The sequence below is a fragment of the Tiliqua scincoides genome, chromosome 4 (genome assembly GCF_035046505.1).
Source record: "Tiliqua scincoides isolate rTilSci1 chromosome 4, rTilSci1.hap2, whole genome shotgun sequence".
NCBI lineage: Eukaryota > Metazoa > Chordata > Lepidosauria > Squamata > Scincidae > Tiliqua > Tiliqua scincoides.
The window spans coordinates 177,462,748-177,534,836 of record NC_089824.1 but is presented as its reverse complement, the minus strand read 5'-3'; the positions used below and the strand labels follow the sequence as shown (position 1 = coordinate 177,534,836).

Genomic DNA, 72,089 nt, shown 5'->3' with positions numbered 1-72,089 from the left:
TGGTTTAAGCATTATCTTCAAGGGCAAGGAGCCCTGTATGCCTTGCTGTCAGACATTTTGGGTTCATAGATGGTATATAGTGAGAACGTAAGGTTCTGTCGCAATATAAGTAATCTAGCTGATTGTTGCCTACCCTGTTAGGTTGAAGATCTTTCTGAGTCCTTCTACCCAGGAACCTTCACCAGAGATGTCAGAAGTTGAACTGGAGACCTTGTGCATGTAAAGCACCTGTGATGTCACTAGGCATGAATCAATATTCAACTGAGGAATTAAGATGGATGTGCAATCCACCGCCACCCCTTGGATATTGAGCACTTTGCAGGGAGGAGTGAGATTGTACCTACTGTCCCCGAACCCCTCCACAGTACCACATATTCAATACTTGTGTATAAACCCCCCCTTACAACTCCTCCATGCAATTCATAGCCCTAGTACAGGGGTGTCCAAATTTTTTGGCAAGAGGGCCACATCATCTCTCTGATACTGTGTCAGGGGCGAGGGGGGGGGAGAATTAATTTACATTTCAAATTTGAATAAATTTACGTAAATGAATATATTAAAGATGAACTTATATATATGAATGAATGAAGGTCTTGCTATAGCTCAAGGCCTATAAAAGGCCTTGCACAAAGCAAGGCCATCCTTTCCTTTGCTGCTGCTGCTGCATCACAGACGTGAAACATCAAGCAGTGGAGGGAGCTCTTGTCCCACAGTTCATGTAAGAGGTCAGACAGTATGAGAGCAGTTGTGTCAGGCCAGTGTGGGCTCCAGCAAGTCTCCGGAGGGCCAGAGGCTCATTGGAGACTGTGGGCTCCCTGTGGGAGACCTCGAGGGTCGCAAGTACCTAGTAGATCGGAGTTTCTAATAGTGTGGAGGAATTATATATATGGCCTCTTACACTTGCATGCCAAATACATGGTTTCCAGGAGGTGTGGGGCCAGGAGGCACCATCCCACTTCACCTGCCGCTGTGTTTGTTTTTACTTGCATGCCCTATAGTAACTTGCTTGCAAGCCTTTGGGAATATAGTAGTATCTGGGCTATTGGTGGCTTCCAAGTACATGCTTGCTTTTAGTTTTTTGCCTATGTTGTAGCTATGTAATCAATTGACGCATCATAGTTTTACCACTACTCTGTAGCTGGGACATAAACGTATGTGACCCAAGTAACAGAGATGGGTGGAGAGTAAAGTACATAGGTGCATTTCCCTTTTTTCCCCTTCTACAACTTGACCTTTGCTCTTCTATGCAGCTGTCCTGTTAGGGAAGACTGCAGAACACCAATTGTGTCCTGCACATGGTGCGATGAACTCCAGTTGGAGCTGGAGGAGGAGATGATTTGCATTGTTTGCTGTGGTGCATATCCTAACAAAATAGAAATAAAACTCGGTGTAGACATCTGAATTCCTTGTGAGCCCCATCTCAGCACTGTGCCTGTTTCCTTAACAGTGCCGATCTGTCAAAACACTCCAAATGGGCATTCTGCTGATGTCATAAATCCTCCTGGTGCATGTTGGTGTAATTTTGGATGACTAGTTCATTTGGCAAGATTGCGTTAAAAGTGGATGAAGTGGCGGACTCCACCTTTTTGAAAAAGAAAAGTACATACCTTCAGGCACCACTTAAATAGAAATGCTGAACCCTGTTTAAATTGTCTTGCTAATCTGTGTAGAGCCAGCTATAACCCAGCATCTTCTGAGTAGGCTGCCTGCTGTCTCTTTATACTGGGTTCATTCTTGATGCTTGCAAACGTGGAGTTTTTTTTAAAAAGCTATCAAAGCCTTTTATTACTCAAAACATGAATTTGCAATTTTTCTTTTCCTCCTTTAGAATTGGTGGTATGTATGCCTTTACAGATAGTTTTGCCAGAGGGCCACATGGACACTGGTAGGCTGAGGTTATTGTCCCTCAAAGCTGCCTTCTGACAAAGGGCAGTCTCTCCTGTCATTGCATCCTTCCTTCACCCCTGGGTTCGTAACAAGGATGTCTGAGAGAGTGGCAGGCAGCGCTCACTAAAGAACAGGATTTGTTAGAAGGTATGCTGGTGACTGACCCCTACTATAGAAGGTACCACACATGTGTAGTAAGAGGTGAATATTCTCTCTGTGAAGGATGTTCTTATTTTGTTATGCTGCCCTCTGACTGGTTAACTGTTGTGTGTCAATCAGTTGTCAGACATCAGAGGAAAAAGGTACAAAAATAGAACTTATGCCATGTCTACTCTGAAGCCTATGTGTCTGACTACTTTTGAACAAGGAAAATGAATATAGATGTTCATGTTATTTTAGATATGATTTAATATAAAACATGAGGACCTTACAATTCAAAACAATAATACTAGTATTTATATACTGCCTTTCTTGTCATTAGAGTTCTCCTCTGACTTTAATCCAAGGCGGTTTACGTAGGCAGGCTTTCTAAATACCCATGCAGGGATTTTTACAATTACGAGTTATAATCCCTCATAGAATGCCTTCATTCCAGTGGAATCCTTCACAGCTTGGTATCTTTCTGGCTGCATTCACCCCCCACACTTTATCTGATGGTTCTCCTTCACTTTCACCAAAGGCTGGAGTCATCCTCAGCTCCTCTCACCAGGTGGGATGATTCATAGCAGCAGCAGCAGCAGCAGCAGAGCTTGGATGTTTTCAGTAGTCTTCTCAGATGTTCTTTGGGTATCATAGGCAGCAGTTCTACCACTAAGCCAGATATCCTGCCCTAAACAAGGAGAACTTGGAGGACTAGAGAGTATCTGTATGGCCAGGCTACTGCTTTTCGCCCTTTACATTTTTTAAGGTATATACTTAAGATGGTTTGAATGGCCACCTAAAAATGTAACTTGTGAATATGATCAATATTTGTTTGCCACACATGTTGTCTAAAAGCCGGAATTGGCCATGGATCCTTTCCAGTGTACTCCTGGTTGCAAACCTGAGTTTGCTGCTGCCACCTGGTATGTGAGTTGATCCTCAGTCTGGACTCCTATTCTCTAATCCAGCACAACCAGTTTGTAATTCATGCTGTATTTACCATTGATAGTTCATCTCTGAATGAAATCTGAAGGGTAGCCTTTGATAGGGAAACTTTTTTTTGGGACCAGAGGTAACATAATGTCCTTTTCTCTCAAGAGAAGAATTGTAATTTTGGCAGTGTTAACAGTAGCTTTGTTTTTGTGAATGTTATTTTTGTAATGGAGGGGGAAGAGTCTTATTTGGTGACTGCTGTGGCACGATTTCTATCGGGCAAGTCAAAAGCGGATCAACGCGGGGGCTTTTTGCAGATAAATTTAATGAGTCAATGTGGCTCTTGCCAACTGACCTGATTTAGCTAAATGAGACTAAATATAGTGCATGCGAAAAAGCAGAGAGTGGAGAACATGTGGGCTTCTAAGCTTTTGTTAGTTTCTACCTTGTTCTTTCTACCATCTTTCCTGGCAGAGGTGACCCTCCTAAACACCCTGTTGCTGCTGCCCATCTCTAACCAGTGGAGATGTGCACCCCACCTGTGGTGTTCCTGGCTTCTGTAATGGTCTTCTCTCTTTCCTTCTGAATTTCAGCTCACTGCTATGGACAGTGCCATCACCCTGTGGCAGTTCCTTTTGCAACTCCTCCAAGAGCCTCGAAACAAGGACATCATCAGTTGGACCTCCAATGACGGAGAGTTCAAGCTTCTGCAGGCGGAAGAGGTGGCCCGCCTCTGGGGGATCCGTAAGAACAAACCCAGTATGAACTACGACAAACTCAGTCGTGCACTCAGATATTATTACGTGAAGGTAACACTCATTTTGATTTGTTTGAGACCTGTAGCCCTTATGCGTGAATGCTTCTTTCTGTTGAGCTTGCTGCACAAGGATGTGATCACCCTGCCTTGATGGCTCAATTTGCTGAATGGTGGGACACTAAACAATTGTTTCCTGTATGCCACCTTAGTTACGGGTTTTTTGAGTGAGTACAATTGTCTCATAACTCGACAATGGGGGCTTTCAAACTGTTAGGTGCCACCTGTCCAGCCCCTTGTGCTTGTTTTATAAGTAAATGTGGATACCCAAAACCTTTATTTCTCTGACCTTGGTTTAGACTTGTAGGTCCTCAGGCTGTTTTTAAGACTGTGCTTGATTTAATAAAGTATAGAAAATGTCTGTATCATACTTGGAGGATTTCAGGTCTCTGGAAATGAGTGTGAATTCTCAGAAGTTGAAGCCCCAGCAATTCGAAATAATTAAAAGTATAGAAGATAGGAAACTACCTAATACTGAATACAAGCAGTGGTCCATCTAGGTCAGCATTGCTGACACAAATTGGCAGTGGCTTGTGAGCGCTTCAAACAGAATTTTTTTCTCTATGCTACCTGGAGATGGTACCAAACATGGTACCTTCTGTATGCAAAGTGTACCCTCCACTGCCAAGCCATGGCCCTTCTCTGTCATGGGATGACAGTGAATTAAATTTTGTATTTGGCACTCACTCAAAACATTCTGCTGAAGTTGGAAATTGAGTAGCTTGCTACCGTTTCTCTCCCCTTTTTGTCAGGCTGAGTAGTGGTGTAGCAGCATGGCAAAGTGCCCAAACTGCAAATCAGAACTTCCCTGGTTTGAATATTTCTTCTGCCATGAGTTCACTGCTACTCTTGAGCAAGCCACTCCATTGCAGTTCCCAAGCTGCAATGTGGGAATTCTAGCATTTTTATACCTTACAAGGTTGTTGTAAGGACTATATCAAGATAAAATATGTGGTGTGCTTTGCACACCTGAGAAATACTATATTTAACAAGTGTTAAATATATTCACATTGTTCTAGAACAGGAGTGTCCAAACATTTTGGCACGAGGGCCACATCATCTCTCTGACACTGTGTCGGGTGCCGGGGGGGGGAAGAATTAATTTACATTTAAAATTTGAATAAATTTACATAAATGAACTTATTAGAGATGGAACTTACATGAATGAATGAAGGTCTTGCAGTAGCTCAAGGCCTATAAAAGGAATTGCACAAAGCAAGGCCAGCCTTTCCTTCACTGCCACAGCTGCATCACAGACATTAAATAGCAAGTAGTGGAGGGAGCCCTCATCCCACAGCTCAGATGAGAGGTCGAACAGTCATCCTCAAGCTGAGAGAAGTTGCGTTGGGCCAGTACGGGCTCCAGCAAGCCTCCAGAGAGCCAGAGGCTCACTGGAGACTGGGGGCTCCCCGAGGGCCTGATTGGGAGCTCCCAAGGGCTGCAAGTGGCCCCCGGGCCGAGGTTTAGGCACCCCTGTTCTAGAATCATGAGAGGCCCAGAGGGGAGAGCTGCTTTTCTTGTACTTTTAAAGGCACTATTCCCCCACCCATTTTTATTTTCTAAACTGGAAGCACACCAGAAACAACTTGTTCAGTCCTGTTCAAGAACAAGAGATAGTGACAAAAATAGGGATAATTTATGACTGTCTGATATGACTTCTTTTACAATTGTCCTTGTGAGTGTATAAGAAAATGTTTTGTAGGTAATGTAGTCTGCTCCAAAAGCCATGCTGATCAAACATTATAATGGGATAACACTTAATCAGACCTGGGCAATAAGCATTTGTATTATGCAACTTTGCAATATACATGTTTTAGACTAAACTATTCAATACTTCAGGAAGAACAGAAGGAAAATGTGGCTTAGAGGCATTAAAACAGCTGCAGTTCATGCTGGCTGAATATTTCAGCTGCTTATTTTCCTTCAACGACATGAAAATGTTGCATAAATGCTTTCTCAGTGCCACAGTTGCAAGAACGCTCTGTGGATATGGACCTGATTGGCATAAACATGCCAATCTAAATTGGAGGACTCCCTTTCCCCTCCAATTTCATATAAGACAGTCTGAGTTTCCCAACTGAAGAAATGGGGTGCATGTATTAAACATATAGACCGGTCACCCTCATAAAACGTAAGATTATCTTATTGAAGTGAGGCCCAAGGTTGACTTTTTGAAGCACATTTTGTGGCAAGAAAGAAAACGGCAGAAGTGCCAGATGACTTTTAAAAAAACATTTTTGGTGTTTCCACAGAACATCATCAGAAAAGTGAATGGTCAGAAGTTTGTTTACAAGTTTGTTTCTTATCCGGAGATTTTGAATATGGATCCGTTAGCAGTTGGCAGGATTGAGGGGGATGCTGAATTGCAGGCTGGCTTTGTAGATACTACCAGCGCATCAAAAGATGTGGAGAACGGTGGGAAGGAGAAGCCTCAGTCCTGTGCAAAGTCCTCCAGCCGCAACGATTATATCCACTCAGGCCTATATTCTTCATTTACTTTGAACTCTCTGAATTCCTCCTCTTGTGTAAAACTCTTTAAACCAATCAAGATGGAAAACCCATCTGAGAAACTGGCAGAAAAGAAAACCCCTCAGGATCCAACACCTTCGGTCATAAAATTTGTGACCATGTCCTCCAAAAAACCTTTAGTAACTCCCCTGTCGTATTCTGCGCAACTGGCCACTACTCTGCCAAGCACCTCTACCCTTCCTTCTGGTTCAGATGAAACTGTCCAAGCCTTGGAGTCTCTAGTGACACCAAAAGTGTCTCCCACTGAAACTTCAGCACCCTTGCCAAGCCTGGCCACCAACTGCACTACTACACCACCTGCTACCTCCATTTCTCCTACTCTTCAGATTCCTGCCAGCTCTCCTTTATCTCCTAATCCTGACCTGGTTATAGAAACAGACACCGAGTTGGTGGCTTGCCAGCAGCTGGAGCAGTTTCAGAATCAAGCCCAGGAGTTTAAAGAGCAGGGTTCATCTGTGCTAGAGAAGGAGCTTCGTCATAACCGAACTAGAAAACCCAAAGGACTGGAGATAGCTCCCACTCTGGTCATTACTGGCAGTGACCCGAGTCCACTGGGAATACTAAGCCCTTCTCTCCCTACTGCTTCTCTTACACCAGCACTTTTTTCACAGGTAATCTGGTCTTCTATAGCACTCAACCAATGTCCTGAACAGGAAGCTTGTTTTTGCACACATGCAAAGATAAAAGCTCATTATGGCCTCTTGAAAAGAGGTGTATTAACCCTTGGAAGGCTAGATGCAAAAAGAGGCAAGAGGCTGGATGTCAACATAGTGAGTTGCATATAGTTGGGTACATTACTAGCAATACTAAAGTATATTCTGTACATTTTATTAATCTGTAGTGGATGCAAGCAAAAGATTGAGTTGGAATACCTGGAGTTGTTGGTTCATTTTGGAGAGGAAGCATTGAAATGCTCTGAACTGCTAAACTTTCTAGTCAAATTTTTCTTGACCTTAAATCAAGGATTATGTTTGTTCCCATGTAGGGCCAGTGCAGATGTAATGGTCCTCCTTAATGCTTAATCATGGTTAAGTCATTGGGAGTTAGAACATATTCACTTTCCCTTCTAGAGTCTTTATTCTCCATGCCTAGCCATGGTTAGCTGTTCTGTCTTCAGCAGTTTTGACTATAGTTGAAATTAACCAGAATCCCTACTTAACTCAGGGTCTGTAACTTCAGTTTAAACTTGTTTTCAAATCCTAGAACCTAGATTAAATGGGAACTCTACCTTTCTACCTGTGATTAACAGCTGCAGGTGTACTAGTTTACTATTGTTGACCTGGGAGCAGAGGGGGAGATCTGACACTGAAATTAAAGGTACAGTTTCTCCTTTGGAAAATGTAGATAATTATCAGAAGTCTGTTGTTAGTTTTTGTCCTGTACTGGAGATTAGTATTGTGTAGAGCAAAAGTGCCTGGCACATCTTGGTTAATTATCTTTCTGTGTGGGCTACAGCTAGGCTAGGAAGTTACTGTTACTTGTGTGGGGTGCAAACATCAAGAATAGGTTCAGACTACCATCCCCTTTGGATTCATCTGTAGCTACAGTTTCCTTGTAGCTACAGATTGTATCTACTAACCAAAACCTATATAATCCTAAGTGATGACCTTCCAAACTTAAGGACTTGCAGTTTTGAGTGTCTAATCCCATCTGTAGATGCTGAAGCAAGTGCCTTGACTCTGATGTTCTGAATGCTTGCAAATTATATTGAAGTTAATGGCTGCTTCAGGTATTAAACACTTTCAAAGCAGGTTTTGTGACATTTTTCTATGTGTCTTACAGACACCTATTTTGCTGACCCCAAGTCCCTTGCTCTCCAGTATTCACTTCTGGAGCACACTCAGCCCAGTTGCTCCCCTGAGTCCAGCAAGATTGCAAGGTGCTAACACCCTTTTCCAGGTAAGTTTCAGAAAAGGAAAGCAGAAAACTCCTGAAGTTCTTCTTGAACAGGATTTTGTGAAAATAGAAATGCCTTCCGAAAGTGGGCCACTGAGTCATTTAGCAATAAGGGTATAAATAGCTAGTGCCAGGAGGGCTGTCTGTGTGGCATCCTGTCTTTGCTGGCATGTTCAGTTTCTTCTCCTGAAACTCTTCCCACCCCCTCACATACCTTCTTTCAGAAATTGCTTAATTGAGAAGTGCCAGGGCTCTAATATAGGGAAATTAAGTAACTTGCCTCCAGTGAATAAGTGAATCTTGGAAGAAAGACAAAGGTGGGCAGGTCCCATGTGCACAGGTGGGAGGAGAAGAAGCCAGCTTTTTGTGTTCTTCAGCAATTCAGATGCTAGTCATCAAAAAAGTTTTAGGTTCCAGTGGCAATTGGGCACTTGGATTTTTTTTATCCTTATGGATAGCAAGTGACTCTTTTAACTAAGATTCTTTTTTGCCAATCGGATAAATACTTGAGTTTAAGGAAAAGTGTAAAGTTTCCTTAATACTATTAGAATATTCCTCAGGTGAAAGTTTTACTTTTGCTTGTAAAGAACCATAAACGAGACACTTTATGAAGATCTTCAGTAATTCAGAAGCTCTCTCCACCCTACTACAATTTTGGGAAACAAATTTTATATACTTTTGACGATCCTGGTTCAAAACATAGTGACTCATTCTGTCAAATGCAATACCTTTAAGGAGTGTTGTGAGATTAGATTCCGATGCTTTGTATAGCTCTTCGGAGCAGTGTAATTTTCTTCCCTGAGAACAGAGATGAGTAAGGAAAGTTAATTTTTTTGTATATAATGTAGATGAAAATGTCAGCTATTTCCTGTGTGTACCAACCGAAGTTCTTTTGTGAATTTCCTTTCGGACAGTTCCCTGTGCTGAAATATCCAAAGTAGCACCAAAATTCCAACTTTTTAAAAGCTTGCATATTTAGAAAGCAGATCCTTTTGGTGGGGCAGTGGGAAGCGCTCAGACATAATGGCTGGATTGTACATGTGTGTGTCTGCATGGTCAGCCATAATTTCTGAGACTGTCCTGATGTAAATTGGAATAATCCATCGCAATGCTTATGTGATGCATAATAGTTCTTCGGAGTGGCGGAGGTTAAGCACATATTTATAAACAAGATATGTTAGATTCCCCAGTTCATTTGCAGAACTCTGGAGGCTTTACACTTCAGGCATAATGAACTGGAATAAATAATAAATCGTCTTTTAATGGGAATTCCTTAATGATATACAAAAACTAGTAGAGTGGATCTGTAGAGTGGGATAGCAAGCGCAATAGTTTTGCCATTGGGATAGGCCAAACCATTGTGTCCAGTAAGTTGAGCAGTTATTCACTCTGACTTAATGATGTTGCACACCCCTTGCAGATGAAGGATATAGCTGGTTACTGAAGATGTTATCAGAATTCACTCTCTTCCCCAAGAAGTTCCAAGTCAATAAAAGTGTGCAAAATCAATCATTTTACTAAGTGAAGAGGCATTATCCAGAGATGCTTTGACTGATGCCCAAGCATTTCAGATAAATGAAGTGACATTGTGTATCTTTAATGTGTGTGTTTATGGAATAAGCAGTGAAAGACCTAAGTTTATGGCATGTGGTTTGTTTGCTTTTAGGGGTGGGATGAGAATATAGTACTGAGTTATAAATTGGATACTGACAGCCTGGTCTACAGAAAACCTTGAAGCATTGGCATTTGTCTTTTATTTTGATAAAAGGTCTCTGTTGTCAGAAATGAGTGACTACTTTCCAAACGTCCTTTCTCCTTTGGGTTGGGGGAAAGATATTTTTCAGTTGAGTTTTTGATGAATTAGAACAAATTCCACATTAACATTTTTGGGGTGGAAGAACTTGAATCTGATTGGCCTTTCTCATGTAGTTAAAAATGGCTCTGTGAAGATGTGCTAAGATTTTAAGTTACCATGTTAGAAAAACCTGAGCATTTCTCATGACATGGTCACTGGTAGTTTTGTGGTCACTGACCACTTTTGCAGGTTCGTTAAGTGACATGAATGCAGAGTTGAAAGGCAACTTCCTATCTCTTCCTTCACAAAAAAGGTTGTGTGAAGTTGATCTTCTGCCTGCAAGAATAATATAATATCAGTATTTATATACTGCTTTTTATGTCATTGAATTTCTCCTCCGACTTTATTCAAGGTGGTTTACTTAGGCAGGCTTACTTATTACTGCTTAATCCCATAGGGATTTTTACAACAACAGGTTCTATCTTTCAAGAACGCCTTCATTCCAGATGGTTTCCTTCACGGCTTGGTCTCCTTCTGACTGCATTCAAATGAGCCTCAACTGAAAACCCCAAAGATTTTGGAAAAGTTTTCAGTTCCTCCTGTGGATCTGAAGGCTTCGGTCATCAGCTATAGATAAAATCTGTTGCAAATGTAGCCTTTTACATAACTCAGACCCTAACATCTGTTTCTATCTTGTAGTTTCCATCGGTGCTGAATACTCATGGACCGTTTACTATGTCAGGAATGGATTGGCCCTCCACTCCTGGGCCATTCTCCCCGGACTTACAGAAGACATAGTGTATGCCACATTGTATGGCCTTCTGAGAAGAGGACAGCTTAGAAAACAAAAGGAAGAGATTTCATCAGAATGATGTGATCAAGTGTTAAGAAGTGGTTTGTAATTCCTCAGAGATGATGAGTTGACAATTTTTTGCCATTCCCAGTTCAAATGCCTTTGCAAAAATTCTCTTTGAGACATAAGGGAATTTGTATGGAAACGCCTTAATTGGAGAGTCTGCTGCATCAACTTTCTCTGTTCTGGTTCTTTTGGTTTAAGAAGGCTTCTGTTTTACCAAATGGTTCTTGCCCTCATGGAATCTGCAACAACTGAGATTGAAGACAAATCAAGGTAACCTTCCTTATCCCAGCCTCCGTATTTTTCATATGAAAATATTAATCATCATTGGAATCTGACATTCCAAGAAATACTTGGAGAAGTTTAAGGGAAAAACTATTGTTTCTGTACTTGTGATACAGGAATGCAGTTGGGAAATCTTTTTGTAAGGAGAAAATTTACAGGAATATTTTATGGTGATATAAAAGACTCGGGCAGGGTGGTGCCTTTTAAGGGTTAGGGCCTATAGATCTAGCTCTGTATACTATAGCAAAAGTTCTGTTTGCCTCCCATGTATTCTGTGTGATTCTTTAAGTTGGAACAGTATGGAGATCCATAGGTTGTGCAATGAATTGCTTTGGTCTGCTAGAAATATTGAAATGCTTTTAAGTCAGATATGAGTTGGTAGGTTAAAACTCCCCTGATACCTAATAGAGAAGAATGTACATTTGAAGATCCTTGCAGTGGATGTTTTGTGGCACTGAAGGTTGACTCTGTCTTTGATGTGCTGTGTTGTCTTGCTGCTTGATAAAGTCATGTGTGGGCTTTACATTTGGAAAATGGATGTTTTATATTTTCCCCCAACAACTGAGGTACTCAGAGAGGCAGCTTCTTTTCTTCTGACACCTTTTGGTAAGCCATTCTTCTTTTAAATTGGAGTAAGATGTGTTTTGGTAATGAATATGCTTCTAAAACAAATATGCAGTTGGTAGAGACTTTTTCTGCTGGTGAGGAGAGTATGGTTGGAAAAGGGTTGATGGGCTTTAGCTGATTATGGTCTGAAAGCTTCTTTCAGAATGCACTTAATTTGTAACAGGGCAGTGCTTAAACAGAAGTATACTGATGTCAGTATAATGGTGGTTCAAAATCTCTCCAAACTGTTATTAATATTATACAGGCCACATAATGTAGAAGTTTTGCTCAGGAAGAAATGGGAAGTTTGATGGTAACTTGAGCAGATATAATCTAGTTGTACTCTCATAGTAGGGATGTGCTAAGAGCCACAGTAATTCTGTATGAATGTTGCATTTGTATCCTAAATTGGCAGCTGCCAGGGCCAAGAGTCCAATGGAATTCCTGTAAGCACTTTAAGACTAGCAGCCTCAAGTAGCTATTTGTTGGAGAGCTGAAATAAATATAAAGGAGGGGTCTGATCATTTTGCTTTTGACTGGTGGGTAGATTTCTGTTTTGCATTTGGAGTGCTAACCACCTGTCCAGAAAGAACTGATTTTGGATTTCTCTTATCACCAACTATAACGTTCACTTTAGTGGAGATTTTAGCAGAGAAGCTGAAGAGTGACCATCTGTTCAAGTTGACATGTCCAGAACAAGAGTAAAACTAATGGATTGGAAAAGCTTGAAATGCTGGGCTCAGTGTCCATCACGTTTTTAAGATAAATGGGTGCCATGTTTGCTGTTATTCAGGCACTTCTATAAGATCTCTGCATTTCCTGTGTATGTGTGTGTCCCTAAGACTGACTGTAAGGAGAGAAAAGGTATTGGCTGACATTTCTGCGCTGAAATATGTGAACCACATTTTTGGTAGCATTGTGATGTGTGTCTCTTGAGATCAGTGCAAAGTTTCAGTAATTGGACTGTCTTTCCAAAAGCATTCCTGTTGAAAAGTCTTGTTGAAGAAAAATAATGTATGTTGATGAGAACAAGACATTGATGAGAATCCAAAGAGGCAGCAGACACAATGTGCTCAGTCAGTTGCCTGAAGGCCATGGCGGGCTCCTTTTCTAGACAGGATCAAGTGGTTGTTTGAAAAGTTTGTGCCTGTTGTGCCTAAATTGAATGTGCAATATTTCATAGATTTTCATTAATATAGATATTTAGAAAAATAACTGCAAGTAGTAAATGATAGTAGACAACCTGCATTCTTGTGTTTGTAGAATGGCTTCAGTGCTGTCTTCAGGGCAAAAGTAATAGTGCTTTTTAATGGCATTCATTCTAGGTTGACTGTATGTGTTGGGTAGGCGAGACTGCAAAAGGAGAATTTTGCTTTCAATTCCTCATTAAGCACTTAAAAGAAGGGCAGTTTAAATTGTTCTGTCTGCTTTCACCAATGGAAGAAAGGCAGGTTATCTCTGCTCAGGTAATGTACGTCTCATGCACCTGCACATATATTTTTAGATACACAAGAGAATCAAAACTTGTGTCAAACTTTTTTTGTCTACTCTAGTTTCATGGTCTCGTACCTTCAGTCTCAAACAATGCACTTCTGTCAGCTTGCTGGCCTTCGTAGACTTTGGCATCAGCATCACCCTTCTGTATCTGCTGATTTGACAGAGCTCTGTAGCTTCACTTGATGGAGGCTTTGCATTTTGTATGGTCTTGGTTCCTTCACTCCTTGGCCCTTGACCTGTAGGCTGTTGAAAACTGCTGTCTACCGACTCTCTGGATGTTTTTGACTTAGGGCTGAGAGATGCCAGGAAGCACATTTGGCACTGAGTATTGTGGTCTGTATTATTGCATACTCAAATTTCATTGCCTCTGCAATGAAAATGGATAAAAGTTATCTTAAAAATAACCTCATTAGAGGCACAAGCTTTTACATAATTTATCTGGATAGAAGGCTTCTACCAGCCACCTTCCTAGGTGTTGTCCTTTCCTTTATGCTTTAGAAACTATTTTTTTTTTAAATTTGTGCTCCTGTACCCCATTCAGCTAGGTCTCTCCCCTATGTTTGCAGCTTGTGACCCACTTTAGCCAAATGCTTTTTGTCATACCACCAGGAAGGAGTCAATGCAAGAGTACTAGTGAATTTTGGATTCAAATGCTGCAGGATTTCTCTTGCTATATTAGCTAATTTTTGTGTTTCATACTAGATTTCAGTGTGGACAGACCTTTCACTTCCTTTTTGCAACACCTGAACTGAACTGTTATAAGCATCTACTGTTATGTAACATGAAAAATATTCAGCTACTTGTACAAGCTAAGTTAGATTTTGTACCTGTTCTCTGCAGGTAGCATAATTAGTTGCATTATTGAGTTGCTTAAGGCAGTTTACTATTTTTCATAACTATTTCCAACATCAGATTTGATAATAGAATGAGAATATTGGTGTCTAATGGTTTATTTAACTTTGACAATCTATTGGATATCCTGCATCACTAATATATCTCGAGTTACATTATTCTCTTGTTTATTAAATAAGTAATTGCATTTTACTATTCATCTGTCCACACAAAACACCTTCATGTTGTATACAAAGATCACCTTGGCTAGAGGGTTAAGGGACATTCAGCAAACTAAATCTTATTTTTCTGTTCATATGAAAGGAAATCTAGCCATGAGACAGGCTAGAAAGGTTAGGCCAGAACTAAAACCATAAGAAAGGTTTTAGTTCTGGTCAAATTCAGTCTTGTAATCCCCCCTTCCATGTCCAACAGCAGCACATACCAAAGGCTTTTTAAGAAATAGCTCTCAGTATTGTCTCTTGCTGAAGTTGGGGGAGTGGGTAATTGTCTGTGAAGTTGGCTGTGCTTGAAAAGCGAGCAACTTGTTTTCATATTCTCTACCAGGAATATGCTGCAGTGTAAATGAAGTGGCTCATCTACAGCAGTGATTCCTTAGCTCAGTGGATTGCTCAATATGTCCCTGTACCGCTTTTGCCAGACTGTAAAAATCATTATCGTCATCAGTCCTATTAGTTGTCAGTAGCTTGGCTTTACTTTACATATGGATAGCTAGGAACATCATACCCCACCAGCATTTGGTTTCCATACCCCTAAGAGGTATACCTAAGAGGGGTATGGATACACCTGATTAAGAATCCCTGATCTAGAGTGTAGCTAGGCAGTTGAAGGATCATGTCTCTACCTGCATTGTCTGAGAAGTATTACTTTAAAGGTTTTCCCAATCAAAATAACCAATTTCTTATGCTTTTCTTTCTCCAGAGGGTCTGAGTTGATCCGGCTAAAGTGAAATGGGCCTATCTTCCATAAAATTGTGTAGGTGTAATTGACTGGATTCAAAGAACTATGAAAGCTCATACAAGGGACTTGCATTAGTCCAGTGGAAATCTTGACTTTGAGTAGTTACCACTACCTAGTTACAAACTAGTTTTGAAATTTCCCTCACTTCTCAATGACAGCTTGTCATGCTAGCTTCTGAGTGGGCTGCTGTTTGAGAACAACGCATCAAAAGTGCTCTTTGGATCATGAAACTAGTTTCATGTTCTTTGGCTCCTGGTCACTGTCTCCTAGCGTGTGTGTATGCTTTCTCTCCTTTCCAGTACTATAGAATACAGGTTGAGTCTCTTTGTTCGTGAGGGTTCTGTTCCCAGAACTCGGGTAGATGGCAAAAATCACATTAAAGAAAATCCGTTTAACAATCAATGTCCCTTTGCTCAGTGATTTAAAAACAGTCTTGCTGACCTTTGTGACATAAGACAGAGTCATTAGGTAGACAATCCATCAGTCTGTCTGACTCCAGGCACTTAGAAAGGCTTCACTCGGAGGCATTGACCTTCCCTTCTCCCAGAGCACAGTGCTGGGAAAGAATGGAAAGTGATTACCTTTCTTTCACCTGCTCAGGGGGAAGGGAGGGGTTGCTTGCCTTGGAGTGAAGCTGCTCTAAGTGCCTGGAGAGATAATGGATTGTCAGCCAGCTGCCCTCTCTTGCATTAATGAGGCTATTGTTAAATGTTTTTTTCCCTTTAAAGGGCCCTTCTCATCATGTTGAGATGAAACTGTGGGTGAAAAAAAATCCATGGATAATTAGGTTATACCTGTGTATCGAATCTAGTTTTTTTTGTTTTGCAAAATTGGCACAAGACAGTATTCTGTAGGCCAGCAGTTTTCAAACTCTCAAACTGAGTTTGAACCGCAATAAGTCTTGGGGGAGGCAGCGGTGCAATCCCCAGGATCATGTTGCTAACGGAGTTGCAGGGACTGGGATGCACTCACCAGACCCTGCAGCAGCTGTCCTGGGATGCGGGGAGCCCTGCGCAAGAGTCTGCAGGGCTCCTCAGGCCATCAAAAGTGAAAGTAGAGCGATCGTGCTGCACTTCTGCAAAACCGGAAGTAGAGCGCAATCGCGCCACTTTCACTTTCACCTCCCCTACTGCCTGGGTGTTTTGTTTTTTTTTAAATTAAAGGCCCCTTTAACGGGAAGGCCCTCAGAAACTGGTATGCAGAGGTTCCTTTCAGCTATCATGGCTGTTAGACAAATCCATGGAGGATGTCTTAAGACTTCTCAAAATCATCTCAGCCAGTGGCCATCAGCATGACTTATGCCAGAAACCTCTGTAGTAGAAGGAGCACTATATTAATAACTGGAAACATTGACCTTTGGACTGTCTTCCCATGTGGGAGACTTCAGAAAGTCTGTCTCCGGTCTGATTTGTGTAATGGGGCAAGGGGTGGTGAGGTCAATATGCAGGTCTGCTAGTTGGATCTTGAGCTGTAAGATGTTTGTTTTTGGCTATCGTGACTTCAGCTGTTCTGTAGAGTTGTTGGCTTTCAGTCTTGTTCAGACTTTTAAATATGACATAACAGAAGATTTTTTTAACTTCATAAGCCTTGTATGGCTTTAGTCTTGTTCTAAAGGACTTTTAAAATATCCTTTGTATTTTTTACTGCAGTGTTACCAGATGGCCTTATGTACATCACAGTGCTTGTGATAGGTAAAGCATCCTTAATGCTTTAATTCTCTGTATTTGTATTCATAGTTAGTAAGTTTGTGTATCTTTAAGAATACACAAAAGAAAATGGTCAGAATTAAGTATAGTTAAGGAGCAGGCAACTTCACTGAAGTTCTGTTGCTCCAGGATACTCTAAGTTCTGCCTGAAGACTGACCAGCTCCTTGGATAGTGTGTGTATTGGCACAATTTGTTAATTCCCTCCTGGGGAACAGAGGGGAGGGGATGTGGCAGCTCCAGGTGCATCACAAATGGGCTGGTGTTGCATGCTGTGCTGACCGCCTAGGGTGATATTAATACTTACGTACCGTACTGTTCACGAAATGGTAATACTTCTGCAAAGTGTTTCTGCTCTGAGTTAATGCTGCTTTTGGATTGGTGTAACAGAATAGTTCATGACTTTTCAATTGCCATTTTGTTTTTTGTGAATAGACACACAGTGTCTTCTTCTTTCTGCTTTGAGACAGTCAGAGTTCCTAGAAAAGTCTTTTGCTTTTACCTAGTATAACGGTAGCAAAAAAAAAGCAAACTTTGATTCTTCACTGTCTAGCTGGAACCGGTGTAATCCTCGAGGCTGTCTAGTGTCAGGAAGAATATCCACAGGAACTGGTGATTCCATGTCTACTACAAAGAGCATCTCAACAAGGTTGCAGAGGGAAAAGAAAAGGAGTACTTGTTAGTCCCTCCGCCCTCTTCCCAAGCAGTTGTAGTTTGTTGGATAGGAAATAAGGGCAGGTCTAGCTTCTCTTAACCCATCCCCTGTATCTGGATCAGTGCTTCTGCTACTGCATAGGTAGGACCTTGGGTCTATTTGGTATCATCTGTGCAGCTTTGGTATCTGTGGGAAGTATGTTGTTGCATCAAGGACATAAGAAAAACCCTGCTGGATCAGGCCAAAGGCCCATCTAGTCGAGCATTCTGTGTCTCACTATAGCCCACCAGCTGCCTCTGGGAAGTCCACAAGCAGTAGTGAAAGGCCTACTTCTCTCCCAAGGGAGGATGCATGCAGTTCATGTGCCTCCATATATATATATACACACACACTCAATTGTGCTCCATTTGAGAGTTTGGCTGTCTAATCAGGATTTTTTTGTTTGGCAAATATTTAGCGTATTGCTACAATAGTCATGTGAAGTTAGCTGGGGAAAAGGAACTTCCTGGGAGTTTCATTTCCCCCCTTTTTAATCTAATATCTGTACCATTTTATATCCAGTACGTTAATGTCATTGTCTAAAAAATGCTGGTATGTAATGCAATTGCATCAATAGCCAAAGTTCTAAGTAACTTTTCAGTGTTATTAAATCTGACTGTAAGCACCTCTGAGTAAGATATTAGAGAGACCTTCATAATGTTAAGATGCTGGATAGAAAGAAGGGGATGGAGTGGAAACCTGTTTTTTTTTAACCATTTAATTTTATTTGGAAATATATTTCAGATTTGACCAAGAACTGGACAAAGTTAGTCTTAAATTCTAAGGGGATCTACAGCTACACAGTAATGACACTTTATGTTGCAGTTTGCTTCTAAAGTATTTTGGCTGTTTGCACATCTGAACATAATGAAGGTCTTTCCTGAAAAATCAGGTGAGTTTTTCTATTGCTTTAGGTATTTGTGCAAAAGAAAAAACAAATTAGGGCACTCTTTTTAACAAAAAAAAAATGCTTTGGGGAGTGTTAAATATTTTCTTTAAGAACTGACAGAGGGATTTGCTTTGTATAGTAATGCAAGTTGGCTTTAAACATTGTAGCAAATCATGTTAATAAGCAGGTGCAAAACTTGCAAAACTGTATTTTTTAAAATAAATATTTTTTAACAAAATGTTGGCTTGAATGCTTTTCCTTTGCTTGAATGCTTGCCTCCTTTTTTCTTTAGCATTTGTCCCATGTGATAGCAGGATCTGCTGTGAGAGACATTTCCATTGCAATACAGTTTGTCCTTCTATTGTGACTTCATGAAATTGGGGCAACAGTGTTATCACCAAATATATAGTGTTATCAAACCGTCTGTCTCCTTTATGTATTAATGCAAATTTGTCTCTTGCTTACCTTCTGTGATTGGTGCCATTCTTGAGGATTTGAATGTATCAAAACGTACATTTGCCAAGGGCTGTGGTGGGTGTCTCAAAGCGGCATCCGACAGCTGTAGCCTCATTTTAAAATTTAAGTTTAAAATGTTGGAGTAGTGGGATACAGTTTCAGAGCCTTGCTTTGGAAGGAACTGGCAAAGGAACGTGAAACTATTTATTGAAGCCTTTTTGCCTTAGTGTCCAGAGTATCAACAGCTGTTGTATGGAATGGGAGAACATGAACTAGCGACAGAAGCTAGCTAGAGAAATGAATGTGAAAGAACAACTGATTTCCAGGGATGCAGAAGTAGATGGGGAGCTGCATGTCCAAAAGGATGCCTTGCAAGCCTATCCAGTCATTTGATCCCCTATGTCTAGCACCCAGGGCTATGCTACTGGATTGGGAACTGTGTGCATCGTGCTGAACAGAGAGCCATGCCTATCAGTTATTAGCTGTGCTGAATGTAATATATCTGTGGGGGCTGAATTCAAATCTTTCCTACCTGCAGCTATAAAATGGCAATATTAACGATGTAAAGGGGATACAGGCAATGTATGCAGTTCTTTTGACAAAACCCGCTACTATCAGTCTGCCTTTTGGAGCCAAAGACTCATAATGTTTAGATAGCAGCAGATGCTGCTGTTTTCTTACTACGCTTGTAATGGTGATTTTCCCAGAGTACCCTCAAAGGTGAAAAATGCCAACCTTGGTAGCAAGCATCATTTTCTATATTGAGATGTCTTCTCTGCAAACTGTCAAATGCAACAGTTTGCTACTTTGTCCTGTCAAGGTAACTTCATTTATGCCTAATCTAAACACCCTCACCTGTGCTATGGGTATGGATAAAGTGGGCAAAAGGACAATCTTGGTTTTTTTTTAAAGACAGGCACACTTGCGCATCCTTCACATCTTTCAGACAAAGCCTTTTATAAATGAGATATATAGAATCTGTGTACCTGACAGCTGCTATTTACCATGGGTTTTGCAGATTGTCTAAAAATACCAGCAGCAAGGTGTACCAACTTAATGTTTAAATAGACTAATCCTATTCAACTTTCCAGCACTGATGCAGCAATGGCAATAGGGCATGTGCTGTATCCTGTGGCTTGGGGGCAATCATGGAAGCCTCCTCAATGTAACATTTGTTCCCTTACCTTGGGGCTACATTGGCACTGGAAATTTGGATTGAGCCCCTAGGCTGCAATCCTATACACAGTTTCCTAGGGGTAAGCCCCACTGAATGAAATGGGACTTACTAAATGAGTAGATATGCCTAGGATTGCACCATTCTAAAGAAGTACTCTTTTTTGGAATTTATTTAAATCAGGATTTCATTATTTTAGGCAAGCTTGCATACAAATTGCTATATCATCTTAAATGAATTTTGTTTGCAGTTGGAACTGTTAGTGTAGCAGGACCAAAACACTTGGTCCATATGCCTTCTGTCATACAGAATCTAAAGCTATATAGTGAAGCAATTATAAAGTTAAAGAATCTATATGCCCATGTAATACTAAATGTCTCTTTCCAGAAAAGCTAGGGCTGCTAGTTACTGTACAGAGCAGTATTTTTCCCATGTTATGGAAAGTTTGGTTAGTAAAGGCATATAGGTGGGTCCCATATCTGTAATTTCACTTATCAGCAGTTCTCAAACCACCACCACCACCCTGCTCATGCTTCACCTCTCTTCATTTGCAAATGACAGCTTTTTCTTTCACTTTGAAAAAGGAAGCAAACAGTGAGAACCTAAACTCATAGTTTCTAGAGCAGGGCTACCTGAACTCTGGCCCAGGGGTCCAGATCCAGGGTTTGGATGAACCCGTCTGCCCAGTGAGTGGACCTTATGGTTCTACCTGGGTGCCATGTATAATCCTCATTGGGGGACAGGGATGCTCTGGGCAGTTGTGTCTGCTTTCATGTCCTGTCATGTGGCCTTCTGGGACAGCAGGCAGCAGATGCAACTGCCCAGAGCAGTGATTTTCAATCTTTTTCATCTCATGGCACACTGCCAAGGCACTAAAATGGTCAAGGCAAACCACCAGGTTTTTGATAATTGCCAAGGCACACCATGCTGTCAACGGGGGCTCACATCTCCCATTGGCCCTATTAAAAAATGACCTTCCCCCAAATTCCTGTGGCACACCTGTGGACCAATCACAGCACACCAGGGCACAGTGGTTGAAAATGGCTGGCCCAGAGCATCCCTGTCCCCTGATTAAGGACGACTACATGTGGCAAGTTGGGGCCTGAATGGTGACTGCATTTCTGTTGCACAGCAATGGTGAGTTGGGCCACCCCTGTTCTAGAGGAGGTGACAGTGAGAACACCAACAGAAAGTAGAGTCATGCATTCTTGTTGTCTGTCTGCTTCCTATTATTTTTGAGGTTAAAGTGTCTGTCTATACAGCAAGGAAAGCTGATATATTTCTTGCCACACAGGCCTCTGTTCCTAAATAAAAGATGGTTTTGTAAGCAGCTCCTAGAGTTCAGGATGGATAGGAGGAAGACTTTTTTTCTACCTTTTGTTCATTCTGGCAGTGAGTTCTGAAGTGCCTTATTGTAGTAGCTGCTCATGGTATAAACCTGATCCTTGTGATACTGTATTCTCCCCCCAAATGTATTCTGGTAGTCTGAAGGTGACACAATGTATTTAGTTTAAGAACACACAAGCTCTGTACATAAGGAGGGTATATTTTAAGGTTTGGGCAACATGGAAATGAGGTGTATACCCATGCAATACAGCAGTCTGTCAAGTCAAATGGCAACAGAAAAGTTCAGTATAAATGTACATCTTGGAACTGAGTAGTGTAACAAAACTCTGGTAGGGGAGGAAGAAAATATCTATTGCAGTGACATTGCTGGGTCCCATCCTAGTCACTCCACAAGTTCATGCAACAAGAGCAATCACATTAACATTCCATTATATACATATGTATATCCATGGGCAGCCTTTGTAACACAACCAGCTCCAGTTGTCTTCCAGACTATCCCATTACCTTTTCCTTATAGCAGTCATAAAAATGGCTGCTACTTCCTGGACATTCAGTACCTCTTGCTTTCTGCTGCTAGAAGGCACCTCTTGTTATATTGCACAAATGGAAGGGACTTGATGTTTGGCTTAACATACTTCCCAATAGCAGTTCCCTCAAGCAAGGTAGCTCACAGCTCTCTCATTCCTTCTATTGTGCTAATTTTGAGAGGGCAGCATCTTTTGGCTCAGGGGAGCATAACCCATCATTAGTAGTGCTATACTACCTTTGGCTTTACCACTACTGGAACAGGGTGAAGTCTCATTGGGGAAGCATGAGACTTCAGTCCTACAACTTGGATGAATGGTTCTGGACCCCTGAAGTAGGGCAGAGCTCCTTTACTGCCCAGCAGCGTACCAAATTAGAAGGGATGTCCACCACTGGAGCCGGGTGCCCCCTGGTTAAAGTGGCTACAGAACAGCAGAAGACCACACTGCACATGAAGTTAACAGCAACACACTTTTTCCATCACCTGTCCTCCTGAATGGATATGGAAGTTTGCCAGAGGAATGAAACCTTCATATAGCAAAATTTCAGCCGTTCTAGGATTCTGCAGTGTGTCTCTTTCTGCAGTGAGCCTTCTCTGGTAGAGATGGATGACAGGAACAAGTTGTTGTAACCAACAAGTCTGATTGTAGAAAATTCAGGTAAATCAAATCTTTCAATTATAGTGACTGTGTGCTTAATTCCAAAAACAAATGCTCAGCTTCCTTTAGCCCTGATAAAGTCCAGGTTCTCCTAGGGGTGGCGGCGGCGGCTTGTCAGGTGTCAAATCTATATCTGCAAGACAAGACTTATTTCAGCTGCTTGTAACTATGTATTAACACATCCATTGTCAGTGCAGTAAAAGGGATTTGCCAGTCCAACAACTCCTCAGTGACACCACCATTTGATCATATGCACAATACTAGTACTGCCAACTATGCTACAAGGCACCACAGCCAATTACATTCCCCACTGTGCATGTCCCTACCTATTTCTAGATGTGCACTGATTAGGTACATTTCCACTACTAATATTTCCATGTACTTCAGAATGGTTCCAAGTTCTGCTTGCATTGACTTGGCACAGAGGCCCTCTGCCAAGCACCAAAAACCAATGCAACAAGGAACCCAGAGACCAGCCTCATGATAAATTCTAGGCAAAGACCCCAAAGCAAGGCTGCAGCAGGGTTCATTATATTTTTATCCCACCCTCCCATCATGGAGCCCAAAATGGGGTCATGCCCATTCCCCCCCCTCCCCACAGTTATGAGAAGGATTGGTTCAGAGTCACCAAGTTACCTCTGTGGGCAAGTGGAGAGTGGAAATAGTCCAGCGTGCTGTCCCCTATGCTACATTTAACTCTCACTTCATTTGTCTGAAGAGAATGAACCTAACACCTCCTTCAGAAGATACTGTGATGGCTACAGTTTACAATGCTGGGTTGCCTCTTTGCAGAAGAGGACATTGAAGTGAAAGAAGCTGGAAGCCAACAGCCTCTCACTTAGGCCCTAGGAGTCCCAAATCTTTTCTCAGTGTAGCAGGCAAAACCAACTAATGTTTGTTGCTTTTTAGGTTTCAAAACACATTTTAGAGGAGAGAAGTGGACGTGGGGGGAAAAGTATTTCACTTTCCCTGGCACCTCCTGCATGGCTGTTGGAGCATTGTGTGGACCAGTCCAAGCAGGAAAAACGGACAGGAAGCAGCTGGAAAACAAACACTTCCTTGCATTTTTCCTCTGAGTGCTGCTTGCTTGCTCTGCACTAACAGCCACACACCCCTCTTCCTCTCTTTTTAAAAGCACAGGGGTAACGGGTTGGCCCGTCTTACCTGACTGGGGCTGAGGGTGCATCCTGTGGAAAAATAGAAGGAAGACGTAAAAAGTAAAGGCCAAGGCTCCAAAGATGGTCCCACAGACCAGGAAACTGTAACTGCCCTGATCGTGGATGATCTGTCACAAAGAAAAACACCAAGTGTAAGGCCAGTTGCTTCAATGCATTCCCAGTTGCACCCTAAACTAATGAGCACAACTCATTGTCTTGGAAGGCCTGGAAGCCAGAAGAACAAAAACTGCAGACTGCCCCAACAATGGCCATTGCAGTTATGTAGAATTCACTTCCCCTTGCTGACCTCTTTAAACCAAGTTGTCTGAGCTTCAGGGAAAGCAGCAAATGCCATCTGTTTCCCTGGCGCTTCTACCTGCTGTTTCATGAGTTCAATAAATGTACTGCCAAGTGTGTCTAAGCTTTCTTTCTCTCTTTCTTTCTTTCAAATAAACCTATGTGTTTCAACCAGGATTTTCCTCTTTCAAAATGAGTACTGAAGAAGGCTCAAGAAAGTCATATCGGCTGCAATGTTAAAAAGAAAGTAAGAGAGAAACTGGACAGCAGCATTCTCCAAAGCAAAAATGCACTTAAACTGCTTCCAACTGTGCTGCAGGATGGAGGACTACAGAATATCTGCAGGCTCCATAGTTCCGCCACCTGAAGTTCATGACATCTTTTACACCAACACTTGACCACACCTCTGGGCTACCATTAACACAGCATCTACCCCCTGGTGTGTTCAGGAGAACTGGCTATCAGCATCGACAAGGTCACTGGATAGTTCAAGAATGTTTATACCACTACCTTCTTCCTTTGGTGTATCTTGCACACTTACCGACCCCACTAGTAACTGCAGGACCATCTCTCCAACTCCAGCTCCTGTCACCAATACGGTGGTAGCACAGCCTGGAATGAAAATGGCCCAAATGGTTGCTTTAAACAAGCAGAGAATGTGGAGGGTGAAGAAATACAGCAGGATGCATATGTGCTTGCTTTTCCAAGTGGCACAAATTCAGTGGCACAAGTGGCACAAATTCAGTGCATTCAGTGGCACAAATGCTATATTGAAGGAGAGGACTTAAGTTTCCCACATAAATCAGGTAAGATGAACAAATGTTCTTTATTAACAGCCAGGGTCTGTAGTTCATCTTTGGCAGTGTAAAGTGAGATAACCTGTGTGGGCCACCCAGAGCAACTTGAAGAGTTGCAGCAACCTAAAGCTAAGCAGGTCTGGTCAGTGCCTGAACAGGACACCATTTTCATCAGACTGAAGACTATAAAGGTAGACTATAAATGTAACAACCACCAAAGAGCCCTGTGGCACCTTAAAGACTAGCACATTTATTGTGGCATAAGCTTTCATGGACTATAGCCTTCGTTGCATGCAGTATTGCATTCTGATCTGGAAAACCCCAAATCAAATTTCAGCACTGATGCAACAGCCTCCCTATATGGCTTCCGGCAAGTTATTTGTTAGAGCTATTTCACACTTTATCTGGTGGACAACCAAAGTGCTTATTGCATTCATATCCTACGTTTTAGGTGTGCATGCCTGCCATCTTATGGGTACACTGACAGTGAATCGCAAATGAAGCTGTCCTCAGGTTCTTATCTGTAAAATGAAAGTAACCACCTCCCAAAGCTAGCAATGAGAAAGAACAGAGAAGGAAATGGTCTACCTGCCCATAGCCCTAGGGCAGGTTACATAGTCTCAATGTGGGCTTTCAAACAGACAGGACATGAACTCATCTTGGAAGAGTACAGAAGACCCCGCTCAAAAGCTCTTCTCCGTGCCTACTGAAGCTATTCAAGGTGTGATGAGAAGTTTGAATTCACCTTTGTACTGAAGAATGTCTTCAGTGTAGGCCAGTACACTGGGGAATGTGCTGCTGAGGAACAGACCCAGGGATGCTGTTCCCACAAACAGAAAGACAACACTGTATGAAAAGATCAGGAGCAGGAAGAAGGTTATAACCACGCCAATCTGCAATGACAGATGGAGGAGGGAAGACAAAAACAAAACGTAGTCAAGAAAAGCCATGAACAGTAATTAGAAAGCAGACTGAGAAAATAGCCATTTGGTCCTCTGGCTCAGTGGTTCTCACACATTTAGCACCAGAACCCACTTATTAGAATGAGAATCTGTCAGGACCCACAGGAAGTGATGTCATGACTGCAAGTGACATCAAGCAGGAAAATTTTTAATGATCCTAGACTGCAATCCTATCCACACTTACCCAGGAATAAGTCCCATGTACTAACATAGTTAAAAGAATATGCGTAGTAGCTTGTTAAAAAGTACAGGTCTGTAATATTTCCCTAAATGCGGTCACATACCATGGTAGCATCAAGTCTAATATAGGAAAAATAAAATATTGAAATGAATGGGAACCCACTTGAAATTGGCTCATGACCCACCTAGTGGGTCCTGACCCACAGTTTGAGAAACACCACTCAGAGAACAGTGTACTGAAGTCTGGTCTCTGAATGCAGTGAAATGTGGAATCAACATGAGATGGTAGAGTGGAATGTACCACTTCCAGTTGCCAGTGAGGCAACTTTGAGGAAGGCCTTTTTGAAACACTACCCCATATAAAAGAAACCCCTGTAAGTTAAAAACACATCAAGTTATAGCTTGTCCCAATCCCTATTGGACTTGTTGTCTACTTACAGAGAGTTCTTCACATAGGGAAATATTCCAAAACTGAAGTACCCACCAGCAGTTTGAAGTGATACAGTCCATTCTACCATCTCAGATCTGTCTTCTCATTTTGCTTCATGTATACACTGCCAGGGCAGCCATCTAGCCACCTGGTGCAGATTGCAAGGAATCTGAGGGGGCAGTGGACTTGGGGTGCCTTTCATGGGTGCATCCATCCAACCAGTCACCAGTGCAAGCTGCTATGAACTCCTTCCTGCTTGCTTTTTTGAGAAGCAGATCATTCCCCTCTTTGACTGTGCATTCACACTGTCCCTGGAAATGAAACAAGAAGTCTCATACTTCCAGTTTCCATGGCAGTGCATGAGGAGTATGGTAAGGGTTTGGTTTTCATTCTGCAGTGAGGAGATGGCAGATTTGAGCTGGCATCAGGTTGCACCACTCTGCATATATAGGCCACAGACTGATTCACACATGCTTAAGCATCACCCAGTATCCCAACACCTGACATTTTGCAGCTGAACATGTGAAATGCCTGAGTACAACATTGTGTTGATTTGATAACACAGTTCTCTCTGGGGTTGCTGAGCCAAGATAACCATTTCACACCCAAAATTCATCACTTGGTGCTGCAGTTACCAAATGTAGCATGTGTGAATTCACCTTGATACACAGACATGCCCTTTCAGTCTGGTGGACAATACTACATTTTCTGGCATGCATCTCAGCTGGAATAAAAAGTTGACATTTCACTCTCAACAGTTTCCCTGCAGTCTACCACATCATATTTTTAACAAACAGAAAATAGCTTCTTACTGGAAGACCATTTCTGCCTGGGGATATTTTGATATTTTGCACTGTTGGCTTCAAGCGCCAATAGCAACAGCATGCTCTTACAACAAAGCAGGGTAAACATTTTAAAGACAGGGAACCAGGACACAGAATGAGTCTAATGTTTACCTTTGTGCAAAGGGTAGGTACCGTGTTTTTAAATGCTCTGGGTTGAACACTTATGTAAGAATTCCAAGAAGCATGCACTTAGCACTTTTGTCTTTTTTTTTCTTTTCTTTTTGCAAGCACAAATAGCAGCTACTGTTGGAGAGGTTTGATCTGGATCTGAACTATGTTATGTCCAGATCCCCACACAATCAGAGAGGTGATCCAGTGCCAACACATGCCCCACCCACTGCACAAAAGGCTGCAAGCCTGCCCCATACTCCTTACCTTTTTCCTCCATGTCCCCTTTAAATAAAACAGAAAGTGTGTGGTGTGCTGGGCGCTCCCAATGCACCCAGCACCTCTTGTTTTGTTTAAAGGGACTGTGAAGGAGAAAAGTAAAGGGGTAGGAGGCAGGCTTGCTGCACTTGGATTTGCTTCCCACTCATCAGCTGCATGATAGCAGAGCTGGGGTGAAAAGTGCCCAGAGTTTTTCTGCTCCCTGCATCTCATAAGAACATAAGAACAGCCCCACTGGATCAGGCCATAGGCCCATCTAGTCCAGCTTCCTGTATTTCACAGCAGCCCACCAAATGCCCCAGGGAGCACACCAGATAACAGGAGACCTCATCCTGGTGCATCTGGCATTCTGACATAGCCCATTTATAAAATCAGGAGGTTGCACATACACATCATGGCTTGTAACCCATAATGGATTTTTCCTCCAGAAACTTGTCCAATCCCCTTTTACAAGCATCCAGGCCAGGTGCCATCACCACATCCTGTGGCAAGGAGTTCCACAGACCAACCACACACCGAGTAAAGAAATATTTTCTTTTGTCTGTCCTAACTCTCCCAACACTCAATTTTAGTGGATGTCCCCTGGTTCTGGTGTTATGTGAGAGTGTAAAGAGCATCTCTCTGTCCACTTTATCCTTCCCATGTGTAATTTTGTATGTCTCAATCATGTCCCCCCTCAGGCACCTCTTTTCTAGGCTTAAGAGGCCCAAATGCCGTAGCCTTTCCTCATAAGGAAGGTGCCCCAGCCCAGTAATCATCTTAGTTGCCCTCCTTTGCACCTTTTCCATTTCCACTATATCCTTTTTGAGATGCGGCGACCAGAACTGGACACAATACTCCAGGTGTGGCCTTACCATAGATTTGTACAACGGCATTATAATATTAGCTGTTTTGTTCTCAATACCTTTTCTAATTATCCCAAGCAAGGAATTGGCCTTCTTTACTGCCGCCGCACATTACGTAGACACTTTCATCAACTTGTCCACCACCACCCCAAGATCTCTCTCCTGACCCAGTCAATATGAGGATAATTGAAGTCCCCCATGATGACCACCCTGTCCCTCCTTGTCACCTCCCTGATCTGTTTCCTCATTTCAAGGTCCCCTTCTGGTTTCTGGTCTGGAGGAGGATAGTACGCCCCCAGTATTACATCACTCCTCAGGCCTGGTAATTTAACCCATAGAGATTCTATGGAGTCGGACCCACTTTCAATTTCTACTTCGCTGAATTCTATCCCTTCCTTAACATAAACAGCCACCCCACCTTCAACCCGCCCCTCCCTGTCCCTCCTGTAGAGTTTATAGCCCAGGATTGCGGTATCCCACTGATTCTCCGCATTCCACCAGGTTTCCGTTATGCCCACTATGTCAATATCTTCCCCAGTCACCAGACATTCCAGTTCTCCCATCTTTGCTCGGAGACTTCGGGTATTTGCATAAAAGCATTTGTACATGGAATGCCCCAGGATGGGCTGCTTATTAGCTCCTTTATCCCCGAATCCTCTCATTGTGCCAAACCGTCTATCACATCCCATCATGCTACCATTCTCAATTTCTTCTCCTACTCTGCCTTTACCTTGTTGTTCTCTAACCTCCCCACCGGATGCCCCTTGGCTCCTGTCGGCCTTCCCTCAGGGCTCAGTTTAAAAGCTGCTCTGCCACCTTTTTAATGTTATGCGCCAGCAGTCTGGTTCCATTCTGGTTCAAGTGGAGCCCGTCCCTCTTGTACAGGCCCCGCTTGTCCCAAAATGTTCCCCAGTGCCTAACGAATCTAAACCCCTCCTCCCTACACCACTGTCTCATCCACACATAGAGACCCCTGATCTCTGCCTGCCTAGCTGGCTCACGTGTGGAACAGGTAGCACTTCAGAGAACACTACCTTTGAGGTCCTGGCTTTCAGCTTCCTACCTAATAGCCTAAATTTGGCCTTCAGAACCTCCTGGCTACACTAGCCCACGTCGTTGGTACCGATATGCACCACAACCGCTACCTCCTTCCCAGCACTGTCTACCAGCCTGTCTAGACGAATAGTGATGTCCGCAACCTTTGCACCAGGCAGGCAAGTCGCCATGCGGTCCTCACATCCGTTGCAAACCCCCCTCTCTATGTTTCTAATAATCGAATCCCCCACTACAAGAAGCTCCCGACCCCCCTCCCGCCAAGGAGTATCCTGAGTGCATTCGGATACGGGTCCGTCGCCTGGAGAAGGGGTCCCCCAAGGGGATTGTTTCCCTCTTCTCCAGGATGATGTCCTCCAGCCCCGAGACTTCCCACCCGGGCAGCTGAGGAGCTGCATGCCTGAGGTTGGGACGAAGCCTGATCGTCCCCGGAAGTCTCCCCACGGTCCTTCTCTGCCTGCCTCTGCTTCTCCAGGAGCTTCAAGGGAGCAGACGCGTTCCCTGAGTCCCTGGAGCTCCTTGCACCGAGGACACACCCATGACATGCCCCAGAGGCATATAGTCATACATGTGGCACTTGATGCAAAACACTGGATAGCCCCCACCCTGCTGCTGGCTGTCTGACTGCATAGCTTTTTTAAATTTTGTTTTTGTTTAGGGGTACTTAAAAACCCTATACTGGTTAGCAGCCCTCTTCTCAAGGGAAGAGAAAGGGCGGTATTTGGGGCCCTGGCTTCCTTGCCCTGCTGCTGAACTCACGCAGATGCTAAACTCGCGGTGCCTTACCTGGCACTTTGTTCCCGAGGCACTGGGTGTTCCAGAGGCCTCACGCCCACGCGCGCTTCTGCAGAGCCCAAACTTCCGCTTGCTGTGAGCTCAAACAGTTGTCTCACTCTTGAGCCAACCCTGCTTCTGCACACTGCAGTTCCCCCATAGCTGCCATTTACAGATTTTTTTTTAACAGCCTGGAAGGGCTAAGCGGGTGCTTCTTGTAACCCTTGCAGTTCAAATGCAGTTCAAACCCTAGAAACCAGAAAAGCAAACCCATCTCCAAGACACAGTCGATCTGTGATCCCCTGTCACAGAGTGATGCCTGTCATCACTAGCATATGCTGACAACAGGGGACGACTGCTACAGGAACTTGCTCTCCCAAATGCATGTCTTAATCTGCACTTGATTTTATGTACAAGTGGACCCCTGTATCCGTGGGGGTTCCATTCTGGCCAGGAAAGGAAACCATGGATAAGGAAACCATGGATACTGGGGAATGCTATATAAATAGTTCCGTCCTGTGCCCATTACATGACCTTATTTTTTGAGTAACGCTGGAAACGTGGGTGTTTTTTGCTTTAAACTTGCTTAAGCAAAGCAACATGTTGTGCAGGCAATGAGCCTGCACGCTACAGAGAGACTAACATGAAGCAGGAACTGTCCTGCTTCCTGTTAGTCTCCCTGTAGCATGCAGGCTGGTTGCCTGCCCATTGCATTGCTTTACTCAAACAAGTTTAAAGCAAGATACATCCACACTTCCAGTGCGACTACACAAAAAATAAGGTCATGTAATGGGGGGGGGGTGACGGGCCCCCTGGATATGTGAATAACTGAATCTGCAGATCCCAGATCTGTGGATATGGGGGCATGGGGGCCTGCATGTACTCTATTCCTACCATGTAATTCATGCTCTTTGGGTTCACCCGAGATGGCTTTGATTCTGGAGTTGTCTCACATCCTTTTTTTGCACCCCTATATACAGATGAGACATCCTACCGTTTCAGATAAGAGATCTGAGTCAATACAATCCTAAGGAATGAGGGGAACCTTGGATGTCTTGGGGGAATGCTCTTCAACGAAATTCTCTTCTAAAAAGACTTGAATGAAAGCACTGCACAAGTTTTGCTTTAAACTTAAGTACTGAACGTGGATGCTAAGCTCAGTACTGAGTCACTGGAGGTCACTCAGGGTAACACAGCTCTTAAAACCAAAGCCACAGGGTCAATGGGTGTATGATGTCCAATTTGCATGCTACAAGAGAAATCAGTGGGACCAATCCTTTGCCATTTCTAACAGCACTCAAAAGAGGTAGCACCTCAGCCTCTGTTTCAACATTTGCTCCCCCCCCCCCCAATGGAGAAGTAAGAGCAGAGCCAAGTCATCCTCTGCTGCTGGTCGGCTGCTCTCTTCTGGAAGCTTGAATGGACAGTGACAGGAATTTGTCCTGGCACTCACTTCCCTACCATGGAGAAATGCAAGTCCTGGGACTCTTGCCTGCTGTCTCAGCTTGCCATCTTCTTCCAGTAAGGAGACAACCAGCAGTTCCATGCATTATCTCTCATTAAGATAAAGGCATGTACATTGGCCCCGAGACACCAAAGTTAGGTAGATGCATTCACATATCCAAGGGCTATTGGGAAGAGGCACTAACTTGGTTTACTAAGAAAGCAGAGAACAAAAAGACATCCCCATTTTAAATAGGGCCAGCTATCACAAGAACTCCCAATACACTTAGAATGGAAGATTGGTCAGAGTACCAGGACTGCTTTGTTATAGATTCCCAGCCCCTACACCAACTTATGATTCTCAGGATTCCTGGAAGGGAAGCTATGATAGTTCAAATCAGTATGTTTGCATATCTAACAAGCCCTTAGATTCCCACTCAAGGGATACTCTTGATTTCAAATGCGGGTGCCAGCAATCTTGTGTTTCTAGCCTGCCTGAAAAAGCAACACTCCAAGTACAAATACCAAACCCACTTTCTTATCTCAACTACCTTGAAAGTACAAAAGAGCAAGATTTGGCCATACCACATTGATGAAAACCATGGTTGCTGGCTTCATTCTGTAGGATACAGGAATGGAGATGAGCCGGCCCAGTGTGATAAATGCCCAAAAGAGGCTGGGGAGGTAGCCAGCCATCTTATGTCCCACTGAGAGTGGTTTCTCCACAGCATAGCTGTACACGAAACCTGAGTACTCGCCCTGCAGAAGAAAGAAAAATGCCCAGTATTAGATTTACACTGCACAATGGACCTGGTCTCCTACAACACTGTGGAGAGCCTTCAGCATGACACATGTAATCAAATCTACTGAAGACTTGCAAGACAAAGCTATAGAAGACGATGTACTGATGCTTCCTGCAAGTAGGCTAGGATTCTGTATATGAGAAGGAACAATGAAGGCATCTGCACTGCCAATCTTAGATCAGCAGTCCAACTCAGAGGGTCAGTTCCTTCAAACACCTAGGCTAGAACGGACAAGATACAATCAAAGGGGAGAAAGATTAAAATAAGTAAGGAAGTTGTGAACAGAAGCTCATTCCCAGCAATGGTTTTAGATTCAAGAAATGTTCCCATCAGAGATCCATTATTGCAGAGTGTCATGGGTGGGGGGCAGAATAGCACCCTTCCCAGCCAAGTAATTCCCTTGCTCTCCCGTTGCTGGACCTGTTGCTGAATCATAAAATGAAACAAAATATTTTCCATCCTAAGCATGCTAGTTTTGAAAGTTAACTCCATCAACCAAATAGAACATACCTTAGACAAAGTATGTTTAGAATGGCAATGAGAACGCAAATATAGTTTCGCTTTCCCAAATCCGATATGTAGGACAAAGCCCACCCCAATACACTTTGCTCCTGCAATGTCCCCCTCCCCCATATTTTTTTTAATGCTGCTTGGAAATCCAGGCAAGTACACCAGTACTTGCTTGAAAAAAACAGAGAGGCAAATGAGTTAAGGGCTATGGTTAAAGTGCTTTTGCTTTTCAGCACATAAGTTGTCTAGACTCACAACACAGAACAAGTATGAAGCAAACAAGTCAAGCCTGAAAGCACATGTTCAGCCCCTTGCAGGCCATATGGAGAGCCTCAGAAGTGACACCATATGTCTGAGAAATGCCTTTACCAGGATTCCATCAGTCATGAAGAGGAGAAGGGCTCCAGTAACATGGACAGCAAAGTATGAGCAAGGAGCGCCCCTGAAGTTTTTGCTGTGGCAGCATCCAAAGAGATCATTGTGCCCTGGGAGAAACAAAACACAAAACGACACTAGCATGGGAGAAGATTTGAGCTAGCCAGGATGTCTCCCTGGGTGCAACAGACATTCTCCTAGAATAGGCTCTGGGATTTGGTAATAACTGGATATAGGAGGGTGTTGACGTCTCTGCCTCTGAAGTCATGCTGTAGGTCTCATTGGTAAAACACAGAAAGGATGTTCTCCTTCAAGCACACCGCATTCTGGAGGCTAAACTAGGGAACATGGTATTTTATTACTATTAGGGCACAATCCTAACCAGGTCTACTCAGAAGTAAGTCCTATTTTGTTCAATGGGGCTTACTCTCAGGAAAGTGTGGTTAGGATTGCAGCATTAGAGAGCAGGTTGAGATCTGAACTTAGATCTCCAACGCTGCCATCCATCTGCATTACCAACACACATTTCACATGAGAGAGCGTGAATGCATATTCTACCAGTACCTGAGAGAAGAAACTCTGAAGCGAGAGGACTTGTGTCTCAGGTCGCCTGGCTGGGAACCTACTTCTGGTGCCTCAACTCCTTGCCTATTATCTCTTATAATATGCTTCAAATGCTGAAAGTGTAAGCAAACCAGGAAGGAGGGTGTTGGGTCTGAATGAAAAAGTAAACACTCAAAACACTTCCCATGTCTCTAGTTCAGCAATTCCATGCAAAGTTAGTGGGGGGGGGGGGGAGAGCATTACTTTCATGCCCTGCTTGCAAGCTTCTGAGATGCATCTCACTGGCTAGAAGCAGCTGACCAGAGAAGGTAGGCCATTGGTCTGGTCCAGCAGAGCTCTTCTTACATTCCAAGTTCCTGAAAGAGGTGAACCTGTTGCATGGGGAAGGCTTCGTAACCTTCTACTGTGTGGACAGCTGGCACATGCTGTACCTAAGTGTTGCATGGCATTTGAGGACTGAATTGGAGCCCCTCCCATTCAGAGTGAGCATGTACAGGATTGTCATAGGTGTGTAGTGCTTAGCACAACTACATCTGACAATTGCTACAGCAAAACTACCAAATAGATCAAGAGAGAGGTTTTTGTTCCCTCCCCGCCAAGGAACACAGAAGCTGCTTCTTAAAAGATTTTAACAACATTCTTGGCACGTACAAACTGCTTTTCATCTTCAAACCACCATGTGTGAGATTATAATTGCTCTCCTGTTTCTCATGGGAGTTCATCACAACACATGGAAACAGACTTCTTTGCCCAGAGGGAATCATCATGCTTATTAGTTGGCCAAGTTTTCTTGTCGCTTGCCACCAGTACAAAATAGATGGGATTCTCAACTGACAAAGGCTTCTATATGGACTAGTGTGAAAGGCAGAGCTGAACAAAGTACAGCCAAGAACCTGTCGTTCTCATGCCCAAGGGCAAACCATATTACAGACTAGGTAAACAATGAAAGCCCTTGCCACAGAAAATTCAGTCTGTGTGGCTAATAGTAACTGAAGCTACAGAAAAACCACATAGAGTTAATGTTGTTTAGGATTAATGGGTTCTAGGATTAATGGGATAAACCTTTCTAGATTTCCTTGGTTTTCCCCCATGCACATAGGGTAGGTTCTAGGAAGAGAGTCTTAGCTACAAAAAGAGATGATACCAGTGCCAGGCTTTAGCTTGGTACTCAGATGACTTCTGTCCAGTTCCTTGCCTGCCGCTGTTTCTCTGAGTGAGCTCGACAAACTTGTCCATATGTTTTAGAGTAGAACACTCCAGAATTTGGGACCATAACTGAAATGCTAAGGTACACCAGCATGGGATGGCACTTGAGTGTTCGACTTAGGACGCAATTCAAACCTACCTGTAGACCAACGCAAGTCCCCTGTGCTGGCCTACAAGTGTGCCAGAAAGCACATTCGTGATGACTCATGAGCTGTAGGCCAGTACGAGAATGACGGCCGACCTCCCAGGGCCAGATCCAGATCAGCGAAAGGTAAGTTTGTGCTGCCTTATGGAGGCCAATGTGGGGGGGGGGGGTTTGCAGAGGATGGCAAAAGGGCAGAACAGGGGTGCTTTGACTCAGGGGGAGGGTGGACAGGGTCTGGGAGAGAGGTGGGACTGGCCTAGGCAGCTTAGGCCAGATGCTAACCCTCTCTCAGCCAGGCTAGCATTACACCAGGCTGCTCAGATCTGAGCCAGCAATTTTGCTGGCACAGATCTAAACAGCCCCTTAGGAGTGGCTGGTGCACAACATGGGGTAAGGGGATAATTATCCCCTTACTCTGAGTTGTGCAGCAGCCACCTCCATCCTCATGCTGGCTACAGCGCAGGCCAGTAGGCCTGCCTGCCCCAGAGCAGGTAGGATTGGGTTGACTGTTCAGGAAGACCTGGTTCAAATCCTTGGTCTGTCAGGAAGCTCTCTGGGAAGCCTTGACCAAGTCACTATTTCTCAGCCCCAGGGGGTTGTTGCAGAGATTGCAAGCAGCTGGAGAAAACATGTATGCCATCTGGAGCTTCTTGGCAGGAAAGGAGGGACAAGGTGGTAATACATAACAGCCATTAATAATAAAACAAGCAATTAAAACAAACACACCCCAATTTCACTGCATCTTTTGCCCCTAGTATAGCAGCACGGTATTTCACAGGGTGGGCCTGTAGATGCAATCAGATTTCCCAAGTACTGTTCACGGCTAGATTAGGAGGCGGTTCTCACCTATGTCTGGCTGAAATTTGGGTGAGGAACTGGGAGAATCATCCTTGTCAGTCGTCCTCGTTTCCAAAGCCAGTTCATCAGCAGGCAGTAGTGGGGGGCTGCTGCTCTGACAGCAAGGCACCAGCCTTTCCTTGTAGAGCAAAAAGAACACTGCAATGGGGACTGGCAGCTGGAGAACGATAAAAAAAGACAAGTCAACCATGTTCAGATGGCTTCCTTCCTTGCATCCTTCAACAGAGATCCAAACCCGGTCTCCCACTAGGTGGAGCTATTGTCTTGGCTCAACAAGGTTTTTAGGGCAAGAGTCTCTTGGGCACTGTTTGTCTGCACTGTGCCATTTCCTGCCATTCCACAGTGGGCGGAAGGTGTTCAGGCAGAGTGACCAGATAAGGAGGAGGACCGAGCTCTTCAGCTGAGTTGAACAAGGAATTTCAGCAGATGCAGCTTGTCTGAAAGGGTGTGGGAAGGTGCATCTCTCCTACACAAGTTTTAATGGAGCAGGTCACCTTACAGAAGGTCAGGCTGTACCCTATTAAAATCTACACTGAGTACAATAAGGGAGAAACTGCTCATGCTACTCCTCTAATGACGCCGACACTAATATGACAAATTGCACCTGCAGCATAGATGTACAGATACGTGCCTGGAGCAGATGCCCACAGTAATGCATTAACCAACATTTAATGGATCAATGGAGTTACATTTACTCAGAGCAGATAATGACAACCTTTTGCCCTGGCATGTGGGATTCTCAAGAAGTCAAGCTGTAAAACTTAAACCCAGAGTACAACATTTCAGGCGTTTTCTGGGGAACCCCTCCCCCTCCTCAGAATGGCTCATTCACTTTTCTCACCTACCGCTAAGACCCCCATCAGCTACACAAATGTACCAGTTTTCAGCTGGTCAAACAAATACTGGGAGTGGATGCATTAGAATGCAACACCCTTTCCTGTTTGCCACTGGGTGGTAGTCAAGCACCATGCTTGAAAGCAACACAGGTGTGCAACCAAATTGCCTAAATGCAACTTGGGGCACATATTTAAATGCTGCAACTAGGTCCCAGGGTCCCCCCTTGATAGGCACTACTTAGGGTCAGACACAGAACCCCCCCCAGTCCTAAGATCACCACCACATCTGCTCTCTAACAATTCATAGTTTTGCCTTCCACCATACAGGAGCAGTGCCCTCTTGTGTTCCCTTGCGGCATAAACACAAATGAAGAGTTCAAACATCTCTCCGATTACATGTAATGATAGCTTCTTAAAACCCACAGAGATGTGACATGCTGTTTGTTTGTTTGCAAGCATCTGAAAGGAACCCAGCAAATGTTAATCGAAATTGCCTTCCTCCTCCTTTGCCCTCTGACAGAAAGCCAGGAGATTCATAATTAATGGCTGGTTGCTTCATGCTTGTTTTCTTTCCATCTGCATTAGTGGGAGCTCCAACTCTACATTTCCTGATTTTTGTTGGCTCAAGATTATCTCAACCTATGGAGCAGTCTCTCCTTCTGGTCCTGTTCTCCTCTCTTCCCCCCCCCCAACTGAATTCATTTAAGAGGCTTCCATTGTTCATGGAACAATAGGAATGAGAACAGCCAGTTTGGTCGAATGGAAGAACAGCATTTTTGCCTAATAGTTAGAATCCTTCCGGAGGTCAGGACTGGTTTGCGTTAATGGGAAGTTTGTTACAAAAAATGAGAGGAACATAACAGTCAGTTTCACAGTCAGTGTGGGCAATACTCAGCCAGGCCAGGCATAAGGAAGCACTTGATATTCCCTTTTATCTCAGCCTCTCTTCCCACTCTGGAAAATGGGAACAGCGACCAACCTTGCAGATTGTTGTGAAGCTGAAAGCTATGGGAGATAAGCACTATAAACTACCCTTAATCATCTGTCAGGGCTGCATGGAAATAAGGACATCTGAATCACACAAGCAAGACCTTGTAATGAACCAGAATCAAAATTTCTCTCTTTTGAAATGATCTCGCATCCTCTAAACAGCTTTGGCAGCCAAGAGTTGCAAAACTGATCAGAGAAATGCAAGCCTGTTGTTTTGCTGAGTAGAAGCAACAACAACTGAAGCAGGGAAAAGGGATCAGCTCTCCCACATCTATTTCATTTGCAAAGGTCAGCAGATGACCATGAAACAAGTGCAGTGTTTTGCTAAAGTAGGTCAAAATGTTAGGTTGAGGAGCTCCAGAAAGTGAGCGGAGGTGATTTGAGAATTGTCGCTAAGGCTTTTGTTCAACTATCTTGACTAAAAATAACCAAAGTCAACTGCAGAGAAAGAGAGTGTGCCAGCCTGCCAGTGGCTTCAGATGTGACAGCACCTGCAGCCACAATTCCCCCTTGCCTCTCGTCATAAGTACCCCTGCTGCTGCAATGTTGAAAAGAGAATTTGCACAGGAAATATTTGCGAGCATCAGATAAGCTTCCAAAGATTGCAAATCTGTTTCTGTCTCAAACTCCTATGTCCCTGACTGAGCTGACTCTCAGAAATCTGAAAGTTCCCCCCCCCCCCACAGGTTTATTCAGGCTCAGATTGAATGAGGGATGCTTCACCCATTATGAAATTCCTATGTTGAAGTCAAATCAATGTAGGATACAATGTATTACACTTATGTATACTGTCAAACGTTACAATCCTGCCCACGAGTAAACACTGTATAGGCACAAAGCGTTCTTGAATTTCTTGAACGTGGCCAATCAAAGCTGCATACAAACAGGAATTTACAAGCTTGGGTAACTGAGTACAACAACCTGCAACATTTTGTAACATGCAGAATAGCCCTCATCCTTTGCCAATACTCCAGACCAGTGGTTCCCAAACTTTTTAGCACCAGGACCCACTTTTTAAAATGACACTGTCAGGACCTGCCTCGGTTTACCAGACTTTAAAAAAAAAGATCTAGAAAGAAATATTTTATTTATTTATAAGTAATAATAACCAGAAAAAAGACCCTCAAACATTTCTCTCCCTATATTTACACATGCTTGCAAATTGCAGGAGTTGAGTTCTTTGCAGGATAATTATCAGCTACAGTAAATAATTTTTGAACAGCCTCAGGGCTTGAAGCAATTAGCTCTCTGAACTTTCCATCACCCACTGGTGACCCACCAAAAATCAAGCGGCAACCCACCAATGGGTCCAGAACCAGATTGGGAATCGCTGCTCTAGATGTACAAATGTGAGAAGTTGGCATGTCCAACAGAGCTAACACTCAGTTCCTGAATGAACGTTACCAATTTTTTAAACAGCTCACATTGCTAATCAGGTTCTGGCAGGTGATAAGGTCCATTTCCAATATGCTACAAAAATCATCACTTGTTGATTTCTGAAGGTCATGCTGAGTTAAAGTTATCCAGAGCTGGCCAGATCTATTTTTTCTCTTGCTCAGTTATCAAGCCTAATCCGAAGAAAGTGGCTGGAAATCCAGGGTTTAAACCAACTCTCAGCCTGAACACAGGGCAAAAAGCACAAGTAACACACCATCCATTACCAGAAGCTCTAGACAAGAGCCAGCTCTATATGGGGTCCTGCTAAAGGCAGGGAGAAACAAAAAATAGTAAAATAGACAGATGTGTTAGCTTTTCAAGCAAATGTTTTGAAGATTTTCAGTACAAATATTCGCCTCAACAAACTGAGTTCAGCCCTGGAAGGAACCTGTTTGAAAGATCAAGAGTCAGGTTCAGCACCCAAAAGCATGACCTGACTGTCTGAGCATACACAGAGTGCTTTTCCTCCACCAACAAACAACCCAGCCTATTTCCATAAACATCTGGGACTAGATGTCCTGCAATTAGATTGTACATCAAGTCCCTCATTAGCACTGTCAGGTTTAACTTCTCTATCAAAACAGCAGCTGTGGGGAACTCAGTCTGAATTTTTGGGACTATAGTGGTGGGGAATGGGATCTTATCCCCCTGGATAAGACTCATCTCCAGTCAAAGGTTTTATAGCCCCAACTGCACAAATCTCACCTTCCTCATTCTTTCTGCTTGCATTCTCCCTTTTTGTTTGTTTTAAATGATTAGAGAGAGATGTGATAGGGGAGGCTGAACAGCGATGATGAGCCTATTTGGCTTCCCGGCTGGGTTCATCTGCCAAGACACACACAGGCAGGGCCAAGGTATTTTATTACAGGATCTCACAACCCAGCATGCTTGCTTTCAAGAGTGATATACAGAACCTCCTAGTGCACTGTTTAATGAGAGGCCTTGGCACTGAACTTACCAGCCTACCACATGCCTAAATAAACAACATCAAAATCATTTCATGCCTAACTGCTCTGCCAAGTTTTTGCGTCAATGTGGCACTTATTGACAGTTAACCAAAAAAAGGTGGCTTTATAATATGCCTTTGCAGCAGGTTACACACATCCAGGGTTCTCTTTGTTTTTCTGTGCATGCAACAGCTTGTTGCAATGATCAGCAACGAGATGTAGGTTGACACTCGGTGTCAAATTATAAATTAAGACACACCTGAGCCTGTATATAGATTTCCTATATATATTTCACGTTTCACATGAATCTGCAGCAATATATATGATAACATCCCTCCTAGAAAATGAAGCACCCACATCTTCAAAAGCAAGTTACATATACCCCCACATGGGGGGTGGGGGGAATACATAAAATGTATGCACACCAATACATAAAATGCTTTTTCTTCCAGAAGAAAACACACACACAGAGCAAATGATCCCAGATGTTCCGGTATATTCAATAAGGACCTTATATGAAAAGCCCAGATCCTATATGGTTAAGAGAACCATGGTGACCACCTCTACTGGTCTGTAGATGCACAGTCACATTTCTATGGGCTACCCTTCAATTTTTTAATATGTTCTTTTGCTTATCACTAACCACATGATCGTTACACACAACTGACAACAAAGACAGTGGATGCAGGAATCCAAAATTTAGCAAAACACTGTTGAAAGTGGCCTGAGCAGCTTTGCCTGAGATTGCACAACTGATAAGCAGAAACAAGATTTGCCCAAGTCTATGCAATTCTTTAAGATAAGCTCTGTTGTCATGGTCTTCTACACTCTTCACCTCCAGATTCAATCACTCAACAAGCTGGAGCACCAGGAAGTTAGATGTTACCCTTTTAGTTATCTCTGGCAGCTTCTACATCTGGGTACTAATAATGACAAGCTTCTGATCTTGTGCACTGGGGTGCTGTCCCATTCATGAAGCACTTCCATTTTATCAGTGGTGCAATAAGTCATTTCTGTGCAGGGCAGGGTAGGGCAGGGCAGGGCCCCAATTCTAATTTCCCTCTCCCCGGAACTGGCACCAGGGCAAGTTAAGGACCAAATGAAATGGGACTTTCATCATGTTATTGGACTGGCATGCTTGCTCCCCCCCCCCCCAAACAGCACGTGTTTCAGAACTTGGACTTTGGGGCAGGAGTGTCCCCCTATTGGGGAGCATCCAACATGCTATTTGCCCTGGGGGGGGGGGAAAGAACTGACTATTGGCTTCTAGGAACACTAGCAAGCAGAGGGTGGAAAAGTGGCCCAGTTGGGATTGTGACTGAAGTGATCAAACAAAAGTAAAGCCCACTGCCTACCTGTCCCCATGGTCTCTATCCATATCAGGCCTCTGCACTTACAGATAAAAGTACAGATTAAAAAATCCAAGCATGCCAGAGCCAATTAAAAAAGTTGTTAGAAGGGCACGAAATTTGGGCCAAAGACTAGCTGTGGATCTTTAAGGCTGCTGCTGCTGCTGCTGCTGCTGACATCCCAAGTGCTTTCTGCTCAGAGTAGTAGCTCCTCCTCAAAAGCTGTTGTGCCTTTGGGCAGCTGAATTTTTCTTCTTTGCACAACTTCCCCCCCCCCAAGTATTCAGCAGCTGTGCCAGGCTGAGGACATAGGGATGCTGAGAAGTTGCAATGTCTCATTCCAGACTGCTGCTTGCACTAAGCCTCTGAGCAAGAAGACATCTGGCTTGTTCAATGACCATCTTGAAAATATGGAAAAAATTTTCCCTACTGAGAAAAGAACGTTATGTAAATTGGCATTATTTTTTAATTACTGTTCTACATGTGTATCTGTTGTCCATTTGTGTGCCTGTTTAGGCCGTGTCTAGAGTCGAGTCCTTCGTTTCCTCATCCTGATTATGCGACTGCGTTCTACATAATCTCCACTTTCACCCTGCCCACTCTTATCACTGACTTGTTTAACTGCAAAAAAAAAAAAAGTTCCCTCTCCCTTGAGGCAAAGAACATTAATTTCTCCTGTTCCCACCAACTCCATATGTTTAGCTCGACTACATCACACTTGGCAGGCAAGTTGGTTGTTCTAATATTTCCCAAGCAAGGTAGAAAATAGCAGCGCCGACACCCACTCAAGGGCTGGAAACCTGTGGCATGTTAAAAATTGAGCAAGCATATTGCAGGGGAGACCTTTAAAAAAAAAAAAAAGAGGCAAATGAAGTTGGAGGAGATCATCATCATCATGAGCCCTTTCTGGTAAAATCTGAGAATGTGCTAAGCAGGAACTATAGAACTAAGGGATCTATGATCGGTTGAAAGGCAGAGTCAGCAAGGCACCTAAACACCCCTTTTTTAAATACTTACCAAGTCCACTTCAAATGCCAGTTTTTTAAAAACCAAGAAATGATGCCAATATATTATTGTTATGAGTTGGTTGCTCTGAATGCTCAGCTGATGGGAGCTAATGCTTAGGAGATAATTGGGTATCTCTATGTGTGTTGGAATGAGACACCCACTACAGCTTGGGGATTGACACCCCACCCCTGCACTGAGGTTCATGTAAGAGACAGAGGCAGATGAAGGCACCTTAGGGGTGCAGCGTCTCTCTCCCTAAAAATCCAGTGGGCAACAGATTTTGCTACTGTGCAGGAGGGATTGCTGTTTTTAAACAAACTCATATTCTTTTTGTATATAGAATAAATAGGCGTCTTCAGACAGTGCTCCCCCAAAACGTCTTGCCACTCAGGAAATGGTGTACACAGCAGCAGTATACTTATAAATCCACTCATCTTCCAAGGCATTCAGGGTGGCCTCTGCAGGATTCCCAAGCAGTTTCCCATCCAGGCAGCCGACAGGGTCAGATTTGCTTTGCTTCCGCAGAACTGCCTCATGTGTGTCATTCTCTGGACCCATAAAAAAAAGAGGCAAGGCATCCAACTGAAAGAGAGACTGTCCATGATATGCAAAGAAAGCCTGTCACTGGCAGTTAACTCTTGGCCTTACCTTCCCTGCCCACAGCTGTGCTCTCTTGTTTGTATAGTTTACACCCATGTTTTCTCAGTTACGTGGCACCAATATTGCCAAATTCCATCCCGTTTCTTGCTGAGCCAGAATCACTAGTTTAGATCACAATTAACTGCGGATCACAGGGTGGGAGGTGGGGCATACTCCCTGCTTAAACACAGCACCCAAACCAGCATGACTCTTGTAGGAAGTGGTACAAAAATATCTACCCCTCCCTTTAAATTCCCATTTGTTTCAGAAATTCTTCCCACAACTCATTTGGAATTCTTGACATGAGCTGGCAAAGAGCAAAGGATCAAAAACCCCACTGTTCTCAATACTGGGGATATTGCACAGTATGTGACTTTTTAAAAATGTAAATAGCAGCCACATGGGGCCCCAACTTCACTCAGCACCATGGCAGAATAGGGGCTTCAACTCCTTTGCCCCTGCCACAGTCCCAGTCAGGATCAAGGGCCCCCAGGAAGGAAGCTCTCACTGACCGTGATGTAAGTGGGTATCTGGATCAAGGTTGTGCTGGGGGCAAAAAAACTGAAACCCTCCTCCCACTCATGTGGTCCTGATTTCCAACAGACCCCCTGCCAGTTGTTACTTATATTTTTAAAAACCCGAACACAGAGATCCCACTCATGCAATCTGCATATCATCTACTTTGGTCCTGAGATACATACATGATAGTCATACCGTGCATGTATCATAAGCCCAAGATGCATGTTCAAGATGGTGACATGGCAACCTTTCACACCGAGTCTGACCATACTGAGAAATTTGCATAGACTCATTACCTAAGAGAAAGGAATTTTCCTCAAGGGATTCAAATCTTGTGAGTAAGTGTTGCCCAATTCAAGAAACCTTAATCCATATAAAACTCATCTGATCACTTAATCGGCATAAGTCAAACAATAGCTTGGAAGAAAGAGCACACTTTCTTTGCTTTTAGACAGGGTATGTATGTGTAGCACGAAGAAGAGGCATCCCCTCAAGTGTGGAAATGAAGAGGAAATGCCTCTCCCATTTGTACCTGCCTAGATACTAAAATTCTCACCCATTCTCCACCATTACCTTGAGCTAAATCTGAGTATTCCTGTACTTGCATCTCAGTCAATACTGAGGGTGACAGTGAGAGTCTTAACAAGTCACTTCTTTCTTCTACCCCACCCCATGTTTGTGCTGTATGATGAGTCCCCAATGTAAGTGGGCCTTTCTAGAAAAGATTTTAGAAATCCTCCCTTCCTGTAAAGCACCGTTGCATCACTTTACTTCAAGGAGATATTTTCACAGATAAGAGATGATCTTCCTCTGACTTACAGTCTTTAGGACCTGGTTTGAAACACCACCATTTGCTACCAACAATCCATGAGCAGAGACACAGACATTATTGAAGGCCCAGTCCTATACAATGTTCCAGCACTGATGCGGCTGTAATGCAGCTCTAAAGTACAGGAACAATAGTTCACTTACCTTGAGGAGGCCTCTATGTATGTCCTCAAATCTCAGGATGCAGCACACACCCCATTGGCATGGCCGCATCAACGCAGGAAAGTTGGATAGGATTGGGCCCCTAATTATCCAACAATCTAAACTAAGAACATAAGAACAGCCCCACTGGATCAGGCCATAGGCCCATCTAGTCCAGCTTCCTGTATCTCACAGCGGCCGACCTGCATCCTGGTGCCCTCTCTTGCATCTGACATAGCCCATTTCTAAAATCAGGAGGTTGCACATACACATCATGGCTTGTAACCCATAATGGATTTTTCCTCCAGAAACTTGTCCAATCCCCTTTTAAAGGCATCCAGGCCAGATGCCATCACCACATCCTGTGGCAAGGAGTTCCACAGACCAACCACACGCTGAGTAAAGAAATATTTTATTTTGTCTGTTCTAACTCACCCAACACTCAATTTTAGTGGATGTCCCCTCGTTCTGGTGTTATGTGAGAGTGTAAAGAGCATCTGTAGGTTCTTGCTGCTCTAAGCCTGATGCTCTTTTCTATGGTTGTGAACATACTCTGCATACATTAATCAGAAAGCTATTTTATGCTCATTTTTTATATGCCTGAAATTATGTTCTGGTTTCCTGAATAGTTTCTTTGTTACCTTCCAGGATGGTTAGACTGGAAAAAATTCAGTCCAAGAAAACTTTGCCAAAGCTGCTTCTATGCTAACACGCTTTCGGGCTACTGAGGCATTACTTTTTCCTAATCGGGGGACATGGGATGAAAATGGTGTTTCCACACACTTCATATTCCCCATAACATTTCTAGTAACACTGTACCCAAAGACAAGTTCTGCCTATAACAGTGATGCACAAGGAAGTTCTGTTTGGCCTAGGTCTCATGCAACATTAAATAGTAAATTCCTCCTTACAGGTTTGGCCCTTTTTATTGATTCCTGTTTATTGTGGCTGGGGGATTGTTAACCAGGATGCCCACTCAAGTCATGACAACTTGACTTGAGTTGTGAAAATGCTGGTTTTTTGTGACATGTGTTAACTCTGGTGTGGGTGTGAGTACTTACTTTTTTCAACCACTTCTGTGTTGTGCCAACAACCTCATGGCTAATCCAGAAGCCATCACTAAGATCAATGGCAGCAGCTGATGTAGTGGGAAGAGAATAGGTTGGTTCCAGGAGGCGGGGGCTGGAGAGAAGCAGGAAAGCTTAAGGGTTTTTCTTGCCTGCATTAGGCTGGGGGGAGGAACCAAAAGAAGGTGAGGGCAGCCAGGATATGGGGGAAGGGGCTCTCTTGGCTAGGAATGAATGATTGGATGAATGGATGACCTGATTTTTTTTCTGGACTTCTGTGGAGTTGCGCCTGGTTCGCGCCTTGACTCGTTTCTTATAATGACTTGCAGCTCGAGTCATGACTATAAGTGGCTCAGGGCAAGTCACAACAATCATGGGCTATGACTTGCAAGTCGAGTCGGGGACTGGCGACTCACGACATGGGCTCGGTGACTGGAGCACATTCCTATTATTAAGAAATTGTTCCTTAATAAATCAGCGTGCGTTGGGCATAGTGAAGAGGATTTAATCACTAGTGTTCTTTCATTGTTTCTTTTATTCTTCATTCCATTATTTAAAATAGTGTTATTTTGCTATAAAAATGAAAATAAAAAATAAACCAGTTGCTGATTAAGGAGCAATTCAATAATAATCATCTCCTGCTGCAGAGGCAATAAAAAGGTCAGAATTTCCAAGGAAGACTTTTTAACTTAAAGGTACAGTAGCCCCCAAATGCATCAATTGTGCTTTGCCTGCATTTAAAAAAAAATTGTGGCAGTAAAATACAGCATCACAAATCAGATCTAAAAAAACACAGATGGACAACACAGAACACACTGAGATGCAGTGATCCAACATCTGAATTCTACATAAGAGTGAATAAAGAATGGCAATATTAGAGAAAAGGGCTACTGCATAATCAACATATTTGATTCTGCTGCTTTGTCTAATATGATATTTCACCATTTGAAATACAGCCTCCCCCCTCCCCTTTCAACAAAGTGCAATCCTACTTCCAGCCACTTCCTTCTTGTAATGTGAAATTATACTAGTAAGGTACAGATTGTTACAACAGCTTCAGGAAGGAGCGATGTAGGTCAAATATCATCTGACTATCCCAGGTGAGAAATATGGCCAAGAGATCAAAGCCTCACAGTTTTCCAGCAAAGATTCATATTTCTTTATGGGAGTGTGGAGATTTTCAAAGCTGTTCGACACTGACTCATCAAAGCAATGCTCTGCAGAAAGAGGCTCAAGACAATGGAATTTTTCAGCGTTACAAGTGGAAAGAAACCTTGTTTGGTTAATATTTGTTCAGGTATCTTAAAATGAAAATACCCAGAAGGGTTGTTTCTGTAGCCAGCGAAATGACTGGCATCACAGCTTAATTGTAATTTGCAAGGTACTACAGTGTGGAAGTGAAGACTAATGTCACTGCAGAGGGAGACAGTGTCCAATCCAAAGAGAGAGATAAAGAAGCATTACATTCTTTCTGTTATAAGGAAGAGGGGTGTAGCAGGCAAGTCTCACTCTGTCAATGAAAAAGAACTCTAATAACCCATTCATTATATGCATGGCAATTGTGACAAAAAAGGAAAAGTGCTCCCTGCTATGTTGGACAGCTCCACTTCATTTCTGGGCCTTGCACCGTGACCAGTTCATCTGTACCTCCTTCTCTGTGGCCTGACGATCTTGTGACTACTACATCACTATTTTATGACTATTTATGTCTTTAATAAAGAATAACGGAGGCAGGCAGGAATGGAAGACCAACAGTGCAAACCTAATCTGTGCTGGAGCAGCAAGGTCACATGGCCTCTGCTGTATCCAGCTCTGGTTAGGAGCAGGCTAGAGGTGTCCTGGGGTAAGGGGATATTTTTCCCTTTACCCTGAGTAATGCTTCAGACTGCCCAATGGGGCTACTCAGATCTGTACAAGCTAAATTGCTGGCGCAAATCCAGGCAGCCCCATGCAATGCTGCCAAGGCCAGGAAGGGAGTTAGGATATGGTGGAGGCCTCCCCCACCAATCCCACCCCCTTCTCATAAGAACAACCCCGCTGGACCATAGGCCCATCTAGTCCAGCTTCCTGCATCTCACAGTGGACCACCAAATGCCTCAGGGAGCATACAAGACAACAAGAGACCTGCATCCTCATACCCTCCCTTGCATCTGGCATTCTGATGTAGCCCATTTCTAAAATCAGGAGGTTGCACATATCCATTATGGCTTGTAACCTGTAATGGATTTTTCTTCCAGAAACTTGTCCAATCCCCTTTTAAAGGCATCTCAGGCCTGTCCCACCCCATTCTGCCCTCCCCACATCTGGAATGCCCCTGCACCACCCTCTCCCAGTCCCTGCATCACTCAGCGCATTTTCTTACCTTCACCAGTGGCCAGGGCCTTGGATGCAGGTTTGCTGGGACAGTGCATGTCTTCCCACTGGTGCTGCTTCATCTACAGCAGTTGCAAATGTGCTTTACAGCATGTTTGTGACACTCTAAGCCTGTGCAGGGACTGCTGTGCCAGTGGATCAGGTAGACTGCGCTCTGATTTGATGCAGCAGCTAAAAGGTTTTTAATGAAACCAGGTTGCTACTACTGGCACACTAAAGTGTAGGACTCAAAGCATACAAATCAAGAGCCTTCCCCATCAAGGTTGTCACTAACAAAAAAAGTTGCATGGGACAATTAGCCATTCAGAGAAGTGCTACTTACGTTGATCAAAGCCATAATCCAGAAGGCATAAGATACCCGTGTGACAACCAGTCCTTTTGTGGGGAAGTCATAGTGCGATAGGTTGCCAGGATGGTGGGGGACTAGTGACTTCCGAATGTGAGGGAGATTGTTGCTTCCATTGGTAGTGCCATTAGTCAGGATGCAATTAGTGTCTGATAGAAAAGGGTCAGCTATCAGAGGACTCAGCAGGGCACCAAAGCCCACAAAGAAATGAAGAGCCTGCAGAAAAGGAATGAGAAACCAGCATTGTTGCTCTGAGCATCATGGCAGTCAGATCCTCCAATGAACCAAAATCTGCTTGGATGAATTGAATGAGAATCCCAAAAGAGACTAGCACAGTGGGAAGAACCCCTGAAGGTAGTTTTGAAAGTACTGAGGGGATCTTTTTGACCCTGTCAAATAACAGCCACACGAGTGAGGAAGGATCCAGGTTGTTCCCAGTGTGACCTCAAAGAGCTGAAGCCTGCCTCTTCCTGTTGAAACTTCAATCCAGACTGGGGCCCAGTGCAGCAGCTCTTTGAATTTCAAACAACACATTAGTATGTAGGACACAATCACGCAATAGGCGTAGTGTCCCATTTGGCCTTCAGAAAGCAATGGGACTTATCACTGCTTCCTTTGGGACTTGGCTCAACAGGATCATCCCCATTCCTTTCCCTGACTCAAAGCCAGGGAGAAGTGCAGGGTACCCTACTGCAGCTGTTCTGGATCTCAAGCTCACCAAGAGACTGATCTCTCCCTCTGGTCATGGCAAACACAAATTTGTGGATAAATCTGACCCAAAGTTGAATATAAATCTTCAAAATAAATAAAATGAAAGTTGTGGTTGGCTCCTGTGCTAGCCAACACATGTGAATTTTCAGTAAAGGTGAAGGTAAAGCAGAAAAACCTACAGAAAAACCATTATTTTTAACAAAATGTGTATCCCACTTTACACTATAAAAATAACTCAGGGTACCCAACAAAAACAAAAAAATAAAGCATACACCATATCTGAATATGCAATAAAGCAAAATACAACAGCGAACAGTGACTAGCAGGCAAATGCACACAGCACAACATTTGAGAACAAAGCAACTAACAAGCCCAAATCAATCAATCAATCTAGTGAGCAAGGAGTCCACCGAGTTCCAAAGTCTTCTTGAAAAGTATGGTTACATACCAGGCAAATCGCTCTTAGCTGCAGTATTTGGATCTGACAAGCCCTTTAGCATCCCAAGCAGCAAGGGAAGGGACAGCCTCCCCCCTCTCACCTGCAGGAAGACAGCCGAGTCCTTCTGATAAATCTTCACCAGCTGCAAATTGGAGAGCGTGTCGATGCATCCCATCGCCAGTCCTGCCATGGCCATGACCACTGCCAGCACCACCACATTGTGGCAGAAGGGGATGATGGCAAAAACCACTGAGATGGCAAGCGAGGACGCAAAGAGGGCAAGCAAGGACTGAGACAACCTGGAGCCAGAGACAAAGACACAGTTGGTGGTTACTCAAACGTTTATACCCTGCCAATTAATGGTAGTTCTTCAGGCAGCTTAAGACATAGTAATAATTTTTAATAAGCATCAGAACTCACACATAAACTAATGCACAACCTTCTACAGCTTAAAACAGCACCAATGTCTTGCCAAACACCATTAAAACCTAGAGCGAGGAAAAGGTTTTTACATGGCACTTAAAGACCATCTCAGTAGATGTCAACTGGATAAGGGGAGGGAGTTCCACAAACATAGGGTCATCACAGAGGCCTTCTCTGGCAGACTCTATCCTCAGAAGCTGGAGGCATCCTGAGACAGGCCTCCAATGAAGATCTTACAGCCAAGCTCATACAGGAGCAGCAGGTGCTTCAGCTATTCTATCCCAAAACTGTTGAGAGCTCCACAGGTCAAAACTAGCACTTTGATTTTAGGCACAGAAAAACCTGGCACCCAGTGAAGCTCTTTTGGTGTTGGCAAGACACATTCCCTTCGATTTGTGACAATCAACATCCTAGTAGCTCCATTTTGCACTGGGTGATGTTTCCAAACAGACTTGATCGGCAGCCCCACATAATGTACCCTGAATGTTATCAGGACATCACTACTGGAGACCAAATCGCATTCTTGTTTCCAAGAAGGGTTACAGCTGACTGCCAAATGAAATTGGCTAAAAGATCCTTCATGCCATGAATGACACTTGGATATCCATCTGCAGGACAGGATTAAATAGCACTCCCAAGATGCAGACAATCCGGACCCCTCCAAAGTGGAGCTTGACTCCCTCCAAAACAGGCTGCATCCCAAATCCTTGGCTAAATATATATCACTGACCAACAAACAGCGCCTTAGTCTTATCTGGAGTATCATCCAGTGAATTGGCCCCATTCAGGCCATTACGGACTCCTATTCACCACATCTACCAGTTTCACTTGGATTTGAAGAAGAACTCTGTGTTATCAGCATACTAATGACTCTACCTTCCAATTCCCCCAGTAGTTTCACTGAGATACTAAGCAGCATGAGAGACAAGATGGAATCCTATAGAACATTTAAACACCATACTGCTTTTTGGCTAAAACCTACAAAGCAGCATAAACAGCACAGAGCAAAACAGTTGGAGTGTTTTGATGGGATCAAAAATTGCCAAGAAGGCCAGGAAAAGCAAGTCTCTCCTTGCCTTCCTCTCAGCAAAGTCATCCAAGAGGCTGTTATCAGGCCCAAACACAGGTGGGAAATTAGAGCGAAACAGGTCATGGGCATGTGAAGGTGCCTTATTCCAAGTCAGATTACACAGGCCTACAAAATTGAGGGTCAGAAAGGTTTTTCCCAAACTTTATGGTGGTTTGATAAGAATTTGGAGTGCTGATTCCAAAAATGGCATCCGTTTTGCCCTATCACGTCTAGTTTTGGAGATATAGTATAGCCTTACTAGTGAATGGTTCAAGCAGCTTTCTCATGAGGGAGCCATTGTGTAGGCTTCCTCATGAGGAAGCTGCTTGAACCATTCACTAAAGAGGCTATACTATATCTCCAAAACTAGACGTGATAGGGCAAAACGGATGCCATTTTTGGAATCAGCACTCCAAATATACCCAGAAATTGGTGTGTTTAAGGAAGCAAAATGTGTGTTGGCCTGTGTTATTGGTCCATCTAGGACCTAGGTCAAAGCCATCTGCACTGGCTATCAGCAGCTCTCTAGAGTTTCAGGTAAGGTACTTTTCCCAGCTCTACCTGAGGATAACAGGGCTTGAACCTACCGGGGACCTTGTGCTAGCAAAGCAGGTGCTCTACTACTGAGCTACAGCCCCTCCCCAATAATCCGGCCTAGATCAGCTTCATCCAGGACTATTTGATGGTAACTAACCATATGAACATCTTGTCCAAAGGAGGATATTTGCAACTGTTGAATAGTTGTCCAAATCACCAGGATTCACAGAGGGCAGCTTCAAGAAAAGCTATAGGCACATTTCTTTCAAGGTGTCTTGGACCACTTAAAGCAGCATTAACCCATTAGCTCCAGATTCATCTGATCACTCCATCCTGGCTAGAAGTCATAAATCAAAACCAGCATACAGGTGGAAGGTTGCATTTTCTCAAGCACCTCTTGTCCTGTAGCAAGTGAAATCCACCCAAAACACCTACGATTCAACAGATTGCAGAGAACTTTCTGTACTTGCACAGCAAACAAAAAGGCGTCCAAGTCCAAAAGAAAAGTAACTACCTGTGAAGTACTTTGCAGTTACTTCCTGTCCAGGCATGTGGCCACAGGCTATGGAAAGGTCTTAAACAGGAATAGAAGCACAACTCCTGGGGCAATCGCTTATAGTATTTGCTGGGAAATCTTTCTGCTTCCAACTTCTGTAGATCATGGCAGAGGAAGAATCTGGAGACAGTGTCAGAGAAGAGCGACAGCAACTTGAGAAGTCACTGTCAGTTTTCACCAGTTTCTTTGCTTCCCTTCCATGATGCTGCTTGGCTAGGTTTCTATATTGCTCCCTCGTGACCCCTTGCTCTGTAAGTGGAGTGCCTGTCATCACAGTGCATTTTCTAGTGGCTCTCTGCGGGTAGTTCTTCTGTATCTTTTTGGTCAGTAAGCCCTTTTGGGACAAGGACCCACTTATTTATTTTGTTAAGCAAAGTGCTTTGTGAATCTTTTCATTGAAAAGGGGGCTATAAATAATACATACTTGCAAGGCACCTGAGATGGGTGTGGTGAGGGCCACACATACACTCTACAAAGCAGCCAGTTCAGCTGAAGGGTGATGGGCAAAGGAGAAGAGGCAAGACACAGGCTTTGAAAAGCAAAGGCAAGAAAAGCAGACCTCACCCGGAAGCAGAAAGACTCACCCCTGGTTCCTCCTCTCCAGATATTGTCAGTATCAAGAGTTTTTATATAACGCTTTTCAACAGTAGCTCACATAGCGGTTTACATAGTAAAAATATATCTACAGGCAGCCTTAACTGCAAGAGCCATGGTCCAACACAGAGTCAAGCATCCCTCTGACATCACACTCAAGCTCTGTGTTGGATTCACAACACAAATCCAAGCTTTGTGCACACTCCAGCCTTGTTTTGGATTGTGGCCATCCACTGAACTATGTGGGATCCACTTTCTCAGGGACAAGCACAGTCAAGCACTCCAGTAACAGCCAACAGTGTACATTCTGAGTTTATTTGTGAGCATCTCCAACAGTCTCACCCTCCACACTTCCTCTCCAGGAGGATCAGGAGAGTGGGAGGAAGACCAGCAAAGGCAGAAACTAGTCAAGCGATGTTTAACCTTTTTCAGTTCATGAGTCACTGACAAGGCATTAAAATTGTCAAGGCACACACCAGCTTTTCTTTTTTACAACACAAGGCACACCACACTGCCATGGGAGGCTCACACCTTCCAATGGCCCTACTAATAAATGACTCTCCCCCAAACCCCCACAGCACACCTGTAGTTATTCATGGCACACTAATGTGCTGTGGCACACTGAAAGTGACTAAGCTACATCACAGGTAAGCAAGACAGCATGTGGTGCGCCACCTTGGGTTGGCTCACCTTGACTATCATTTACTTTTCTGCTACACCTAGTGGCATATGCTGTGGGCTGACTACGTGCCCTTCTTCCAAGTCTCCTCACTGCTGCCAGCTTTAAAAGCAGCCGTCTACCCCAAGTGAAATGTAGTTACACAAATAAACCTCGAGTTCAACTGTTTGTGTGACAGGTGAAATGATGACCTTGGCTCACCTCATAAAAGGCTATAATCAGCTGCTGATATGTACAAAGACTATGAAGGGCAGCTAAAGGAGACATCAATAACTCACATGGTTGTTGAAGTATAAGTGTTTTGACCATGTCATTGATTACGTCCAGGTTTTAGATATGCTATCTGTACTATGTAGAGCTAGAATCATGCTTTGGAAGTCTGTTTCAAGAAAGAAAACACCAGAATTTGCTACACAATTGAAAGATTCAGACGAGATAAGAATTGGAAAGTGTGTGTTTATTGTTGCCAAGAGCCCTAGAAGCTTTTCCTGAGCTTCAGGAAAAGTGGTACAGTATATAAATCTTTTAAATAAAATAAATATACCCCAAGAAGAAGGTCTTGACAAGTCTGAACTACACTTAAATTTTTATTAAAAATTTACTCAACTGAAAAATATATACAGGGCTCGTAACAGGGTTGGAAACAAGACAGACGAGAAGCATAAAGAGGGTCTGACGCCAGAAGAAGGACCCCAAAACCTGTAGTGTTTAGCTTCCCCTGGAGGGACGATGGCTTTCTCTATTCCTAAAGGCACACCTGCAGCCTGAAACTAATAATGAGGGAATCCAAATGCTGAGGCTATGCTGTAAAAGCTCAGACCCCACCCAGAAAAGTCACATCTCAAGGACCAGCTACTTTTACGCAACTGTATTCAGACACATGATGAAACCATAGTTCATGCTAATCATAGTTAAGAACTCACACCATGGTTAGAGTTTCCAGAGGTATAAACTGATATGGCTTAGAGTTGTTTGTCTGCTTTGTTTCCTGCCTCTTCAGCTTCATACATTCAGTACCATCTTCAAGATGCAGGAGCTTCTTGAGGCTAACGCAATGGCCCTAGTAATGGTTTTCCAGGTTCCTTCTCTACTCCATTTCAATCCGCCAATGTCTTCCCTACTCTCAAAAGGTTACCCCATGACCCATCCTTCTCCTAACTACCCTCCTTTAGACCTTTTGCTAACTCCTGGAACATACTGTGTATTATGAATAGTCTCTCCACCAGCTTTGCTGGAGATGCTTTTAAAAGGGGATTGGTCAGAGTCAAAATCCATCACAGGTTATGGTCTTATGAACACAGGAGCCCTGCAGGATCAGGCCAAAAGGTCCATCTAATCCAGCTTCCCGTATCTCACAGTCCCCAAAAAGATGTCTCAGGGAGCCTACAAGACAACAGGATACCTGCATCCTGTTGCCACTCGCCTGTATATGGCATTCAGAGGTAGCTTAACTCTTTAGAAGGAGGCTGCATTTACCCATCAAGGTTTGTAACCTCTGATGGTTTTTCCTCTGTCCAATCCCCTTTAAAGGTATCTATTACCAAGCGCTATTACCACATTCTTTAGTAAGGTGCTCCACAGATTGTCATTAGACACTCTAGGTGAAGAAATATTCAATCTGGTCTCTACCTACCACCCACACTCCACTGAAACAGTCCTCAGAAAACTACTCTCTTGATGTGCTGTCATAGGGCCACCTCATCAAATCCTATGCCTTTTCAAACTATACCTTCTAGATGCTGATGATACCCAGTTCTACCTCTCTACCCCAGAACAGTCTCCCTCCCTCCGTGTCCCCACCTCCAACTGCGTTGCTGACATTTCTGCTTGGCTGCTTCACTGTCATCTCAGGCTTAGTGTGACCAAGACTGAACTTCTCATCCTTCCTACAGAGCTCTCTCTCCTCGTACTCTTTCCTTACTCAGTGACAGTATCATCATCCACCCTGCTGGGCAGGCTCAAAGTCTTGGCTTCACCTTCAGCTTCATTGTCTCCTTTAATATTCTTTTAAAATTCTCTTTTTTCTCTTAAAAACTGGTTCATTCAGAAGACATGCCATTTCTGCCTTTACAGTACTGCAAGAATAGATGTCTTCCTTCCTGGACACAACACATAACCCCCTTTAAATCCGTTCATTTAATTTCCTGTTCACTCCCTGATCCAACACAAGCTGCTAGTCCTTACCATCAAAACTCTCTGTGGTCTTTCCTTCCTACCTCTTGTATCCCATTTCACCCTGCTCATGACTTTTGCTCCTTCAGTTCAAGCACCCATAACCATTCAAAGAACTTTCCTGCTCCCTCAAACATCTCTCAACACCCTTTCTGCCTGGAACTGCTTCCTGAAACATCTGAGCAACGCCTTCTCTCTGCCTTTTGTCTTCTTTGTGAAGTCTCTGGCACAACATCATCTTAAGCTTAGTTTACTACGGAAAGAAGACTAAGGCCCCTATCCTATCCTATCCAAATGCTGGCACTGGGCGTAAGGCATGTCGAAAGCACCCAGGAAGGAGGGGCCACCAGTGCTGGGCCGTGACAGCCGGCACTGGGTCTCAGTGACGAGTGGAGACACGGGTGTGCCTAAAGGTAAGATGAATGTCCACGGGTCTGCTGGATATAGCAGTTGCCATTTTGGTACTGCTGCACCTGGCACCCCCCACCAGGAATAAGATTAAGTTGCCCATATGTGCAACTTGGTATGTGCTTCCTACTGCCTCCATTTCCCTCCCCGTCCTCTGTTGTGTCTAGATTGCAAGCCCCTCAGAAGCAGAGACCTGTTCTCTTACTCTGTACACATACAAGAGATGGTGCTGCACACATAATAACAGCAGCTCACTACCACAAGCTGAGTGGCTCTCCCTGCGGCCAAGGAGCTGGCAGTCCATTGCAATAAAGAACTGAGTAAAAACTGGCAGAGCAAAGCTTGGAAGCTGAAACACAGGAAGGAAGGAAGGAAACAGGAGACCAGACAGTGAAGCATGGAAAAGACCAGGACAAGCAAAATCTTGGCCTGCTGTGTGGAGGCATGGCATAGAACAAGCAGCTCAGAGAGGTCCCTTAGCAAGCAAGAGGAGTCTTCATTCTCTTTGGCAGGCTATAGCCCCTTTGCATGGGGACAGGTTTCAGTTCATTTCAGTAGTCATGGGGAGAAGCAGAGAGTATTAAGCCAGGTACTGAATGTTGCAACCAGGAATTCTGCTCAGTATCTCCTTTGGTTTGATTTGAGGGGACTTTGCTCACAAGCTCTCAAACCTACATTTGCAGCATTAAGGGCTAGAAACTTGTTTTTAAACATAAAGAAAGCAGAAGTCCTCAGGATGATGAATTCTGGGTTCACTAGCCATTTCTGCACTAGCACCATACTCCTAACTCTTACGTACGTTTGGGCTTTAAGAGTTATGGCTCTGTATCTCATTTCTCTCCCCAGCATTTAGGACTAGTTCACCCAGCACCTGCAGCCTGTAATTAGTCATGCATGTGCCTGTGACCGTGTCAGAAACCAAAGTATGTGGGCTTGGTACAGATACAGCCAGGCGTGATTGCAACAGTACGTTCCATTGTGGTACGAGATGGGCACATGCTCCAAGCTCTCTCATTGAATCAGTGGCACTGTGGACTAACTCTAACTGGATCAGACCTATTATGAATCTGATGCAAGGAATTCACCGAGTAAAAGCTCAGTCTGACCTGCCAAACTCAGTGGGAGTAGAGGGAGGGCATATCCCATGTAGGGATTTGAGCTTCACAGAACACACACACACAATCACAAAAATTTAGGGCCACCGAATGAAAAACAACTGCCAAGTGCGAGTGATGTGTCGGCAACAGGCCCAGAGCTACAAAATGATACCTCTGGGAGACAAAAAGAGCACATCAGGGGATAAAGAGAGGCAGATGCTAGCAACAGATACACAGGAGATGGGAGCTGTGCCAGAGCTGGAACTCTGTGCGTGTTCTGTAGCAGTAACAAGAACTGCTCCCCCTTCTGCCCTTACTTGCTATGAGAACATGCTAATGAGTTAAACATTAATCATGATTTGCGAGCTCTTAAGGGCAACATTAAGATCTGTGCTACTTGAGAGCGTACAAGGGAAGGGGGGGTAGTAGAAGAGCAAGTTTCTTCTCATCTATCAGAGGTTATGAAAATGCTTTGTTACACACTGCCAGCAACCAACACAATAACCTGCTTTATGTACAACTGCATCAATCCCCTGAGAAGGAATTGCTCGCTTCCTTTTAATGTATCCTGAATTCAACTGTCCATTTGTCTGAAGTGCATATGGCGACATCTGGCTGGGCACTGTCAGGTTCCTTGGGATTTCAGGGATTCTTTACGCTGGGTGCTTTACCTTAGGCCAGTGCTTAGGACCACTGAACCTCTCTACTGCACACTGTTATACAGCACAGAGACTTCTCTGGCAGCATTTACACACTGCACGCAAGATGAAGTCAGTGGTGGTACAGGTCGTACTATTTGAGCACTGCTGCTCAGCAATGCTAAACCATCAGAAAGGATGGCGCATAAACACTGGTGGTCAATGCTGGAATAGTGTTGGCAAAAGCCCAGGAAGTGAGAGTAGCATTGTGGAGCAGCAGTACAGTATAGTTCAGAGGCTAGCACTATCTTTCTGAGAATACAGGTACAGAAGGCATCCTGCTTCCCTTCTTGGTGGCCATTCAGTGGTTATGGGCGAGCATTACAGCCTGCCCACTTCCTGTCCTGCCACCGTTTAGAGTCATCTGCATAGCATGAGTTTCCACAGTGTACACTCCACTGAATGGAAGGACACACTTTCCAACTGAGAGTTGGGACAAGCCCTAAAAAAGAATGGTGCAAGGCTTTGTCACACATATTTTTACAGTTCTGGCATCTGTTGTACAAATATAAAACCAACACTGGCTACAATGTTCATTTGGTTTTTCAAATTGGGTTCCTTTCCCCTTTAATGACATTCACATAAAGAGCATAAGAAGGGCTCAGAGAAGGCGCTTCGACCACCATATGTGAAAACGTACTAAAGGTAAGGCAAGCCCAGGATTTCCCTAGGAGGATACGCTCCACGTAGGGACACTTTCGCAAACAGGATTTTCACCATCAGTACCATAATATTAGCCGTATCAGCAAAATGGAGCCTCCATGTTCAAATATAGTATAGACACCAGGTGCTCTGGTGACCCGCTGAACAAAGCAGGAAAGAGTTGCTACACAGTTCAAATGGGCTCAATCTGCAAGAGATTCCAGTTGGATACCAGGAAGAAATTCTTGATGGTGGTTCAGCAGTGGAAAAGACTGCCAAGGGAGGTGGTGGATTCTCCCTCACTGGAGATCTTCAAGCAGAGGTTCAACAGGCATCTGTTGGAGATACTCTAGGATAGTGGTTTTCACACATTTAGCACCAGGACCCACTTTATAGAATGATAATCTGTCAGGACCCACCAGAAGTGATGTCATGACCAAAAGTGACATCATCAAATAGGAACATTTTTAACAATCCTAGGCTGCAGTCCTTCCCACACTTACCCAGGAGTAAGTCCCACTGACTATCATTGTTAAAAGAAAATACATAGTAGCTTGTTAAAAGTACAGGTCTGTGAAATTTCCTCAAATGTATTCATATACCATGGTAGCATCAAATCTAATATATTAAAAATAAAATCTTGAAATGAATGGGGACCCAACTGAAATTGGCTTGCAACCCACCTAGTGGGTTCCGACCCACAGTTTGAGAAACTTTGCTCTAGGAGGATTTCCTGCAACTGGCAGGGGGTTGGACTAGATGACCTCATGGGCACCTTCCAACAATATGATTCATGTCTTTGCCCTACTTACAGTCCTCAGAGGCATTCAGTTGGGTACCAGTGGAACAAGTTGCTGGCCTAATTGGCCTCTAGTCTGATCCAAAGGGGTTACTCTTATGTTCCTGTATTTTAAACAAAACCCAAACATTCTGTGAAAACCCTCTTAGAAGCATGACCCAAATTTTTCACTTTCCAGATATGGATCAAAACCTAAACCACTGGCGTCAAACATAAGACCTGTGGGATGAATGTGGGTCTTGGAAGCAATTCATCTGGCCCTGTTACGCTGCTGCCTTCCGTTCTCCCCCACAACAACTTACAGTGGTCCCAGCTCCCTTGCAGGAGTTTGGGAAGCACTGAGCTAATGAATTTCTATGCGAGAACAAAGTGCTTATTTCTGGCGGTCATGATGTCACTTCCAGCCCTCAGCAGGGGCCATGAATGCTAACTCCGTCTCTCTGTATGAAATGAGTTTGGCATCCCTGATCTAAACATTTTGAAGAAATTGCACCCTAACATACATTGTTTGAAGTTCTGAAAATTGAACTCTCATTAAACAACTGCACTCAGTCCACTAAAGACTCATTTATGCGATATGAATTTGTCCCTTTATTATTATTATTTTTAAAGAACAGCCAAGGAGGGGGAGAGTCAGGCTCATAGCATGGGGGGGGGTTGACCATCCTTACAAGGAAGCAGCAAATGAGAAGCTGCAGATAATCCATTCCTTTCCCAAGCACTTATATACTAATACAAAATAAAAAGAAATCAAATCACTGTACACTGCTCTGATCATTTCAATGGAGCATTAAGGCCTAACAATATAAAGATCCAAGAGTGAGCACCTAGGAAGCCAATTTATTATATAGTATATTCAATTAGGAAAAAAAAGTCATGTGATATGTTGCGATATCAACCTATGAATGCTCAAGTCACAAAGTGGGATGGGCTTGAGCCATCAGCTTAAGCTAGTTCGTTCCATTTCTAGATGCATTGCTTTTAATACCATATTGTTTAATGGAATGGGGCAAGGAATGAAACAAGCAGATCAAGCAAACATAGCCCAGTCTTATGATTGCGTCCTGCGTCTCAATGTATTTGTTCATTTTTTCCAATTCCAGCTTCTAGAGTCATGGGATTGAGATGAGACTCTCTCATTCTTTGAGTAAGACACTGACCTTATGTCTTCCAAGAAAAAGTTTGAATGCTTAATCCCTGATGGGTCAAAAACAAAGAGGCCAAGAATAATAAAAAAAAACCTTTATGATTCTCTAGTCTAAACATTAAGCAAATCACAAGCCAGCTGCCATGATTGTGGGTCAACACTTGGGTAAATTTGAGGTCTGTATATGCTTTTCAGCATAGCAAGGGGTAACTGCTATTCTCTCCAACTATGAAATGGTGGGGGAAAAACTCTCCAAATGTGTGACAGTGCACACAGGAATTTAGATGGACAGATAAGTCTTTGAGATGCAGAATTAGGACAGACACAAAAATATTTCTTTACTTAGCATGTAATTCATCTGTGGAACTCCTTGCCACAGGATGTAGTGATGGCACCTGGCCTAGATGCCTTTAAAAGAGGACTGGAGAAATTCAAGGAGGAAAAGTTCATTCATGTTACAAGCCATGATTTGCATATGCAATCTCCTGGTTTTAGAAGCATGCTATCTCTGAATGCCAGATGCAAGGAAGTAGCAATAGGATACAGGTATCTTGTTGCCTTGTGTGCTTCCCAAGACATTTGGTGGGCCACTGTGAGATACAGGAAGCTGGACTAGATGGGCCTTTGGCCTGATCGTTCGGATGATCAGAGTGTGTTTTTGCATGATTTCATTGGTTGCTTGCAGGAATAAATTAATCTGACAGGAGGGGGTTAAAAGGTATCAGTCACTATCTACACTGTATTTACAAATGAAATAAGAGTCTCTGTTAATAAAATTAATAAAATTTATACTTTTATAAATATAAAATTTATATATAAAATAAAATTTATTAAAGATTAAAAAGGATCATGATGTTCATAGGGGCTTGTCCACATATGTGTAAGAGACAGGCCAAATTTGCACATTAAACTATGATTTAGCTATAAAAATGAACCTCTGCAAGTTAGGGGCTCATGTACCCTCCCCTTCTCTCTCATGCATGAAGGGAAGAGATGTAAAGCTTTCACACTCGTAGAACAAGCCACAGTCCCACCTTACAGATACATTCATGAAACTGAACTTGGTTTGTTCTAACTTTAGCCAGTTAACAAACCAAGACTACAAGCCACAGTCTGAGCCCTAGCAGTCTATAGCTTGCTAAAATCTATAGAAAGCTGCTTTCAGCCTCAATTTCCATACTGTAAACTAGGAAGTACATCATACACACACACACACACACACACACACACACACACTCAGGATAAATATATATATTTATCCATGGATTTTTTTTATCAGATTTGTCTCAACTGAATGGGGTGGGGTTACTGAAAGTCACACACACCTTTGCTTCCTTTGCCCAGCGCTGGCTTCTTGCTCCATTTCCAGGCAGCCCAAAACACTGCAAAAAGGCTCCACCTGACACAGGCAGGGAAATAGCCCTGGAGCCCTGGAAGAGGTTCCCCTTGGAACAGTAACATTCCTGGAACAGTAACATTCCTGGAGCCCCTGAGCCAGCTGAGGCTGAAGAGGGGGCAGAAAACCCTGTGTAACCCGAACACTTGCATTGAGGTGGAGCTCTCTCTCTCTCTCTCACTCACAAACACACAGGGGCAGGTGTGGTAGCAACAGAGGGGATTGGAGTGTTTGCTGAATTCCCCCTTCCCCCCCATGGTGCAGGCAATCATGAGACAAGCAAGCCTCCCCACCAAGCAAAGCATGAGATTTAGCCTACAATCCTCTCCACACTTTCCTGGGAGTAAGACCCATTGACTGAAATGGGGCTTACTTCTGAGTAGAAACAAATAGGGCTGGACTCTTAAAAGCTCAGCATTCCAACTGTGAAAGAAGCGGGACAGCTGGCAACGGGAAGGGGGAGGAGAGGGGATTGCTTTAAAAAACAGGTTAGGGTGAGCACAGAGCCAAACTACAAGTCCCAGAATGCTCTGGGGCAGAGCAGCTTCCATGATGGTGGCCAGGGAGGGCTGCAGGGGTGACACCAGCGAGGAGGAGAACCTGCAGCGCTGTTGGGAGGCCGCCTGGGACACAGAGGATGAGACTTCCCAAGCAAGCTCACCATTCCAACTGTGAAAGAAGCAGGACAGCTGGCAACAGGAGGGCTGAGTACGGAGGGGATTGAGAACAGCTGCCTTAGTTTCCTTCCATCTGGAAGTGTCAGGCTGCAGCGTGTTTGCTTAACTCCATGGAATTCAGCACAATGCGTTTTTTGTTAATGCGTTTTTGTTTTGACTTGGCAAAAGTCACGCCAAAAGTCACGGAACAGAACTAACACGGATAAATAGGCTCCACCTGGACATATATAGCATATTCAAGGAGAAAGAAGTCTTTGAAGTAACAGAAGAATCAAGTTACATGTTCCAAAAACATGGAAATCCTGTCTTAACTTACACATCACGTAAACACTATATAATATTTGATCTAGAGACTGACTCTGATAGAAGTCCATAAATTGTCACTATAATGCAGCTCAACTTTACTTACCAGTAATAGACAGCCTGTTAGGAAACAGGAGGGGCAGCAGGCATTGGTATCAGGGGATCCCCTTAACCAGACCAACTCCTGAACTCTCAGTACCAACAGTAATGTTCCCCAATGTGTCACTGGAGGTACACTGCAGTGGTTTGCCCCAGGAGTTCCAGGAACTTGGTATCACCATTGTTTAAGAATATCTGTTGAGCTGCAAAGAGGCACTGTGTCCCATCAACATATACAGTTCCTGGCCTGGGGTTTGGAGTGAGAAATTCCATACCTCTGCCCAGCTGGTCCTCACCTAGCCATAGGTCCAGCCCCTCCATAAGGTCAACTGAAGCAGTCACTTCCAGCAGCAGATTGGCACGGGCACTCACCTCTGCCTCCCCCCCTTGTCTCTACACATAGGTAAGAGCAGGGGGAGCACTTAACACATTGCCTCAGGAGCCAGGAGGTCTTGTACTGGCCCTGCCAAGCCATCTTTAGTAGAGTCCATCCACCGCATCCCTCTATAGGCAACAAATCACCAATGAGATGCGATTTTCAAAGCACAAGTAGAGGTAGGGCCCCTTTCATCAGTGAGTTCAGCATCTGTGGATCTGACTTACTGGAGGCCCTCAACTGACCTCCTAGATGCAACCAGAAGCATCTTCTGGTTACACCCAAAGGGCTTTCTGAGGCCTAAGAACTTCACTCCCAGAGATGTCAGAAAGGCCTTTCCAATATCTCCAGGGGACTTTCAGAGGCCTGACAAGGCTGCACCTCCAGACATGACCAGAAGGTGTTTTCTGAAGTGTCCAGAGGTGCTCTGATGAACACAACTTGTGGATTCTAACATACAGGGCTTTCAGTATCTGTGTGTGTGTGTGGGGGGGGGGGGAGGTCTGGGAATGGACCCCCTGAAATACTGAAATCCAACTGTACTCTGAAGTTCTTTCCAGGTCTCTCATAACTTAAAATCCCCACTAAAACACTTGCAAGAAAACACTATTAAATATAACACCAAGAAGTTTATATTATACAAAAGTGAGGTGGGGACATTAGCAGCTAGGAAGGGGAATTTTACTTTTAATTGCATTTGCTGAGTGAACAACATTAAAGGGCTAAAAACCTCTAATATGAACTAGGTTACACAGCTAATGGTAGGACTAGAAAAATAATCAATATACATAATTTAAATCAATAAGCCATGCCTTATGAAAGCATGCCTATGGCTTACATCATTGTTTTGACTATGCCATATACTTGTAGTTGTTCAGGTTATAAGAGCTTTTTCAAACAAATAAGTTGTCTGTCTTATTTGATAAAAAACAAATCTTTCAGAATTACCCCATAAATTAAGATAATCATAAACAGAGGTGGTTAAGAAGATAGACTCTCCTTATCAGTTTTACAGACTTAAGTAAACTAATGCACCTAGTTCTTAACACACACATACAAAATCCGGCCAAAAATCAACACATTTGCAAATCAGTGCCTGCATAACTGTACCTTAACAGTTAAAAGTCTCAGAATATCTAAAACAAATCATGAGTGCTCAACAGTGGCCAAAAGTGTATTGAAAAATAGTAAGTCACCATTTGTAATACAATTGGCTTAATACCTCAAAAGAGGGATTAATTCTTCATTGATGGGATCACAGAGGAAGGCCCATTTGCAAAGAAGATGCGTCCTTTTCCTGGAACTGTGTATGACACCAATATTTACTGTGCTTGTTTTGCTCCACATCAACTTTCAAAGTGCTTATTGTTCAGTACTCAACTTTGCTCGCCAATCTTCTGAAGAGTGAGTGGACAGCTTGAGTTTTGACACTGAGGTTATTAAAACAGGTCCTTTGCAATGGAACCCCTGGGTTACAAAAACACATTGAGAAATTCTCAGCAGGTTTTTGTAGCTTGAGGCCTCCAGGGACCGCCGAGCCTTCATTTTACACACACACCCGGCCACCACTGTAAGTCTTTGCAGGATGAGGCTGTATGCCCCAGTCTCCCAAGTCCAGCAACCAACTCCATGTGGAAAGAGTCCTCAGATAACCTCACTGACATTCCATTAGCAGCGCCAAAAGGGTCTGCATGGGCTCTACAGCGCAGCCAGGGTCCCACAGAGCAAAAATTCTGCAGTCTTTACTCTTCCTTCTGATTTCAGTGGAGTCACTTCAATATGACTCAGTACTAGTCTATACCTTATGTAAGGCTTATTTTGCATGGCTTCTGTGTCAAACCTGTCCAAATCACTTTTGGGTCGATCAAGAAGTACCCAGATCACTTTGATCTTATTCAGATGAGCCCTTTGAATGCTTTTGAAGATTTGTCCTTAAATTATTCAAGAGGAGAAATAAAAACACAGGCAAGGAGAAAGACAGAAAGATATAAGGCAATGGTGGGAGAGAGTTTCTTTTTTAACCCTAGATACAAGGGGGACAAAGACACTGCTGATGGGCTTAGGCCAACTGTGAAAGGATGTGAGGAGAAGGAAATCCTTTAAGTCAAACGTGAACCAAGAAGGCAGAAGTAACAAAGAATCTGGGAGATGGCTGGAATGAAAGAGATAATATATTTACTATGATACTGCTATAAATTAACAGAATTGTGAACTTTTAAAACTAGTCCTGCTCCTGAACCTTCAGCAAATTGAAACATCAAAACTTACAGCACAATCCTAAGTAAGTCTATGGCTTCAAAGTAAGTCCCATTGTATTCAGTCGTGCTTACACTCAGGTATGTATGCACAGGATGGCAGTCTTAGTGTCAGTTACTCCATGCCTGAAAAGATTCAGCAGCTCAGTGGGGTCAGGCAGGTATGAAACTATTATCTTCCAAATTACTCCACCCAATTTGACATGGGGCCAAATCTGGGGCCACTATGGAGTACCAAAATTGGACATTATTCAGAATATGATCCAATCAATACAGTGGCGTTGCTAGGGGTGTGTGGGCTGTACCGGGTGACGCGCACTGGGGGATGACATGCTAAAATCGCAGTGGTTAGGAGTAACCCTATCATATTATATACCGTTGGATGCAGAATTTCGAGCGGAATGCAATGCAAAAAAACCAGAGTGAAATATCTCCTTTCTATCAAAAGTTATGGACAAAAAACTGGAGAACAAAAAATGCATGGACCCCTATGGAAAGTGAAACTGAGCTGTATCACGTGTTTACTCGTGAGTAGGCGAACTTGCCTTAGTCTGTCAGAAAGGGCAGGATGAGAGGAATCCAAGACACCAGAATGGTCCTGATCCAATGAATGCAGCCCCCAAAAACACCTGAGAAGGAAGTCCCTCCTCCAAGCAGATGAATGTATTGAGCCCTATGGAAAGCAAAACTAAGCATTTACTCATGAGTAAGCAAACATGCCTTGGCTGGTGTGGAAGATCAGGTGAAGGAGAGTGCAAGGCTACCAGAATGGTCCTGATCCTATGCACCTGGAGCTAAACAAGTCCTCCAGAAGGCAGTCTCTCCCCCCCCCCCCCACTGAAAAGGATCAAAACAGAGGCTTCAGCTGATAAGGTAAACCTTTTTGAAACTTGCAAAGCCTCAAAATGTCCTGGGTGGGACTGAAAACCTTACTGATTTTGGAGGGGGGGGGGTGCTATTGTAGGCAGGCTACAGAGCAAATTCACTTGGTGGAACAGGGCTGGCTTCTGCTTATTTAATTATTTGTTTTACTTTAATTATTTATACTTATTTTAATTTGCTTGATGATGTTATTTCCACCATGACATCACTTCTGGTGGGTCTTGGACAGATTGTCATTCTAAAAAGTGGGTCCCAGTGCTAAAAGTTTGAGAACTGCTGCAATAAGGTGTTAGTAAGTTGGCACTCTGGGGGGTGGGGTGACACCACTAGTGACCAAAATCACTAAAATCACAGTTTGGAGGAATAATACCATCATGTTATATATCAATCAATGCGTAATTTCATGCAGAATGTGTTCTATCTTTGTTCTATCAAAAAGTACAACCAAAAAACCAGTGGAGGTGGAGTGATGGTACATCACCACACCCACCACCTGGGGTGTTGCCCCACCCACTGCATGGGGGGTGACTCGCTGGCATCCCACACCTGGTGACGTGAACCCTGGTGACGCCACTGAATCAATATAAGGAGATCCTGCCTCTTCAGTACTTCTTCAGGACCAAAACGGGAGTATTATGTGTTGAAGTGACCTCATTTGTATCTATATTTAATTACAGATATTGAGCATGGAAAGAAACTAGTTGGTCCAAACTCACTTTGTGCTTACAATAACCTCTAAATTGAATTTTTGGGGGGGCCATGCAAGATCTTACATTTAATTCCATCACATGGTTTCTCCTGTGAATATTTTTGTGATACCGATTTTTGCCAAGCAAATGCTCAGTTTGAGGAGTGAAAGAAGTATTCATGTACACAAGAGGAGCTGTCAAAGTATATGTGGTGAAGATTGCTCCATGACATCATAACATATTTTGGGCTACCTACCTACTAAACACCCAATTGGAAAAAGCTCTGCAATTTCAGCAGATACAGACACAGTTCCAGGATGATCAATACAGGAAAACCCTGGACAATTTAAGGCTACAATCTGGTATGTAAAGTAAGTCCCAGTGAACTCAATGGGATGTCCTTCTGATTAGACATGCATTGAATGGTATTGCACAACACAGTATTAGCGGGAAAGGGGCTATTCAAGACCTTCCACATTACTTATTCCAACGTGCACTGTATAAAGAATTAAGCACCAAACACTTTCGACAACATGCTCATTGAAAAAGGCCAATTGGCAAAAACTAAATTCCTGCTAGCCAGTGGCAAGAATAACTAATGCACATGGGGGTTTCCTTCGCATTCACAGCTGCAAATGTGTGTGTGGGGGGGGGCTTATTTTGGTGGATTGATTAGATAACTGACTTTTTCCTTCCCCCTATGATTTTGCTGTAAACATGTTTCATTCTCACTTTGTTATAACGGACTGTTTAAAACAATAATCCAATTCAACTGCTAGGTTTTAAAGCATCGCAGGCTGCTCTGTGAAAGAGACCCTGCATGCCAAAAGCCAGCAGGCGAATCAGAACATCATTTATTTGCTGTTGGGCTGAAGGCACCAAAGCAGGGCCAGGAAAAAGGGGGGGGGGGCAAACCTCAACAGCACAGGAGGTTCAAAGAGCCATGACATGAGTTGTAACTACTCCTGCACTGGTGCTGAACGATCAAGCCCTACTTGTCTCCGACACCACCTCTTCTTTTATGCCCCATCACAACCCTGCAAAAGCAGCCAGGAACATCTCTTGATTGCACTATCAATGCTCTAAATGGAACCATACACAGAGGAAGTTCTCGGTGGCTGTCAGTGCCCTGAAGATTCCTCAGAGTCCAAGCTACACCATTACCAAAACACAACGCCTTTAAGTGACAGGATTGATGTCACCTTTTTTAACCAGTTCCTCCTTGCTAGTGCACACGAAATTTCCCCTGCAAAAATGCCATTCTGTGCAGCGTTACTGAGATCACCGAGTTGATCTCAGGGGGTTTAGCTGCATCCAGTTCTGGTCCATGACAGGGCTGTGAGGATGCTCCATTTAAATGGTGGCGCCCACAATGAACCCGAAGTTGGAAACTGCACCAGAATAGGTTTCTAAGGGCACAATCCTAACCAGGTCTACTCAGAAGTAAGTCCGATTTTGTTCAATGGGGCTTACTCTCAGGAAAGTGTGCTCAGGACTGCAGCCTAAGGCAGATGGCATGAGGGACAAGCACAGTGGCCATGCAGGTGTAGAGAAAGCACCCCTGGAAAGTGGGCACTGGTTTCTAGAGTCAAGACTGGGCACGTACCACACTGGTAGGATGTGGGCAAAGCAGCCTCATGTGATGCAGGTGGGGGGGGACCTGAGAGAGGAGAGGATGGGATGCCCATCAGCAGCAGGAGGCTAAAGGGGGGCAGGGGATGCCCAAGCTGGCTGGGCAGCCCCAGGGGGTGCCTGGGGGAGGGCGAGGGGGGCCTTACGTTCTCTTGAAGACGCCTCCCAGGCAGCTGCCGAGCAGCAGGCAAAACTGTTGCGAGAAGAAGACCCAGGTGATCTGGGAGAGGGAGCTCTGGGTCTGGCAGCGCAGGTCCAGCAGGGTGGGCCCCAGGAAGGCGATGCAGAGGCCGAAGCTGAAGAAGACGCTCCAGTAGGTCAGCGTGGGCTGCAGGTTCCTCTTGAAGAGCGTCGTCACCCGCGCATCCCCCCACCACATCCTCGGCTCGGGCTCCCCCTGCGAGGAAGCCGCCCTGCTGCCTGCCTGCCTGCCCCGAGCGAGTCCCACGGGCTGCCTGGAGGGAGGAGGAGGCCAGCCCCGAGTGGCGCCCCCTAGGCACGTGCGCCTTGCAGACCCCGACAGCTGGAGCCGCCTGCCCAGAGGACGCGCACGCAGGGTCCGGGCGGGGGGCGGAGGGGATAGCGAGCGGGCGAGGAGGAGGCGGCGCGCTGGCTCAAGGCACCTGCCCGCCGGATGCTCCGCCCTGGGCCAGCCACAGGCTCCTCTCCCCACCCCCGGCCCGGCTGCTGCTGCTGCTGCCGCCGCCCTGCCTGCTTCCCCGCAGCCCGATTCCTGGGCTCGCAGCAGGATGTGAGCCGCGCACGGGGACGGGCAGCAGCAGGCAGGCGGCGAGGCTGGGCCGGGCTGGGGCTGCTTGGCTCCGCCCCTCCAGGGCAGCCGCGGAGCTGCGAGGCTTCCTTCCCGAGGCGCCGCGGGGGTGGATGCGGGGACCGGAGGCTGCGCCGCGCCGCCTGCCTCCATCCCCGGGGGGAGCTGCGCAGGGTCCCCGGGAGAAGACCCTCCGAGGTACCCACAGCGGCTGCATCCAGAGGCTCCTCCTGGCCAGGGAGGGGTGCGAGTCCAGGGGTCTCCTGCAGGAAGCCGCTCGCAGTGGCCCTCCACGGGAGCACCTCCGTGGGTGTGAGGCTCGCCAAAAGGCCATCGCTGGCTGCACGAGTCTCCTTCCCTGGCCCGCACACCTGCCTACTGGGGAGCCCTGCTGGTGGCCAGTCGTGGCCGCGTTGGGCTGCAGTGCTATCCACACTTACCTGGAAGTAACCCCCATTGACTATAATGGGGCTTACTTCTGAGTAGACCGGCATAAGGCTGCTACCCCATTGACTATAATGGGGCTTCCTTCTTAGACCTGCCTAGGATTGGGTTCTCTGAATTTCTTGGCTTAAGGCATTTCTGCCCAGTGTTGCTTATACACAACAGGGATCAAATGTGTACACCTGTGGGCTGGGTGGAAATGGGCTAAAAGTGAGCTGCAGTGATCACACGTGAAAATAGTTTCACGTGTTTTCCTACCACGAAGCATTTTCTAGATCTGAAAAATCATAACCTCGGAAGTAGCTGGTTTTCGTACAGAGCTTGTGATCTTATCCCCTGGGAGTGAAAAGTGAGGGTACAGTGACAACCTGGTAAGATCGCACACCATAACATTGTTGTTCAAGTCAAGCACCCATTGACATCATGGCACAAAGGTCTGACAATTGCCCCATTCCCTTCAAGAGAGAGAGTCTTAAGTGGAGAGTGCAAATTCTAGATGCTATGTCAGAATGCCAATGCAAGGGAGGGCACCAGGATGAGGTCTCTTGTTATCTGGTGTGCTCCCTGGGGCATTTGGTGGGCTGCTGTGAGATACAGGAAGCTGGACTAGATGGGCCTATGGGCTGATCCCGTGGGACTGTTCTTATGTTCTTAGATACGTATATGAATATAAGAAGAGCCCATCAGGGCAAAGAGCCATCTTGTCCAGCTTCCTCCTGTATCTCACAGTATCCCACCAGATGCCTCAGGGGGCATACAAGACAACAGAGACCTGCATCCTGGTTCCCTGCCTTGCATCTGGCCTTCTGAGGTAGCCTACTTCTAAAGTCAGGGCCCAATCCTATCCAACTTTCTAGCACTGGTGCAACCGCAATGCAGCCCCAAGATAAGGAAACAAATGTTCCCATACCTTGAGGAGACCTCTGTGACTACCTCCCCAACACAGGAAGCAGTGCATCCCCCACTGGCACAGCAGCACTGGCACCGGAAAATTGGATAGGATTCAGCCCTCAGGAGGTTGCACATACCTATCATGGCTTCTAACCTGTGATGGACTTTTCTTCTAGAAATCTGTCCAATCCCCTTTTAAAGGCACCTAGGTCAGATGCACCACCACATCCTGTGGCAAGGAGTTCCATAGGCTAATCACACGCTGGGTAAAGTCATATTTTCTTTTGTCTGTCCTAACTCTCCCAACACTTAATTTTAGTGGATGCCCCCTCATTCTGGTGTTGTGTGAGAGGGAAAAGAACATCCCTCTATCCACCCTCTGCATAATTTTGTATATGGCCAATGATGATCATATGTGGGTTCAATCCTTCACTCTTTATGGACTATTCTGTGGGACAGCCAGGGCTTTCTTTGCTCTTCTATCATGCAGGGCTGGTCTTGGGGGGGTTCAAACCTATTCAACTTTCCAGAGCTGATGCAGCTATGCCAAGGGGGCATGAGCTGCATTCTGTGGTGGGGGAGCAGTCATGGAGTCCTCCTCAAGGTTGTTGGCAACCTTCAGTCTCGAAAGACTATGGTATCGCGCTCTGAAAGGTGGTTCTGGCACAGCATCTAGTGTGGCTGAAAAGGCCAATTTGGGAGTGACAATCCCTTCCACACTGGGAGCAAGTGCAGTCTGTCCCTGGTCTGTCTCCCTGGCTATGGGCCTTCCTTCTTTGCCTCTTAGCCTCAGACTGTTGGCCAAGTGTCTCTTCAAACTGGGAAAGGCCATGCTGCACAGCCTGCCTCCAAGCGGGCTGCTCAGAGGCCAGGGTTTCCCACTTGTTGAGGTCCACTCCTAAGGCCTTCAGATCCCTGTTGCAGATGTCCTTGTATCGCAGCTGTGGTCTACCTGTAGGGCGTTTTCCTTGCACGAGTTCTCCATAAAGGAGATCCTTTGGGATCCGGCCATCATCCATTCTCAGGACATGACCAAGCCAACGCTCCTCAAGGTAAAAGAACATTTATTCCCTTACCTCAGGTCTGCATTGTGGC

General features: G+C 44.3%; 2 protein-coding genes across 2 annotated transcripts in view; one reads left to right on the top strand and one right to left on the bottom strand.

Annotated features, from left to right (window-relative positions):
* Nucleotides 1–18,524, top strand: part of ELK4 (ETS transcription factor ELK4) — a 23,392-nt gene extending 4,868 nt beyond the window's left edge. Inside the window, exons 2-5 of the mRNA XM_066625454.1 lie at nucleotides 3,555–3,770; nucleotides 6,028–6,915; nucleotides 8,087–8,203; nucleotides 10,695–18,524. Coding sequence (XP_066481551.1) covers nucleotides 3,564–3,770; nucleotides 6,028–6,915; nucleotides 8,087–8,203; nucleotides 10,695–10,793 — 1,311 coding nt within the window. The 5' untranslated portion in view covers nucleotides 3,555–3,563 and the 3' untranslated portion in view covers nucleotides 10,794–18,524. The remainder of the gene's footprint in view (nucleotides 1–3,554; nucleotides 3,771–6,027; nucleotides 6,916–8,086; nucleotides 8,204–10,694) is intronic.
* Nucleotides 18,525–22,564: 4,040 nt separating this feature from the next.
* Nucleotides 22,565–69,269, bottom strand: MFSD4A (major facilitator superfamily domain containing 4A). Its single transcript, XM_066624658.1, has 10 exons — nucleotides 69,037–69,269; nucleotides 49,861–50,059; nucleotides 48,587–48,826; nucleotides 36,119–36,287; nucleotides 33,352–33,467; nucleotides 32,255–32,428; nucleotides 25,496–25,643; nucleotides 24,495–24,565; nucleotides 23,664–23,784; nucleotides 22,565–22,632 (listed from the first exon to the last, which is right to left on the bottom strand). The coding sequence occupies exons 1-10, from the start codon at nucleotides 69,267–69,269 to the stop codon at nucleotides 22,565–22,567; spliced, it is 1,539 nt and encodes a 512-aa protein (XP_066480755.1).
* Between the last annotated feature and the right edge of the window lie 2,820 nt (nucleotides 69,270–72,089).

Excerpts from the sequence above, each read along its gene's own strand:
- MFSD4A (XM_066624658.1), bottom strand. The coding sequence starts at position 69,269 with ATGTGGTGGGGGGATGCGCGGGTGACGACGCTCTTCAAGAGGAACCTG. Across the intron at positions 25,644-32,254 it reads CCATGGTTTTCATCAATGTG|ATTGGCGTGGTTATAACCTT; the intron begins GTATGGCCAAAT and ends CTGTCATTGCAG. Across the intron at positions 23,785-24,494 it reads TGCAGTTACTAGTGGGGTCG|ATCATCCACGATCAGGGCAG; the intron begins GTAAGTGTGCAA and ends TCTTTGTGACAG.